At 37.6% G+C, this 72,089-nt stretch overlaps 3 protein-coding genes across 3 annotated transcripts; 1 reads left to right on the top strand and 2 right to left on the bottom strand.

Moving 5' to 3' along the window:
* The first annotated feature begins 2,446 nt into the window (after positions 1–2,446).
* onecut3a (one cut homeobox 3a) lies at positions 2,447–9,098 on the top strand. The gene is made up of 2 exons (XM_046858061.1): positions 2,447–3,461; positions 8,794–9,098. The coding sequence occupies exons 1-2, from the start codon at positions 2,447–2,449 to the stop codon at positions 9,096–9,098; spliced, it is 1,320 nt and encodes a 439-aa protein (XP_046714017.1).
* An 11,398-nt stretch (positions 9,099–20,496) lies between these two features.
* Positions 20,497–38,883, bottom strand: atp8b3 (ATPase phospholipid transporting 8B3). Its single transcript, XM_046858448.1, has 17 exons — positions 38,842–38,883; positions 37,300–37,493; positions 36,975–37,183; positions 36,745–36,767; positions 35,504–35,660; positions 34,482–34,670; positions 29,789–29,901; positions 29,457–29,621; positions 26,866–26,977; positions 26,113–26,188; positions 25,334–25,485; positions 24,993–25,216; positions 22,898–22,981; positions 22,578–22,802; positions 22,332–22,470; positions 20,931–21,061; positions 20,497–20,847 (listed from the first exon to the last, which is right to left on the bottom strand). Exons 1-17 carry the CDS (start codon positions 38,842–38,844, stop codon positions 20,776–20,778), a joined length of 2,268 nt encoding a protein of 755 aa, XP_046714404.1. The 5' UTR covers positions 38,845–38,883; the 3' UTR covers positions 20,497–20,775.
* A 19,558-nt stretch (positions 38,884–58,441) lies between these two features.
* On the bottom strand, positions 58,442–67,039 carry LOC124390824 (histone-lysine N-methyltransferase PRDM9-like). Its single transcript, XM_046856871.1, is given in 8 exon segments — positions 58,442–58,955; positions 58,958–59,806; positions 62,223–62,413; positions 62,525–62,592; positions 64,865–65,136; positions 65,952–66,117; positions 66,686–66,765; positions 66,864–67,039. Coding segments are annotated over 7 exon segments (1,788 nt in total). The 5' UTR covers positions 66,719–66,765; positions 66,864–67,039; the 3' UTR covers positions 58,442–58,746.
* Between the last annotated feature and the right edge of the window lie 5,050 nt (positions 67,040–72,089).

The following is a 72,089-nucleotide window of genomic DNA, read 5'->3' as shown; positions in this document are numbered from 1 at the left end:
TGTGTTCCTCTACCACCTGCTTTTGCCTCAAACCACAAGCTGACAGACACTAATCTCTTTTTAATAGGAAAGATTTAATAGAATGTGTATAGAGTTTATTGATTCATATATATATATGTATATATATATATATATATATATATATATATATATATATATATATATATATATATATATATATATATATATATATATATAAATCTTTTTTCATATATATTTTGAAGTTCTGAGTTCAGTAACTCTTAATTCATTGTCATTTTAATCACATTGTTCACATTTGTGTGATGTGATTAAATCACATTTAATCACATACACTGTAAAATGAAATGGTGTTTTTAAGGGACCTGCATCATACAACATAACACAATAGAGAAATCAGATATAGACAGTATTACATAAAGTGCACGTGTGCAAACAACATGTTGTGCAACAACACAACACTAAAACAATGCAGCACGGGCTAATACACAGAAATGAGTGTTAGATATTTTGTTTATATAATAATAGATTTTCGACATGTAAACGTTTTGTGATTTTATCAGCAATAATTTGTGCAAATAAATGGGAATGACTACCGTTAGGCAGTGAGGACCTGAAAGCTTCGTTACTTTTTTTATTTAGGTTGAAGCGTGTGTGTGTGTGTGTGTGTGTGTGTGCGTGCGTGCGTGCGTGCGTGGTTCCCGTGATGGAGGAAAGAAAGACTCCTATGATGTTCTCAGCTGTCCTCACATTTACAAGCCGAAACTTGAATATATACTTATTTATATACATACTGTACGAATATATACTGTATTTTCTATATAGATATATAACGAATACATTGAATGAATAAATAACGAATATTATGCACGAGCCATTTTTTTCTTTTCGTACACAGATAATCAAGCGAAAAGCAGTACAAGTCGATAGTCAAATAATCGATTCGGTTAATAGATGAATCAGTCATTTAAACAGCCGGAACAGACGCAGAGAGTCAGAAGAAAATAAATGATAGACGTCAACAAAAAGAGAGAGAGATCACAGATTCCTACAAATCATGTCTTATTCTGAATTGTAGGGCAGACAGAAGGGGGAAAAGAGGTGTTTTGCGGTGTTTTATAACAACATTTTAAGCAATTATTTTCATCTCAGAGGTATGACAATGACCAAACTAAATATATTGCCGAAAAAAAAAAGACACGTGTAAAATTTCCATTTGTATTTTTTTTTTGTGCATGAGGATATTTTCTTGATTTATTCCCTTTTTAAACCGTGAACTGTATGTGAGAAACAACTAAATTATACACATATATACAAATATATACATTAACTATCACTTAGCAGTTAAACAATACAGTTAGCAAAAATGTGAAAATAATACAATTTAATCAATTAATAAAATTAAAAAGCAAAAATGTACTTCTTTCTGGCAATTCATATAGAAGCTGTAGATTTTTGAATTAGAATATATAAGAATAATATGCATGTGTTACTATAACATAATTTCCCAGTGTAACACCATTGTCTGCAGTTTTTTCCAGTACTTAAACAAAAAGGGACAGTATTTTAACCAGGATGACCTGATCATTGTCTCCAGGTGAATTTTGGGTGACAGCTGCCCAAGAAATAAGGCCCACCTCCTTTCCCCATTTCTTTCTGTCGTCAAATCACAGAATCACATATGCACAGGTTATTTAAACGTAAAGATGCATTATAGATATTATTATCATCAATCTAGTTGTTTATGATCAAACTCCCCTCATTTCTGCCCATGCTGTTTATAAAGCTCTATCTAGGGTCCTTTAGGTGGGTAGTAAAGCACAGATGCTGCAAAGTGGCACCCAAAGACAAACAAGCCTTGAAGTCAGGATTCCAAACAAGGTTTCTCAGAGCTGGTTCTTTTTTAAATAACAAATAGGTCAGTTTACTGCTCAGCTTTGGGTAAACTTACAATTTAAGATTATTTAGAATTAGGAACATTTTGGGAAACCCATGCATTTTGTTCAGAGATGTGTGCATCCGTTATCGGTTTCTCACAGAGGCCACAAGCCTGCTAGAACAATCGTCATTATTAAGTCAAAATGCAATTTATTGAACAAAATATTTTAATTGCATTTTAATATTTATATTTATATTTATATAAGCCAGACAGCAGGATCATTGCTTAAGAATGAATTGGACGACAGTTTATATTTTAAATCTGAAATGCTTCGATGATTTATTATAGCAGTGAAAAGGAAGAAAAAAGAAAGAAAGAAAGAAAGAAAGAAAGAAAGAAAGAAAGAAAGAAAGAAAGAAAGAAAGAGGAAAGAAAAGGATTTATTAGTTGCAACGTGAGACAGATTTGTGTGTGTGTGTGTGTGTGTGTGTGTGTGTGTGTGTGTGTGTGTGTGTGTGTGTGTGATAGAGAGAGAGAGAGAGAGAGAGAGAGAGAGAGAGACGGGAAGAGGAGGGCATATTTTCAGTCATGGAACTTAGAATGGAGAACCTCAGCAACCTTCACACCGTTTCACACTCTCAGCCAACGGACAGTTTTATGAACTCTGCTCCTACGAGACAGTCGGTGTCGCACCGGAACCTGGAATCGTCCAGCATGGTGTCTAGCATGGCCTCGATCCTGGACGCGGCTGGCGATTATCGCAGCGACCACTCTCTTCCCGCCGCTATGACGATGTCCTGCGAGTCTGGGATGAGCCTTAACAGCACCTACACTACTCTGTCACCGTTACAGCACCTGCCCTCGATGTCCACGGTATCGGACAAATTCGCGCACCACCATCATGCACACCCGCATCATCATCACCATCACCCTCATCAGCACCAGCATCAGCATCATCAGCATCCCGCGCACCAGCGCCTGACCGCCGGGAATGTTAGCGGCAGCTTCACGTTAATGCGCGACGACCGCGGCTTTGCTCCGATGGGCAACTTGTACGCACATTACCCCAAAGAGATCTCTTGCATGGCACAGCCGCTTTCACAGCTGTCCAACGGCTTGGGTGGTCTCCACAACCCTCAGCAGCCTCTCGGAGTCTACGGACCTTGCGCTCACGACAAGATGATCTCTCCAGGAGGCTTCGAGGCTCATGCAGCGATGCTAAGTCGGGGGGATTTTGGGGGGGCCGGAATCATGTCCACTCTAAACGGTCTTCATGCCTCGCAGTTGCACTCTAATGGATCTATGCTGTCGGAACACGACAGGCACGAACCCGGAGGTACCCAGGCAGGCGGATCTGGGGAAGCAGAGGAGATCAACACGAAAGAGGTGGCACAGAGAATAACGGCCGAACTGAAAAGGTACAGCATTCCACAAGCTATCTTCGCCCAGCGGATATTGTCTCGGTCCCAAGGCACTCTCTCGGACCTTCTGCGGAATCCTAAACCGTGGGGGAAACTAAAATCAGGACGGGAGACGTTTCGGAGGATGTGGAAGTGGCTCCAAGAGCCCGAGTTCCAGCGCATGTCGGCGCTTAGACTCGCAGGTGTGTACAGGTACTCGTGATGGTTTATATCTTCTAAACGACACATGGTAGATACACAAAAACCTGTAGGCCCATTATTTCATTATTTATTTCTTTTTTTATTATGTCATAAGGGCTTTATTTCAGTGTTTACTCTTAAAATACAAATGAAGCCTAAAAAAACGACTGTATTTATTGATTTGATTCAAATGATTTGAGTGACTGATGGGTGCATTCCATTCACTCGAATTTTTGAAATATGTAGATTATGTATTATTTGCTATTTTTCTTTATTCTTATTGGCTAAATAAGAGACGTGCATAAAAATATGCACGTGAATATAAATCGTGTTCCACGTGAACATCCCAAAGAAGAATCTCAAGAACTAGAAGGATGGATCCTACAATGGCTTAGGGCTTCAATAGGGATGAACATGTCTGCATTTCAGCACCCAAACATTAAACAGCTCCCTGATAAACACACCTCAATAATGAAAAGGATGTTGAGAACGAGGATGGGTTCCCTTTTCAGTCTGGTTCTTCGCAAGCTTTTGCCTGTGTATTATCTCAGGGATATTTTACTTGTTACTTATAAACACCAAAATATAAATGTATATTTTAGAAACAATGTATCGCCATAAAGCTTTTTTAGGACAATGTTTATTGTTAAAAGCTCTAAATAAGAGTTAAGAGAGAACCATTCTTAGCTGCTCAGAGTGGTCTGCAATTGAAGAGAACTCCATCCAAAGAAAATAAAGAACATATCCCTATTAAAAAAAATATTTCGATTGAAGATATTATTAATCAGGGAATGGTGGCATGTTTGATTTCTGCTAAGTGGATCAGTGGATTTTTAAGTTATGCTTATATGCGTAAACACTTCTGCATATAAACACTATTGGAATCAAAAAGATGTTTATTTAGTTGATTTTGTGCGCGCACATGGAAGCAACCGCACATGTTATTAAAGCTATATAATCGATATAAATGTAATATAGTCATTGATTATATTATTGTTATTCCTTGGTATATTTAACTGTCATATCATTAACATTGATTCCAGGTCCAGTATGCCTCACAGAAGACAATTCAAAAGTATTGCCAGTGCATCCAGTGTTATTTATTTTATTACATTTAATTTTATGTAATTTATGGCAAGTTTAAAAAAGAAAAAGTTGCATTTAAGTGCAATCCAATAGCCTGCGTATAGAGGTGCGATTTTCTTTCTTTCTTTTTTTTTTGCGCATTACAATATGCGCATGTCCGCAGGTGCTGTGTGACAACAGGGGGATCGAGTCTGGTGGCAATCAATGCATTTAAATTAGAGTACTTTTCCACATTCATCACAGTCACCAAAATCAATGTCATGTGAATGTCTGGGAGTCCAGGTGGTTTTCGAAAAAAAAATTACTTTTCGTTCAAACACGTTCTATTAATAGAAGAATAAAATAAAGTGTTTCATCTAAAGTGTTAAATATAACGATTTACCTTTTTTTTTAAGTCTAAATAAGACATTTAATTAGATTTCGTTGTCTAGCTACTTAATACTAAAGACACATAGAAAGGTATTTACCCCAAACACACACCAGGACCAAGACAAGACAAATCAACACAATCTTTTAACTATGAAAAATATAATTCGGAACAGCAGCACTCTCAGTGTATTTGGTCAGGTTCGATACGGCGATCGATAAAGATAGTCAGCCTACCTATCAATTATTCCACTTCAGCATTCTCCCCATAGAGCCTCACTGTGGATATCGATCTTTTTTAAATGAAGAAAAAAATGATAAGAAGAAATAGAGCAGATCTAAATATTTACGGAAATATCGGCATCTGGTACAAGATTTAAAACGTGGATACTATCAAAATAAGGCCGACATGTAGAGTATTAAAATAAAAAAAATATACTACCAATCTGATTAATTTGTATTTGGAATCCAGAAATGCATGTGGATGCTTGCTGCATCAATGAGAAATAAATAAAATCTTTCATTAATTTATTAATTTATTTAAAAAATGAAAAAAAATGTATAGTTTAATTTAAATTTAATAAAAATGTATATATTAAGGAAATGACAAGTAGGACTGCACACCTAAATCAAACTGTTCCCATCATGGTTTAAAGGGCTTGTCTAGTATAGAAATCATATCATGTGTGTGTTTCAGATCATCATGAGCTGAGAATGAATTGTAGTGGGAACATCTCAGAAACAGTGGTATAATCGCTTTTCTGTGTTAAAACAAAGAGGCACGTGAACAGGACAGTGCTAGAACCCATCCCCAAGGTCCAACAGTGTTGCCTCTGTCCATTCTGGTGCTGATGTGATCAATCCCAAACCAATCAATAGGAGAGAGTGACCTTTAAATACGATTGCAAAGAGGCCAACTGGCTGGAAGCAGCGCGTCATAGGGTTAAACAGCATTTCGTCATCTGCAATCTACCAAAGGGTAGGGGGTGTACATTTTCTGTCATCTAATCAAATCCGAATTTAAGAGTAATGATCCGAATTATAAGCTGTATGCAGTAGAAAGACAAAAATCTTGTTAGAGTAGAAAATATAACCGCAGGCTGCTGTGACGTCTCAAAGCAACACAGACCTTGCAAATATTATATATTATAATTTGTCAAAAACGTGATCATTTTGGTGGATATACATATACAATTGATCATGGAATACCTTCTAGGCAATATTTACATTGATCAATGTGTGTGAACCAAATAGTTTAACTTGGAATATGGACTATACATGCATTATCATTTCAAGTCTTCCACAGTAAATGGAATATAGAAAATATGGAAAATAATGGAAAAAATAATGGAAAATAATGTAAAGCAATCGCAGTTATATGTGTGTGTGTGTGTGTGTGTGTGTGTGTGTGTGTGTGTGTGTGTGTGTGTGTGTGTGCTGAAAACTGGTGGAATAATTAAATTATAAATGTATTTATAAATGATAGATCAGGACTGAATAGGCAGATGTGGATCACATTTTTATGAGGTGATACACAGGTCCATAAAACTGATAATAACAAATAACAATAACAAAACCAGTCTAATATTACACTGGATTGTAATTTGAAATGTACTGAATATCAATGATGAGCTACAATGGCTTTAGCCTGCAGTTTTCATGAATAGTTCTGCATTAAAATGCCCATGACCCATGTACCTAAACAATTATGGAACTGTAATGAATGGACATTCAGGTTCCTCTCGAGGTTTCTTCCTTTGTGAGTTTCATCATCTCCGGGAGTTTTTCCTTGCCGCCATCACCACTGGCTCACTCAGTAGGAATACATTTATAAAGAACAAATTTATAGGCACTAAACTAATACATTCAACTTTATAATTTGTATTTCAACTCTTCATTTGTATAAAGCTACTTTGGGACAATGTCTATTATTAAATTGCTATAAAAATAAAACTGAATTAAAAGGAATTTAATCAATATTAATTATTAATAATTCCAATATTAAGGCCACTTAAATTCAACCTATAATTACAAAAAACTGATGAATTGTCTTCTAGTAGTGGTGGATAATGGTGTTAATATGTTTACGAAACACACTGATGAACTGTTGATAATGTCAGCAAAATAATCTACAATTTAAAACGGAATGAATTTAGGAATGCCATCATATTCATAAGCTCATAAGCACATTAGTCCTAGGTAACACAATTGCATTTTTGTCTATGTATTATACACAGTAGAAACTGCAGTCCTAAGCCAATTTAGTGTACATCGCTCTGGATAAGGGCGTCTGCTAAATGTCGCAAATGTAAATGTAAATGTAGAACTGACTGCAAAAGATTGCAAGCTATCTAAGGAAAAAATATACAGCCATTATCGGGGTCAATATCACTGGTATCTCATGAGTATCCCACGATACTGTTTGCATAGAGCAAGTAGGGAGTCTTAAAATACTGCTGGACTATTAAAGCTCAAGGAAAATTCCATAAGAAAGTTTACATAATTAAAAAACCTGAGTGAAGGCAAAGGGGTGGTGTTTTAGCAAACCATTTTTATGCATTTGAACCCACGAGATCTACTCTTGAATAATTGAGAAGACTATTAACAAAAATTTTGACTAAACAAATACATTTTTATCCTAGACTGACACACTGGGACTTTATCTGAATCCTGAACACTAAATCGAAGACTGGGGGGTTACGTTCATGGTTCTGGACTAACTGGAGCTTGTTTATGCAACTACTGAATCATCTAGGCAGCGAAGCATTTAAAAACCAACCAGTGTGTAGCAAAGGAAGATTTCTTTTTTAAATTACGTACAGTAGTGCCACTATATTTCTACATAACATAGTAATATTATCAGTGGTGTTAAAAGTCAAACACAAGCAAGGGCACAAAAACCTGCTTTTAGTAGTAGGTCATTTATCACTGTAAAAGGTGCTGTCTCTGTGCTACAATTAGGTCTAAATCCTTATTGATAAATGTCATGTATATTATTCCTAGGTAAGTATGAGGGTAACTAATTTATATGCAATAATGTTTTTCTAGGATTTCAAAGATAAAATATAAGGTTTGATATTGGTCTGGTTGGACAACTGATAGGTTGAGACTAGTTTGGTTTCACAACTGCTACTTCATACGATTTAGTATGACTGGCAACACCAGTTGAAATACTTGACTCTGCGTTATGTGATGTGGAATCAGACAGGGGACAGCAGGCAGCGGTTGAATGATAAACATACAGTAGAACAAATAAGCAGCCTCTCAGGTGATATTGCCCTTATTGTTCTCTCTCCCATGAGATTTCAATACAGAAAAGGAAGAAAAAAACAGCATGGGGAGGGGTAGAGAGGACAGAAAGTTAAATCAGCTTCTAATATTGAAGCACTTAAAGGAGAAGCACTCACTGAATAAGACATATAAATGAACAGTTGTGTGTGAATTCTTCAACAGTTGGACAGTTTGTTTTACCAAACATTTAGCTGAAATTCTTGCCAAATGTGTTCTTCACTTGATGGATATTTCTCTCTGACCTTGGGATCCAATTCATCCTAGATCAGTTCAATTGGATTTAGAGGTGATGACTGGGCAGGCCGTCCCATGATAGACATTTCCGCTGACTTTGCTCTCTAAATAACTCTTATAAAAGCTTGAAAATATGCTTCAGGTCATGGTCTTTTTGTAGGGTGAAGTTGGTTCCAAATAGCCAGTCTAGATAGAATGTTTCCAAACCTTTTTTCAAGCACTGTACAGCAGTAATAAATGTCTGAATAAGAACGTAGAGGAAAGTGCTCTAGCATGGTGCTATAATGTTGGATCATGAATAGGCCCTCTTTCATGGTTTCATCTTTAGTTTCATTTTGTATTCTCTTCTTTCTACAGCTTGTAAGCGAAAAGAGCAAGAGCAGCTGAAGGAGCAAAATGCAGTCCCTAAAAAGCAGCGCCTGGTGTTCACTGACCTGCAGCGGCGCACACTTATTGCCATCTTTAAGGAGAATAAGCGGCCCAGCAGAGAAATGCAGCTGACCATTGCACAACAGCTGGGCCTAGAGCTCAACACAGTGAGCAACTTTTTCATGAACGCCCGGCGTCGCTGCACAAGCCGTTGGCATGACGAGCACCAGCAAGGCCGTGGAAGCAGCCCTGGGCAGTCTGGCACCTCCACTGCCAATTTCTCCAAAGCCTGAGAAGGGATTTCTCCCAGGTTGTGTTAATTCCTTCAGACATCATACATAGTGTGCCATGCAATCTGACTTGCTCCAAACAATCAGCAACACTTCTCATAAATGCAATCTTTATGCAGGACAACAGGCAAAAATAAATCATAAAATCAGTGTGCCTGAAGCCTTTCAGCATTTTTAAATGAAGCATTTTGGACCTTCTCAGTAGCTTCAATAAAGCATTAGTGGACCAGAAGTAACAACGGGGTGTGTACACAAATAAAACATGTAACGGGGCAGCAAAACACAACGCATTAGCTGCATCATTTGTCTATTCAAGACCACTGCAATGAAGTAATGGCTGTTCAATGGCACTTATCAGATTATACACTACCCTAATGAAAGTGAAGATCTCATAACCTCCACCAGAAGGTCAGTCTTCCCAGCAATGAAATCGCAGACATGCTATTTCAGTTGGTTTTGCACAAACAGATGACAGATTGGTTTTGTTCCCAGATGACATCATGCCCTGGGGACTTTCTCCCCCCTTCCCCCCTTCTTGTCGATAGCCAAAATAATTACTAACGTGCCTGTGCAGTGCAGGAAAGCCCAGCATTTACAATCATCACATGACAACCAAATCCTTATTCATTCTTTCAAGTTTAGAAGATTACACTGCCACCTGCTGATAATAACAGTGCATTACGGCTAAAATCAGTGAAGTACTACTGAAATTTTCAAATTGTGCCACCATCATCGTCCCTAGTTGGTAGCTGGCTGACCATATTTGGCAAGAACATAGTGGAGAAAATAACAGTCAATTAGGAATTTTGTAAAGCTTGAGATCTGTTTTAGACACTATTGAATTTTCGGTGACAAATCAACCTTTAATTTGGAAAATAACACAATGAGCATTGGAAAACATCAAATATTACCAAAAAATGCCAATATATTTGCCTTAATGTAATCAGAGAAGCTCATTGCTATTCTACACAACAATCAATATCTAATCCTGCGATTGGAAATAAACAGAAAAAAAAAACAGAAAAAAGCAATCAGAATTCGATTTTGTGATTTTGCTTTCAAAAAGAACGAAAAAGACACAATATTCCTTCAGTAGAAACAGATTCATTTGAGTTTTTCTACCTCTAACTCCATGCTTCATATATAATAACAACATAATCTCACTTCAACTGTTTTTTTTTTGTAAAATTGATGCGGGTAATTCAGACATCAAGTTCTTTTTACTGTCGTGATATGGTGTGCATACTTAAAAAGAAACGTTGTTGACAACGTGAAACTTTAAGAGCCTTTATGCAGGACGAAGAGAAATGAATCAACAATTATTAAGGAAAAGAAAATGTTTCACAAAAAGTGGACATTGCATTGCATTCTGATGATGTACCATGATGTTAGCAGAAAAAAGAAGAATCACTCCCTCAGCATTTATCTTCACAGAGGGATTTCAGTCTTACAGCATGTCTACAACATTTCACATTTAAGATTTGGCACAGTTTGCAACTGTGTAGCATTTCTGGATTCACTGTGTCGTAAGAGCAATGCAAAGGGACTTATGTTGTGAGCATTTCAAGGCACAAATCAGGCACATTTTCATGTGTACATGAACTAACTTTGTAGTGAGAACCTTCCTCACTGTGCTGGGGGTTTTTATCAACCAGCCACTGATACCAAAGATTTTCTGCTTGCCAGTCCTGTCTGGTGTTATCAAGGGAGGATTATAGCACACAGCAACCAAACATATGCACCAGAATCACAAATTTTTCTTATACACAACTGCACATGCACATTTACAGACTGTGTGGTTAGACTGCAAAGTGCCGCATAAAAGTGTCGATAGGGAAGTGGTAACTATGCAGACAGTTGAGTGCCTTTTTTTCCTTCAACTGCCACAGGACTCGCTTACAAATTAATCTCCTCATTATAGGATTATGATAAATAGTTTGTAGTTATTAAGCATAATTCTAGACCATTGTTTTTTTAATTCAATGCAACTGACTATGGAAGCCGAAAGAGGTCATGAATTTTCATATTTTTTTCTTTCTTGCTTTTTCGAGATCACAATTTATTATATCGAGATCACATGGAACTTATTTCCTTCGTGATCGCGACAAAATTTTCTTGTTATGTTGACACAATGAACATTGTTTCCTCGTGATCTGGATTTTTTGGTGTATTCGTCCTTAAGCATAGAGCTTCCTTCTCAAGTGTCAGGCACTTATGTGTAAGTTGTCAATCACTGGCAGACACAGAGCAATTTCAGTTTGAGTGATTTCCTAAAGCTAAAGCGAATGCGATCATTCAAGCGAATGCGATCATTCATGAAAGAACTTTTCAAAACTCCTGTTATGTTGTGATCATGAGAAAACAAGAAAGCAAAAATGTTATAATGCATGGCCTCTTAGGACTTTGACTCCTTTGACTCTGTCAGTTAATGTGTTTATTTTTTAACATTTATTTTAATAACTTTTTTTCGGCTTCTCCCATTAGGGGTCGCCACAGCGGACCATCCGCATGTTTGATTAGGCACATGTTTTTACGCTGGATGCCCTTCCTAACGCAACCCTCCCCATTTATCCGGGCTTGGGACCGGCACTAAGGCATGTGCAACCCTAATGGCTGGGGTTGGTTCCCTGACCGGGGATTGAACCCGGGCCGCAGCGTTGAGAGCGCCGCATCCTAAACACTAGACCACCAGGGAGCCTTTTTAACATTTATTTTAATAAAGAATCAAAATGATCTTGCCGATACAAGATAATGTCAGAAAACTTTTGCTTTATCATAATCCTAATCTCAATTTTAATTACATTCAAATTTACTTTCTTTTTTTCAGTTAGTGCAAACTAAGGCTAAGCAAAAAATAATAAAAATAAAAAAAAACAGGAAGTGATGTCTTTCACATTATAATATGATCAAATGTTCAACATGTAACCTTCTAATTAATTAAATTGTAATAAGGTCCAAATGTCTGAGACTGTCTCAGAAATCTGAGTTAATAAAAAAAAATTATAATAATAAACTAAAACTATTTATGATTACAGTTTTAAAAAGAAAGAAAGAAAAAAGAAAGAGAGAGAAAATGTGTAACATATTTATTAAAATTTAAGACTATTTTTTAATCACTATTTAAATGTAAGCAAATTTCTGAGACTTCATGGTCTTATCCTTGAAGCACAGGTACAGAAAACGACCCAGTAAATTGAATTTATGAGCCCGGAGGCTTTACACAGACACTTTTCGATGTTTGTGTCGGTGCACACGATACCATAAAGCAAATTTTACTTATTGTGAAATTCCACTTCTTCATTCAAGTTATTGCTGACATTATCATTCCTAATAGGAATGTTCTTTCTAGGGAAGTCACTATCATTGCTTAACTGTATAAAGAAATGAATGGAAAGTGAACAAGTACAATCGTTTTGATCATCTTGGTCTATTCCCTTCATCATTCTCTATTCGTTCCAATCCAATCACACTGTGGATGGAGAGAACAAAGATTTTAACAAATTGAAAGAAATTAAAACTGGTTTTATATGGATTTGATATCTGTCTGAATATTTAATACATTTCTTAACTATATTTTCGATACATAAAAAAAATTCAGATGCCATTATGGATGGTTTCTTTCCTCTTCACCTCTTGTGCAGTAAAATTCACCGGCCTTTCATAGAATCAGCATTCAATTCACACACACATTCTGCTCTACAAATTCTGATGTTAAAATTGGATCCAAAATTGATCTAATGTCAACGGCTATTTTAAAGTGGACTTCTTAGTAGTGGGTCGAGGAGCCCGTTTGAAAGAAAATGACCTAATTGACAGTTTTCCTTTTAATATCCTACCCCATGATATACACAAGGACCTGGCAAGCTTGTGTTGACAATTAATTCTGAAATACCTCAAAGATTAGATTTGTTACTCATAGATTTGTTTTCCAGGTTTAATGTTAACTAGTTGAAACTGACAAAAATTCTCAATCAAGAAACTTTATAATGTTCTTTCATAGCCTGTGCTCTTTTATTCTCTTGTTTGTATATGATGGCATTGAAGATTTCTTAGAAACAAGAAGCAGTTTTGAATGTTCCTGTAGAAGAGACTATGTCTGACTAAGGCGAAAAAAAAAGAAAAGGAATACGTTACACAATTTGGGATGATTGTTAATGTGTGATTATCAACCAAAGCAAGTTTATTCTATGGATTTTAAACTTTTTTTTTATTATTTCAATGTCATTAAAGTGCCCGAAACTATGTAAATGATGGTAGGCTGACTTATTTCTGCATGAATGTGTTAGAGATAAAGGCAGGAACAGTCTGAATTTTAAACCAGTACAGAACTGGCCCGATTTATAAAGCAAACTATTGTAGTTCTGAACAACCTGCTCTGCCTCACTTCACTGTATGCTATTTTCCTTCCATCATTTATCAACAAAATCAAATCATTAATTGACTCACTGGAGAATTACTTGCCTGAAGCGCTTTTAGTAACAATCATATAAGACAATATCGACTCCAAACAAGCTGCATGAAATTTATTTTGCCATATTTAAAAAGTAGTGTCTACATGTTTGCATTTGTCAAACAGAAGTAAAATATTCCAGTGAATTTACAAATGTTCCAGAAACACGGATTGCCTTCATACTGGTGTAGAAATGTTGATCACCTCTGACGTGCAAAGCCAGTTCCTGACACTGCTCATTTGCATGTAGTGACTTGTAAAATCGCTAGAAACACAATCAAAAATTCAAAAATATCTGTGTGCCGGCTGTGTCTCATATATTTACATACATGTATTTATACACAGTACTAATCAAGGTTTTGTACACATCTCCTTTCGGTGTTTTTCATTTTACATTAATATTGAAGACATCCAAACTATGAAAGAACACTTATGGAACTATGCAGTAAACAAAACGTGTTAAACATCCCAGAATATGTTTTATATTGGCAATTCTTTGAAGTTTCCTGCTTTTTCTTCAACCTCCAGGCCAACTCATCCTGACTAGATTTAGAATGAGTGATTCTGGTGGCCAGGTCATCTGATGCAGCACTCAGTCACTCTCCTTCTTAAACAAATAGCTGTAACATAACCTAGAGCTGTGTTTGGGGTCAATGTCCTGTTGGAAAACAAATGATGGTCTCACTAAGTGCAAACCAGTCTACTGATCTTAGGATCCTTTTTTGGTCCTAACAAGTCTCTTCTGCTTGATGTTCCTCCTTCGACCATGAACACCTGAATCATGCAGTCTTCTGTGAGAGGAAGGCTGCTACTTGAACTACTTGAACTATCAGTAGCATTTATGTAAATCAATGGTTTCTGAGGCTGGTAACTCTAATAAATGTATCCTCTGCAGCAGAGGTAGCTCTTGGTAATTATTTCCTGGTCATCATGAGCAGGGATGAGCAATATTTATGATACATGTATTTCAAACATGTATTTCAATATAAAATAGGATTTTGTAATTTATATTCGATGAGGTTGAAGAAAATGGCTTCATATTCTGTATAAAAATACTTTAGTGTTTTGTATTTACAAAATACTGTAAAATATGACGAGCGATGAGCAGAATGCGTGACTGGAACCAAACGAGTCAAAAGAAATGCTCGTCTTCTTAAAATATGCTCGTACTCCTACAAAGATTTTTACTAGTAAAGCCGCTCGTACACCAATTTTCTCATACTACAAGGCACTCGTACACCGGAGCTCCACTGTTTTTTATTTTAAAATACATTTTGATTCTTTGCCGAACCCTGGTCATGAGAAACTGGTTTATCGTAACCTTTGCTTGGTTTAAAGACTTGGTGATACATTAAAAGTTGTTAAGAAGTTTTTGATTGACTGACGTTCATTTCTTAAGGTTTTTTTTATTTATATAACCGAGTTTTTCTAGCCATAATTTGGATTTGTAGACTAGCTGTAGTGGCATTAATAGGGCTACTGACTTTGTACTCACACTTTCCTCTGCACAAGACAACTGATGATTTAAAGCAGATTAAGAAGGCGAAAAATGTAACGAATTAACCCTTGACAAGCTACACCTGTGAAATGAAAACTATTTTAGGTGACTACCTAGTGAATCTAGTGCAAGAATGGCATGAGTTTGCGTTGCTGCGCTCAAAGTTAAAAGTAGCTACTTTGGACAGTCTAAAAAATAATAATAATAATAATATATATATATATATATATATATATATATATATATATATATATATATATATATATATATATATATATATATACACACATATATATACACTAGCGATTAAAATTAGAGAACAATTTATAAACAATTGAACAATTCTGAAATAATGTCATCTTCACTGCTCAACAGTTGAAGGAGTTTTTGTCCTGTCTATACCATGCTACCAGAACACCTTTTCCACAAAATAACTAAGGCATTTAAAAAAAAACATTATTTTGCAGAAAACACACTGATCAAAATTAGAGAACAACAATGACTGTAGCATGGAAAAAGATTACAACAAAATTTTCTGAAGGTTACAACAGTCAGCAATTAGTAGGAAGTGTACAGGCCTCTGCTCTGAATGACTTCAGCACATCTGCGGCCACAGGACAGCACTAGTCTCTCACACTGCTCTGGTGTGATTTTGGTCCACTCTTCTTCCAGTCTCCTCCACAGTTCGGTGACTGTAGTGGGTTTCTTGGCCATAACTTTGTCACCAAGGATTTTCCAGAGGTTCTCTATTGGGTTGAGATCAGGACTCTGGGCAGGCCATGTCATTATTTCAATGTTTTCAGTTTCAAGGAACTGCTTTACCCGTTTTGCTGTGTGACATGGAGCGTTGTCCTGCATGAACACTGTGGGCTGATTGGGTGATGAACGCAGGGAAGGAACCATATGTTGTTGAAGAAGGTTCTGATAAACATTTGCATTCACTCTGCCATGTAGCTGTATAAGAGACCCAACTCCTGCTGCAGAAAACATGCCCCAAACCATGACACTTCCTCCTCCACTTTTCACTGACTTCTTTACACACTTTGGGTTCAGTCTTTCTCCAGTTTGTCGCCAAACATAATGTTTCCCATCGGACCCAAATAAATTAAACTTGCTTTCATCACTGAAGTGAACTTTGGACCATTTCTTCTCTGTCCACACAACATGCTCCTCAGCAAAGCTTAGTCTAGCCTTTTGATTCTTTCTGCTAATGAGAGGTTTGGTCACTTCAGAGTGGGCTTTCAGTCCAAATGCTCTTAAACGTCGAGACACTGTATGATGAGACGGATCCTTATCGTGTTCAGCGCTGAACTGGTGAACAATTCCAGCTGCAGTGTGGAAACTATTGCCCATTGAGATCCTCCGCAGTATCCTGTCCTCTCCTGTATTTGTGTTCCGTGGACGACCAGCCTTCTTGGCAGACTTGAATGAGTTTGTGATGTTGTAAAGATTCAATATTCTTGAAATCACAGATTTGGAACAACCAACTTGTCTTGCTATGGCTGATAGAGTCATCCCTTTAGCCTTCATCTGGACAACCTGCTGCCGGAGGCTTTCAGTCACTTTAGAACGGCCCACCATCTTGCATAGTCAGTGAAACTGGAAGTTAGGCTACCAGTTAAATAGGGGTTGACAGATAATCAAGGAAATTAGCACCAGGTACCAGATTAACACCAATAACTGGGAGGTATCTGAAAGTGTTCTCTAATTTTGATCAGTGTGTTTTCTGCAAAATAATGTTTTTTTTGTTTTTAATGCCTTAGTTAATTTGTAGAAAAGGTGTTCTGGTAGCATGGTATAGACAGGACAAAAATCTCCTTCAACTGTTGAGCAGTGAAGATGACATTATTTCAGAATTGTTCAATTGTTTATAAATTGTTCTTTAATTTTGCCATAATGACATCGCCAGTGTGTGTGCATATATATATATATATATATATATATATATATATATATATATATATATATATATATATATATATATATATTTTCTTGGTTGTTTAACATGATTTTTTTTGGTTTACGACATAATTCCACACAAGTTTGGATGTCTTAAATGTGTTGAAAATAAGGGTGCATGCAAATCCTCTAAAAATTTAAATTCATATAAAAATTATGAACTTTTAATGATTTAAAGCCCATGAGGTGAAGTTAAAATGACAGTTTCCTTATGTATAAGTGTATACACACCCAGGAGCGAAAGTTTTTCTAAAATTACAAGATTTCCATAAATATCAAATGATGCAAATGATCTAATAAAGATGAATAGAATCTGTAAATAAAAATCATTATTATTAATCAATTTAAAGTTCAACTAAATGTATTTGTCCATTATAGTGAAGTTGGCTAGATGTGATATGAGACAGTGCTGCTATCAGCAAAAATCTGACGTTAAATATCATAGAACTTTCACAACGTAAAAAGAAAAACAATGCACAATAAATTTCCCCTCCTGAAAAATTTCCCTAAGATGTTACTAATCACCACAGATGTCTGATATCTCAAAAAATGAAATGAATATTGTGTAATATGAGCTGCCATGATTCTATATGCAGATCAGAACTCTGGTAAATGACTCTGGTAAAAGTTGATGTACTGAATACACTTTTTAACTCAAGTTAATGTAAAGAAGTACTTAAGTGAAAATTAGCCATTGCTACTACCTGTTTTAGTGTCACGCTGGTATCTGGACCTCACATTCTATCAATATATTGATATAAAAGAATTTAAAATTTTGTTATCTAATGAATGTATCCAGGCTGAACAACCACTATATAAAACACAAGCAGACTATAATAATCATGTTTACATTTCTGACTCCCTCTGTCTCATCCAAGTTAGCCCCATACTTTTTGTTGCCTTCTGCCTTGTTTGTTGTTACCTTCGTAAACTAGCGTACGTTTGGGGTGTGTGATAACCAGGAAATGATACACCAGTGGTAGGTTTAAAAAGCCATGCAATGACAAGAAATAGGTTGTTAGGCTGGAAACTATTTGAAATGAAAAAATAATGTTGATCATGTCACCAAATAGATTAAAACTTCAGTAACGAGTTTGGTTTAAAAGAAGTAGAAAGTACGGATATTTGTGTAAAAAATACTAAAGTACGGATACCAGAAAAATCTACTAAAGTACAGGAATTAAGTATTTGTACTTAATTTCTTCCCATATCTGGCTTGGCTATCATCCATATGAATAAGTTTAGTGAATAAATCTGCATCTGGTCCTTAAATAGGTAAGTAGAAGCATGTTTGGCATTCAAACTTTGAGGAATTGAACAGGGTAAACATCGTTGTGATGAGATTTTTCTTATTGCATCATAGATTTATGAGTGTGAGCATTACAGGATGGAAAGGGTTGGCCTGGGTGATATTTACATGTTTTTTGGTGTGTGTTTATTTTTATCAGTGTCTTTAATTGATTGTATGTATTATTACAATACCATCCCTTTCCCATGTCTAAGTATGTTAATAATGCAAAACAATGTCTAAACTTGCTATCATTCATACTGTATGAACCAAAGTGAATGGAAATGGCAACAAATGAGTAACCAATTGTCACAGTTTAATATTCATTGTTTTTCTTGTCAGTTTTTTATAATAAACATATTTGCTCTTGCTTGTTAAAATTCCTTCTAATTCCTTTGAAGGTTTTCTTTAAATGTATGTATGTCATAAAAAAAAAAAAAATGTAATTACTGGCCATTGTGGTACTTTGTTCTTAGGCTACACACCATAAATGCAAATATACTACTCCTTGGCAATTGACCCCTACAAGCATAAAAGCACTTATATCTAGACACATGCAGGCTGAATCAAACAACAAATCCCTGAGTTGCACTGTGGTCTCCTTCTGTTTTCAGTATCTCCAGGCCATTTCTTCACACAATTTCTTGAGAACAATCAAGTATTCTGTTTTCATGACTCTGATATAACCATCAATCATGAGTGAAATCATGCTAGAAGAGAGTTAGTCTCACTAGAAGGAACGACAAGCTGAGTAAAGAAAAAAAAGAAGGAAAACAGATATCGAAATACAATTATTAATGTTGACACTTGATTTCACTATGCACAGCTTAGTATCGGTATCCGAATGGTATACAATGGAGGTTTAGTAGACATTATGCAGTTTGCCATTCGTAAAATAAATATATAAATTAATTCATTTCACGTAACTTCACTGTAAAGCATTTCTCAAAACCTCTTGTTTACACATAAAACAGGAAAGATGGAACAGATGCATATATACCTAGAAACATTGTACAGGAGGAGGAACATGGCACGTGTACATATCCATTTACTGTAAAAAAAAAAATCCACCAAATGGCAGACCAAGGAAATCAGAGACGCTGGAGGAAACCCAAGCAAGTATTTTTTGACTTGTCTTTCCTCCTAAGTTATGGTTTCTTTGCTACAATTAGTCCATGAAGACCTGACTCACACTGTCTCCTTTGAACAGTACTCGTTGAAATATGACTGCTATTTGAAATCTGAGTAGCATTTATGCAAAAAATGTATCCTCTGCAGAGGTAGCTCTTGGTCTTCCTTTCCTGGGGCAGTCCTTATGAAGAAACCATAATAAACTTAAAAGAATAAACTAGATAAATGTCATTATTTATCTATACAATATTTTCCTTACATAATATCCTACTCTAATTTTCAAAAAGGTATCTTATAACTTTTTTTTTTCATATTTAGCGCAGCTAATCTGAACTTAAATTGGGTTTCTAAATGTATTTTTAGTCTGCATAAGGCAACATACAGTACATACATTTCAAAAAGCCAAAACCCCAATAAAAAAAAAAATTAATATACAGTTCTTTAAATGGCATTGTTTTATAAATTCATAAAAAGTATTAATTTTTTTATAAATAAGAATAAACAAATGCACCTAAAAAATTATTTATGATAAAATGTGAAGAATCTGCAGATTTGTGATGTAATAATCATGAATGTGGCCCAATTATAATAACAGGAAAAATAAACTAAATACAAACACAGACACAAATACAATTACATACATACAGTATTTAACTACAACGATATTTCATTATACAACTTATTCTGAACTGCTTTTGCTCTTTATCCTCATATCATTAAAATCTGCTCAATGCTGCCATTTTTTTTACTGAAATTTTGCTACTACATATTCCAAAAAAATATATTTTTAAGTTTTATTTCCTATATTTCCATATTATCTAGAAGGAGGAAAGTACAAGATAATCTACATAGATTATACACAAGACTTTCGATTTAGAAGTATTGATTCATTTAAGAACGATGTCTGCTTTGGGCAACTTTTTTATATAACTGAATATAACGCTGCATAATAATTAAAAACTTCTGATGTTTATCAGGAAAATTGCATAATTAAAAAAGACCACTTTTTTCAAAAGCAGTTTCCTTTTTTTGTTTGTTTGTTTTTTTTTTTTTTAGTTTTTCTTTCCTTTTTTTTTACTTTTTCGAACAGATACTGATAATTGCATTTACACCCCCTAATGGCTCATCAAAAAGACAGATATTGTCCTGAAGCATCTAAAATAGATTACGAATATAAATTTTTAATGTATAAATTTGTCCCTATAAGTTTACCCTTAATATGCAAGTCAATGGCATCAATGGAAAAAAAACCCTCCCTGAGCCAATATGAGGAAAAAAACATATAAATTTCTTCATATGAGGAAAAACAGGCTCAAAAGATACATCCAGTGGGGCTCCGTAGTGCTTGAAGACTTTAGTGCAAATAATGAGGAGAATCTTTACTGACCCATGACTGTAGCTCAACTGGTTCTTTTACTGAATGGACCTGAAAAAAAACGTTTAAAAGAGTTAAAGATTTTTGACAGACATTGTCCCTTTTGTCATAAGCATAATGAACACCCCGCTCACCTTGTGTTTGCTGGGGTTTTCCAGGATCACTTTTAGCGCTCGTCTTGTAATCGAGGGTAAGACGGCAGTGCAGCAGGTTAGAAATGATGCCAACCATACAATAGGATTGGTGAAGGCATTTAATGAAGTTCCTGTCAAAATAATAAGGATATTCCATCTATTTAGACCAGTATTTATTGGGTTTCTGACTCCTTATTTTAAAACAAGCACTTCCTATAAGACTCTTTTCAATTATTTAAAACAAACACACAAATGAATGAAGCCAAAAGCTGGAGTTTTTGCTGGCAAAAGACATCAGAAAAAGCCTGTTTTTGTCTGATATGGATGGCATTGCTATAGTTGTATGCTAGTTACATACTGCAATTCTTTTCATTGTTGGGCCATAACATGATTCATAATGATTCATTTGCGAAATAATAATAATAATAATAATAATAATAATAATAATAATAATAATAATACACCATATTGCAAGTTGCCATAATTATAGTTTGCAGTTATTTACATTACATTTTTGACATCATTAAATCAATCATAGTCTTAATTATAATTATTATAATAAGTCAGTGCAATAAAACGTAAGCAGATTTGGTAGTATCTTTCCCTCCAGGTACACACTGGCACACATTTTTATAATGATTTCTACACTGGCAAAAATACTACACCACATCTCCATGTATTATGCCTGCCAAAAGTTTGGAAACACCCAGTCTTTTATTGTTTTTTTTTTGAGAGCTTCATGCATGTTACTTTTGTTTCTATGCAACTAACTAATTTTCATTAAACTGTCACTTTAGGCAAAAACAGCAAAAATACATGTCGCTGTATTAGCTTTTGCAAGTTTCTGTTTATACTTGGAGAACATAGTTATTCAATATATACATGTGGATTTGATGTAGGTTCAATAGTAAAAGGAATACTGAACCAACATGGCTACCATTCCATAATTTAACACCTTACAGTTCCGTCTACACTGCGTTCATTAGAAGCAACTTCACCATACCACAAGACCACGGTCCGAAGCATACATCCACCCGTTATTTAGAAAGCAAACCATTGCCTAGAGTGTTATTTCTCAGGGAATAGCTTGCACTTAATCATATTGAACCGCTCTGGGATGAACGGGACCGCGAGGTCAGAAGAAAATGAAGTTTTACAAAAGGAATGGCAAAGTATTTCAGTTGAAGGTTTGGAGAAATGAACTGTCTGGATGCAAAAAGTGTGAAAATAAAGTCAAACTTTTTATTAAGTTTTTTTTTTTTACCAATTTCTGTAAATGTATATTTTTTTGGTTGAAGTAAATCCTAGTTTGTTACATATAAACAAAATATGCAAAACCAATAAAATCTTTTGTCAGGCTCAGTATATTAATATAAATAGATATCAAGATAAAGAGGATACCAAAGAAACTGAAGTCTTTGGGTGAAGATGTAAACGGCCGTGGGCTATGGAGGATAATGGTGGACAGGAAAAACAGACCCAGACTGAGACACACTGCAGCGACATTGTACTTGGTCCAGTATTTAGTATGTAGAATGATCTTAAAGACACATGCAAAAGCAAAGGTTAAGATAATTTAATATATTTATAATTAATGCAATTTTTCTAAAAAAAAAACCCAAAACCCTAATTTAAAAATAGACATACCTCAGTTGTAACTGAAAACACAGCTGACATTTCCACAGTGATGGACAAAGTCTGATAGTCCAGGTCCGAGTCTTGAAATACTCCAAAAGGCATGAAAAAGAGAATGATGGAGGTGTAGATAGAGTTGAGTAGTGTCGTGCATACGGTAAGGAGGTTGAAAAGCTCCTTTCTCTGTCCAGCTTTGTAAAGCTCTGGCCAATGAAGACAGCTCTCGGCACTCATGTTCTGCATCAGAACCCACATTTACTTGAATCGTAGCGGGATACAGTAAACAGTACAGTATACAGTAAAGCTTTGATCAGGGCAATTGTTCTACTCACCTGGTCAAATAAACCCAAACACTGAACAGGCAGTGATGTGTACAAAATGGAGTAGAGGGAAATAAACCAGCTCTCATACATAAGCTGGATGAAGAGGAACCAAAGATTAGTCCAAATATCACCCATAATTTACATAAATTAATGGTATCCAAAATGAATTTGTAGAATTATTTCACATATAAAACTAATACAACTTGGCAGACAAACCAGCAGGAGAGAAAGGAGTACCTTTATATATATATATATATATATATATATATATATATATATATATATATATATATATATATATATATATATATATATATATACTTCTGTGGTATCAGAAGAAGTAGTTTAGTAGTTTGAATTTTGGACTTCCTTTTAGAAGGTTGTGAGTTTAAATGATCAAGTTACCACTGCTGAGCCCTTGAGTAAGGCCCAGTTGCTCAAGTTGTACTGTATGTTGCTCTGGATAAAAGAATCTGCCAAATGTCATTAATGTAAAAAGCTTTTTGATGTATTTTAATCTAAAAGATTAAAGAAAGATGGAGTGCATAACGTGGCTTTTGAAATGTTAGTTGCAGTTTATGTTAAATTAGTCTTGCAATATGGCCTTCATTACCACACACCCACTTTGATTAAAGTTATCAAAAGTATTTGGAGTAACATGTCCAATGCAACAGCATGGACTGAGAAATAAACTGACATGCAAAAGTCATGATATTCTGTAATGTGCCCCCCTGACCTAATTATCTTCCTCAAAATTCTCAAACTATACCCCATAATGACAATGTAAAAGAAGTGTGTTTAAAATCTTTGCAAACGAAAAGAAAAAAAATCACATGTACATAAGTATTCACAGCCTTTGCTCAATACTCTGTTTAAGCACGTTTGGGACCAATAACAGCTTTAAGACTTTTTAAGTATGATGCTACAAGCTTGGCACAACTATTTTTGGGCAGGTTTTCCCATTCTTCCTGGTAGAACCTCTCAAGCTCCATCAGGTAAAATGGCGACTTATATAAACCTTTCTATTAAAATCTTTCCTATTTAGTTTTTGGACTAGTACTATGGACTGTGATAATTACTGGATTTCACAAAAAAAATTACCACCATGCCTTAAAACACCACACGTTGCAGGACTTTGCTTTCTATGGACACAGCAGTTACATGTATTATTTGGCAGACCCTTATCCAAAGCGACTTGCCTTGGTTTTCTATTTTTCTTTGATTCTACCTAGAATTGTTTGTATCTCCTGGATGTCCATAAGGCATTGCAGATTTCAAGGGCACTTGGTCCTTATTATGCAACTTGCATTTTAGAATATATGAAACCAATCCCAATCCCTGACATCAGACCCAGTGTCAATGTTCAACAACCCAAAGGTTAAGGGGAGGTTTAATATAACATATGCTTCATTTTGTAATGCCTTTGAATAAGTTATTCTAAATTCGGCCTTAATTGTAACTTGTAAATTGTACTAGAAAACTAGAAAACTATAACTAGCAAATATGGCATTATATAAGCTGATATAAGCTGGAGCTCATAGAATGGGGCCTCAGCACCACATTGATTTCCATGTAACTATCACAAGAAATTTGGAAAGTGTTTGGCACAGTGAAGATGCAGCCAGCAGTGATTGAAGTAAGGCACATTTTAATGACTTTTATCTCTTTTAACTTTTTCTGTTTAAAATTAATAAAAAGGCTTCTCTACTGCATAAAGCTTACTGGAACCAACTGTATATACAGGTACGTCCGATATTAATGACTTAGTCAAACACATATTGATGTTTTTTTTATTAAAAATAATTAACATAGTTCTTAATTTCACTTAATTGGAAATGCATTATATTTTAAGTGGGAACCATTCTGATCTTCACAGAATTAGGGGTGAAATCTATGCTCTTTTGGGTGATTCTTCTTTTAATTCATAGCTGCATTTAAATGCATAAATTGATATACGTTCTGAAAAAGGAAAGTGACAATTGATAAGATCTATGAATTGTGGGTAAAATAAAAACAAATTCACCATCAGCAACAATTACAACACCCACACACACATATACACTTCATTCAATCAATGTCAATTCTGAAGAATTGGCAGGTTTACCTGGGCACTGAAGCCATTGTACAAGCTGAACCAGATGTTCACCAGAGCAAAGGAAGTGGTTTTATACAGGAAGTAACTCAAAAAACTGCAAACGCGGTGGTAAGACCATTGGCCGTGGACCAGAAGCAGTCTGCTCAGGAAGCGAAACTGCGCCAGTGCAAAGTCGGCATTCTGTACAGCCTGACCATCTTCTACACCATGTACACCAACCCCTATATGGGCCACTATGTTGATACGTGGGAAATAGAAAGTTGGAGTCACTTTCTAAGATTCAAAAATTATACACTTTGTGGCAATAATTAATTTCCATAGTTTTAAATTATTTATTGTCGGTTCCTTACTCTTAATCATATTTACATCATTGGCACCATCTCCAATTGCCATTGTGATAGAGGAAGTGAACTTCTTCACCAGCTCTACTATTTGAGCTTTCTGGCCTGGGGTCACACGGCAACACAGCACTGACTGGCACTGGTTGCTCAAAGACACAAACCTGGCACCCAGTTCAGGCGTATTGATGAGTTCTTCCTATAAAAACATTCAGAAAAGAAGGTTTGGAGTGGAATCAGACATGCAGAAATCTGATTGCAGGTTTTCAAATAATGAAAATTGAAAATTAATACTTTGAGCAAATTATTGATCCATCAAACATTTTGTATTTTATAATCTTAGAACTTGAATCTACACCTCCACATTTAATTGACCTGCATCCTGACTAAAACTAATTTCTTAGAAAGGCTTTGGGAAAATTTATTTTTCAGAATATTTGTAACAGCTTTCCTGGTTAGCTTGCAAAAAGTGTTATTGAACAGTCTCTGTTTCTTTTTACCTAACTTTGGACAAAATGCTCAATAAAGATTGACATAAAGTATGCATGTATTCTGCAAATCAGATACTCACAAGTTCAAATCCATCAACAACAATGGCAGTTTTACTCCCCTGAAACATTTTCTGTGTGCTCCAAATATGGGAAACTTTTCCCTTATCGACAGACAGTTCTGGCCTGGGAGACTGAAGAATCTCTCTGAAAATATGAAATGTATAGATATTCATAACCACTGGTTCATTAGCCAGTTAAAAAGCAAGTTAGTATATCAATGCAAATAATTATACACCTGACCTGAGCTCCTCGTTTTGAATCAATTTTGTATCCGGATCCATCAACTTGCAGGCATAACCCACATTTACAGCTGTTTCTAAAGAACAAGAAATTATATATTAAGGAAAATGCCATGTCTAGCAGTTGCTCAAATAACTGATTCTACATCTCTATTTCACTCCTGAAATGTTTATTAGTGTGATTTGTGAAATGCGTGTTTGATTCTGAGCAGTAAATCAAAAACACATGAATAATCTAGTGGAGTCTGTGAAAGTCCAAAACCTAGCATTATACATTAGATACCTACAAAGCAATCTTGGTGTACACTTTTTTGAGTGTTCTAGTGCCACCAACAGGGCAAATGTGGGTATGCAGGTGCAATAGTAGCTGGAATTCAATATTGTAAAATTACATTTCCTTTTTTGGTCATGAGGTTCTGCCATGTTTCTTAACAACAAAAACAAAAAAACACAACACTTTTCCCCTGCAAATTCTATACAACATACTAGTCTATTCTGTACAACTTGAAACTAACACACATTTGGCACATACAGTATTGTTTAGGTTCCTGAATCCTGAATATGGCTGCCTGATTCTATATTTCATATTTGAAATTTGTGCTATAAAATACTGTTAAAAAACAAACTATGATTTTACATCACATTTGGGAATCTTCCATTAAATGTGATTTTCTATTAAAGAGGCATAATTTCCTATCACTTGTCCGATGTGATTCTGTTCTGTAAGTAGAAACTTTTGAAGAAATCACAATACCAGTCTTATCTCCAGTTAGCACCCAGACTTTCAGCCCTGCACGTTGGAGGCTGACAATGGTTTCTGGGACACCTTCCTGTAGACGATCTTCGATAGCAGCCACCCCCAGAATCTTAAAAAAGAAAAAAAAATACATTGACTTAGCTGTAGATGTTACACACAACTACCAATACTGAGCAAAAAAAATCTGAATATTAATTTAAACCGAGACAAGTTGATAACTGACCATGTAGACTACAAACAGCAGTTTGATTAGCAAACACTAAAACAGTGCTGAGTAAAGTGGTAAATTACGAACTTCTGGCCACTATCGTGGTTGTGGTTCAGTTGGGTTGGGTTCAGTTAACTGATTAAATATAATCACTCCCAATGTCCACTTAGTAACCTGAGGAATGTGTAACGCACATTATAAACCATGCTGAGTGTGATAGGGTTGGTGGTCAAAATAAAACTGAGTCACTTCTGTCCTCTGGTGGAGGTGGGCATTCACTGCAAGCTGAGAGCACCTCTTCAAAGAAAGCATTTTTTAAAGTTTTTTTTGTATTTTTTTGTATTTTTTTTTCAGCTACTACCAAATTTAAATTAAATCAGTAGCTCTTGCATTTATTCATTAATTATTTAGAGGTGGTGTTTTAGTGTCACGTTAAAAAGTCGAATTTACGAGAATAAAATCAAAATATTTTGAGAATAACGTCGTAGGAATACGTAAATAAAGTGGTAATTTTTAGAAAAGAATCACAAAACGTATCACTGTTTTGCATAAAATTGATGTGGAGGATTTGGTTAAATTCTACTTTAGGATCTACTTTTTTGGATTTAGCAATAAGAATATTCTTTGTGTTTGGGTGCATCAGAGTTATAATTAGTAAACGGACACTGCAGTGGTTAAGTAGAAAACTTATTTTATTAAGAATTGCCTCTTTTGTGCAGTTTGAAAAGCTGACTCCAAGGATATCAATGGTTACATCTGCCAGCTATCCGAAGAGAAGAAGTTGTTTCTCAAGAGACTATGAGGTGATGATCAAACGCACTCTAGTACTTTAGATGGTGTCCCAACACTTTTGATTTATAGGATAAGCTTATAATTTTGACTTTTTCCTTGAAATATTATAACTTTATTTATGTATAAATGGGATGCTCTGGTACACAGCGCCCTAGAGGTTCTCAATTACTTTCAAGCCTGGGAAATGTGAAGGCTAATCAATGGTGGTATTTGCCTTCATCATTCAGAAACTGCCTACACACTTTGGCCACATGAGCCCAGACACTGTCATGCACCAGGAGAAACCCAGGTCCTCATTGCACCAGTGTATGGTCAGACAATGGTTTTAAAGATTTCATCCCAGTACCTAACAGAAGACAGGGTACAGTTGGCTAGCACATGGAGGTCTGCATGATCTTCAAATATATTCCTTGACTGACAAAGTGCCAGGCCAAACATTATAACGGTTTCCATGGCATCTCCAAGTGGAAAGGGAGCAAGGCCAGAAACATTGGAGGTGGGTTTAAACTGTTCTATCATGGTGTGGATGGAAAGAGAAATGGTGTAGGGGTGATTCTGAAGGAAGAGTACAGTAAGAGTGTAGTGGAGGTGAAGAGAGTTTCTGATAGGGTGATGAACGTGAAGCTGGAGGTTAAAGGGGTGGTGATAAATGTCCTCAGTGCTTATGCTCCACAAGTGATATGGAGGAGAAAGAACATTTCTGGAGTGAGTTAGATGAAGTGGTGGAGAGTGAACATAGGAATGAAAGTTTGGTGATTGAGGTAGACTTTAATATAGGTGAAGGGAACAGAAGTGATAAGGAGGTGATGGGTAGGTATGGTCTTAAGGAGAGGAATGTGGAAGGGCAGATGGTAGTAAATTTTGCTAAAAGGATGGAAATGGCAGTGGTGAATACTTATTTTAAGAAGAAGGTGGATCATAGGGTGACGTATAAAAGCGGAGGAAGGTGCTCACAGGTGGACTATTGTTCTATGTAGGAGATGCAACTTGAAGGAGATTGGAGACTGTAAGGTGTTGGCAGGGGACAGTGTAGCTAAAAAGCTGGTGGTTTGTAGGATGACTTTGGAGGTGAAGAAGAAGAGGAGGAGAGTGAGGACTGAAAAAGGATGAATTAATGGAAACTGAAGTAGGAAGACTGTAGTGTGAGATTCAGGGTAGAGGTCAGACAGGGGCTCATTATGCTGCATGATTGCACAAACACTGCAGTAGTGATAAGGGAGACTGCTGGGAAATTTTTTTTTATCTGGAAAATAGAAAGGAAGACAAAGAGATGTGGTGGAATGAGGAAGTGCAGAAAAGCATTAAGAGAAAAAGGTTGGCAAAACAGAATTGTTATCTACAGAGAGATGGGAAAAGTCCACAGGAGTACAAGGAGATGCGACAGCATGTGGCGACCCCTAATGGGCGCAACCGAAGAAAGAAGAAGAAGAAGAAGAGGAAGACAATCTGACAATCTGTAAAACAAGCTTAGAACCTTGGACCCTGACGCTTTAAGGTGGCCTGAAAATGTGTAACTCTTTAAAAGCCAGACATTTGATTGGTTTGGCAAAAAATAGTAATTAATAAAATAAACAGTCTATCATCATACCGTCAGTTCCCTTTCCATTTGGTCATGCAGCACCTGCAGCATAGTCTCTTGGGCATTGGTTGCTGTGGCAACCTGCCGGAGAACTTGGCTCCACTCCACCCATTGAGCCTCACCTATGGAGCGCACAGCCACACAAAATGTCCGAAGGCAGCCCTGCGAAAAAAACTGCCACCGCAAACAAAGTTAACACAAACAATTATTATATTAATTTCGTCTTCAACAAAGTCATGATATACCAACATACAAATGGGGATACCACTACAAAGCTTCGGTATTCAGAAAGAAAGCTCAGTGTATTATATAGTCAAAGTGAATAAAAACTCAGCACCAACCTCAAGGGCCTGCTTTGTGCTATTTTCATGCAGACCCCCTTTTTGAGAACGTGCCATAATCACTACATCTGCACCTTTACAGTAGAGTTTAATTGTTCCATCTGGTGTTCTCACTAAACACACACACACACACACACACACACACACACACACACACATTTTTGTCAGTATTTCATCTGTAAAGTATGAACAAAAATGCCCAACCGGTCTAATGTGCTTGCACAGTGAAGGCTATGGAGGCATTAGTAGTTGTTATTTTTGCTAAATAATTAATGAGTGGAAAGATATGCTGACGTAACAGCTTTGTACAGCTCAATATTCCCACAGATTTCAAAATACAGATTGATGATTTATGATGGTTTGACTTACGTTTTTTCGATACGACAAAATTGTCAAAATATTTGAAGTTTCATGTAGCAAGCAAAGTAGCAGCGTATAAGCGGTACGATATGTTTGAACGCTGCCGGCATGTACGCATCTCCCACCTTGTGAGATGCCTTATTCTAGACTATACTGTATATAACCAAAGAATTTGCCTTTACATTTTACTGTGCAAAAGTATTGTAACTAATAGATACATTGTAACAGACTCAGTGGCTCAGGATGGGAAAAAAAAGTCCTATACATATATTGTATATAGTTTATACAGTACAATACTGTAAATTTCTCTGTTTTATTAAATTATTTACTGTAATTTGTTTAATTATTAACTGTAAAATATTAGCTCGCTCATTAGGGAAAAACGTACAATTATAAAGAACAAACTTATGCATTCTACTTCTTCTTCTTCTTCTTCTTTCGGCTGCTCCCATTAGGGGTCGCCACAGCGGATCATCCGTCTCCACACCACCCTGTCCTCTACATCTGCCTCTTTACACCAACTACCTGCATGTCTTCCTCACCACATCCATGAACCTCCTTTTGGCCTTCCTCTTTCCTCCTACCTGGTGGCTCCATCCTCAGCATTCTTCTACCAATATAATTTATGTCCCTCCTCTGCACATGACCAAACCATCTCAATCTCGCCTCCCTCACCTTGTCACCAAAACATCCTACATGCGCTGTCCCTCTAATAAACTCATTTCTAATCTTATCCATCCTCGCCACTCCCAACGAAAACCTCAACATCTTTAGCTCTGCTACCTCCAGCTCCACCTCCTGTCTTTTACTCAATGCCACTGTCTCTAAACCATACAACATCGCAGGTCTCACCACAGTCCTATAAACTTTCCCTTTCAATTTTGCAGATACCCTACTATCACAAATCACTCCTGTCACTCTTCTCCACCCACTCCACCCTGCCTGCACTCTTTTCTTCACTTCTCTAACACACTCTCCATTACTTTGCACTGTTGAACCCAGGTACCTGAATTCCTCCACCTTCTGAAGCTCTTCTCCTGCAACCGCACCACTCCACTGCCCTCCCTCTCATTCACACACATGTACTCTGTCTTACTCCTACTGAGTTTCATTCCCCTTCTCTCCAGTGCATATCTCCACCTCTCCAGGCTCTTCTCAACCTGCTCCCTACTCTCACAACAAATCACAATATCATCCGCAAACATCATAGTCCAGGGAGACTCCTGTCTGACCTCGTCCGTCAACCTGTCCATCACCACTGCAAACAGGAAAGGGCTCAGGGCCGATCCTTGATGCAGTCCAACCTTCACTCTAAACCAGTCTGTCGTACCTACTGCACACTTCACTGCCGTCACACTGTCCTCATACATGTCCTGCACCACCCTTACATACTTCTCCGACACACCTGACTTCCTCATACAGTACCACAACTCCTCTCTTGGCACCCTGTCGTCGCCTTCTCTAAATCCACAAATACACAATGCAATTCCTTCTGTCCTTCTCTATACTTCTCCATCAACATTCTCAAAGCAAATATGGCATCTGTGGTGCTCTTCCTCGGCATGAAACCATACTGTTGCTCACAGATGGTCACCTCTTCTCTCAGCCTGGCTTCCACTACTCTTTCCCATAACTTCATGGTGTGACTGATCAACTTAATACCCCTGTAGTTACTGCAGGTCTGCACATCTCCTTTATGCTTAAAGATCGGTACCAGCACACTCTTTCTCCATTCCTCAGGCATCTTCTCACCTTCCAAAATCCTGTTAAACAATCTGGTCAAAACCCCACTGCCATCTCTCCTAAACATCTCACGCTTCCACGGTATGTCATCTGGTCCAACCGACTTTCCACTCTTCATCCTCTTAATCGCTGCTCTCACTTCCTCCTTACTAATCTTATCTACATCCTGCTTCACCATCTCCACATCATCCAACCTTCTCTCTCTGATTTTCCTCATTCATCAGCTGCTCAAAATACTCCCTCCACCTTCTCAACACACTCTCCTCACTAGTCAACACATTTCCTCTCCATCCTTTACTGCTCTAACTTGCAGTACATCCTTTCCAGCTCGGTCCCTCTGCCTGGCCAATCGGTACAAATCCTTTTCTCCTTCCTTAGTGTCCAACCTCTCATACAGCTCCTCATATGCCTTTTCCTTGGCTTTCGCCACATCCTCTTAACCTGCTGCCGCATCTCCTTGTACTCCTGCCTACTTTTCTCATCACTCTGTCTATCCCACTTCTGTTTTGCCAACCTCTTTCTCCTTATGCTCTCCTGCACTTCCTCATTCCACCACCACGTCTCCTTGTCTTCCTTTCTATTTCCAGATGTCACACCAAGTACTTTTCTAGCTGCCTCCTCATCACTCCTGCAGTAGTTGCCCAATCATCCAACACCTCCTTAACACCACTGAGCCTCTCTGACCTCTTCCCTGAACCTCACACTACACTCTTCCTCCTTCAGTTTCCACCATCTTATTCTTCTTTCAGTCCTCACTCTCCTCCTCTTCATCCTCGCCTCCAAAACCATCCTACAGACCACCATCCTATGCTGTCTAGCTACACTGTCCCCTGCCAACACCTTACAGTCGCCAATCTCCTTCAGGTTGCATCTCCTGCATAGCACATAGTCCACCTGTGTGCACCTTCCTCCACTCTTATACGCCACCCTATGATCCTCCTTCTTTTTAAAATAAGTGTTCACCACTGCCATTTCCATCCTTTTAGCAAAATCTACCACCATCTGCCCTTCCACATTCCTCTCCTTAAAACCATACCTACCCATCACCTCCTCATCACCTCTGTTCCCTTCACCCACATGCCCATTAAAGTCCGCCCCAATCACTAACCGTTCTTTCCTAGGTACACCATCTACCACTTCATCTAATTCACTCCAGAATCTTTCCTTCTCCTCCATCTCACAGCCAACTTGTGGAGCATAGGCACTGATGACATTTATCATCATCCCTTCAACTTCCACCTTCACGATCATCACCCTATCAGAAACTCTCTTCACCTCCACTACACTCTTACTGTACTCTTCCTTCAGAATCACCCCTACACCATTTCTCTTCCATCCACACCATGATAAAACAGTTTAAACCCACCTCCAATGTTCCTGGCCTTACTCCCTTTCCACTTGGTCTCCTGAACACACAACATATCTACCTTTCTCCTCTCCATCATATCAGCTACCTCTCCCTTTACCCGTCATAGTACCAACATTTAAAGTACCAACCCGAAACTCCACTCTCCTACACTGCTCCTTTCCTGCCGCCTCTGTAGACGCCTTCCTCCTCTCCTTCTCCTCCTTCGCCAACAGTAGCCCAATTTCCACCGGTACCCTGTCGGCTAACGATACCTGTGGCGGTCGTTGTTAACCCGGGCCTCGACCGATCCGGTATGAAATTCTCATTTGTGATCCGCATATTTGATTTGGCACGTGTTTTACGCTGGATGCCCTTCCTAACGCAACCCTCCCCATTTACCCGGGCTTGGGACCGGCACTAAGAATGCACTGGCTTGTGCCTCCCTAATGGCTGGGTTAAACTTATGCATTCTACTATAACCCCTTTATCTCTGTAAAGCTGCTTTGATGTCTCTTGTTAAAAGCAGTCTGCAAATAAAAATGCATTGAATTGAATATATAGATTATTTCTTTTAAACTTCATTTTATTTTAAACTTACACTTCTTACAGTTCTTTCTCCAGTGTTCTGTATTGTTTAAATATTTATAATCACACTGTTGATGTCACCCAAATAAGGTTTCTTCCTCATAACATCTAAGGGAGTTTTTCCTTGCCACATTCACCACGGCTGCTCATCAGGTATAAATGCACACCATTCACCTGTTCAACTGTTAAATTCTGTAAAGCTGCTTTGAGACAATATCTGTTGTAAAAGGCGCTATAGAAATAAACTTGACTTGACTTTTTTCTGACAGACAATTCTTGAATAACTTAAATAAGTGACTTAGTGTTCAGTGATTAATGATAGAAAGGTTGAGGGTTCAAGCCCCAGTATTGCCAAGCTGCCACTCTTGGGTCCTCTGTGCCCCAGGACTGCTGTAGCTAACCTCTAACCCCAGCTTCCTAACATCGTTGGCATATGCAAAAAAAAAATTTACTATGGTATAAGATACATGTGAGAAATTAAAAGCACCTTTACCTTTAACCACTAGCTTCTTAGTCAGAGCTAATCTGGGCTTTGTTGCTTTTAGAGCAATTTTTAACTGAAGTTTGTCTCATTCAACCACAAACATCCAATAGCGTAATAACTTCCTAATACACTCCAGGCACAAAAGAAATTCATAATTGTGTTCAGGCTCTCACCTAGCACTGACATGCACCTCCTCTTGCTGGTGAATTCCAGCAGGGCCAATAAGTGGTACTGACGTGTGATTCCCAGCTCGCTCACCACGAGGGAATCGCGTGTACGAGACAGGAACACCCAGCCCAGCTCTCGAGCCGCGCACACGAGAGCTTGTTCATCTGGAGATGCTGCCTGGTAATGAGGAAACCCTGGATAAAACACAGAATTATTATATTACACTAGTTAAAGACCTGCCAGTTTGCCATCATGACTGAGTGGGGAAAGTGGACAAATAAACTTGTATTAAATGATTTGTCACTGATTAGCTTTAAAATTGGTGGTACTCATTGTCAACTTTTTGCTTTTATGTGACAATGTATTTTCATTTTTAACATTTGATCTCGGCCACAAAAAAGGCAGACTGGTTTAATAGGCATGTACTAAACACACTATCAAATCTAATTTCAAAATTTGACTGTTATCAGTTTCCTACTGTTAAGGATGCTTTCTCTGTGCAGACTAATACAGTTAATGCTAAATGCTAATACTTACAAAAGAAGGTTTTTAGGGACTTTTTTACACCTGATTTCTGAATTTTTCTTTTTTTTTGTTGTCACCTGAGGTTATGTTTATATTAAGAAATGGTGTAGTCTCTTTTCCAATGACTGCATTGATAAGCCTTAATATGTAGTTTTGTAAAGATGCTTTCTGACAATGTCTACAATTAAAACAACTATAAAAAAGCATTTCTCTGTAGAAACTTCAGAATTTGAACTACATGCAGGTGATTTGCATATTGTGAATGAGGCCTGAAATGAAGCCCTGAAAAATGGACTTAAACAACTGCATACCAACTCCAAATATGCACAACTTTCCCAGTGCAAATATAAATGTAATATTTCCAATTTAGTCAAAGTTGAAAGTATTTGGGTTCACTGTTGGCTGTTTTATGCATGGTTTGCATAATCGTAGCCTTCAGCATTATACGCTATTTTATATTATCTTGACCTGAAAAATAAGTGAGTACCATGGTGGCACTAACCATCTCTCCATTCACTCATGACAGTGTGACACAGTGCCAGTGCAGTAAAGAATTCTCTGCTCTCAGGGCAGCTCTGTCCTCGCAAACGATCTACCAGTCGCTGGTCAGAGAAAGGCAGCCCACCACATGAAAAGCAGTTCCAGCTCAGGTCTAATGGCTGCACAGAAGAGAACATGGGTTTATGTATGGTCAGCTCCAGACATGAAAAAAAAACACATTATTTAACATTTCTTAGTGGTCTGAGACTTGAACTTGAACTGAAACTTTGAGAGATACCTAAACATATATACTTACATTTATACCAATAAATATAGATTTTACAATCATTGGCAACTCTGCACTTTTTTTTGGCATAGATTGGGGTGCATGCCTTGTATTACTTTGTAGCTGGAAAATCTATTACAACCTAGCTGAAGCAAAGCCATTGTGGTTTCATAAAAAGATCTTTCGATATTTCATTTAGTCAGAGATAAAAAAGGTTATATAATGTATAAAAGAATTTAAGTTTAGTACCTATAAGTCTGTTCCTTATCATTTTAAGGTCATGTCTAATGAATGAACCAGACTCAAAAGGGAACCCGTCCTCACCCGGGGTGCAGCATATGTCCATTCATTACAGTTCCATTATTGTGAGGTGTGCTGTTCAGTGACAGGCGCTTAAATACAAACTGCGGTCCTGAGCTATTCTAGTAGACAATGTGATTAAATGAAAATAAATGCTTTCTCCTGACATGCCATGAAACAGTTTGCTGGCATGGACATACGGTTTAACTTTATATTAGTGATTTTGACTTGAAGGCTTCTACAGTACCTTATGATTAGCCTATTCTTAAAGAATTTATTCTTACCATACTGTATGTAGAAGTAAAATATTTTGTGTCTGCCATTAGGAAGGTTAGTTAGAAATCTGGTTGTAAATTGTTTACCTGAAAATGTATACAATTTATATTTAATCCTTAAAATGATTCTGGGATATAGTCATTTTTAGACCCAGACTGATACAACAATGTATAAGAAATTGTCTAAAATTATTTGTGTAGAATATATATGGACTCCAGTGATTCAAAAAGTCATGAATGGCCACAGAATTTCCCCAAAACTTCAGTATATTTATCTGGGAATTGCTTCACATATATTTACCTGGGAATTGCTTCACATAATGATATAAAAGGAATTTTAATCCTCTTTTACCAGTGATTTAGAGACTAGATTGTAGTTTTCATTCAAATGTTGCATTTTACCTTTGAATTTGCTGTTAAATCACCTGTGGATGAAAAAAAAAAACATTCAAGTTTATAATCCATGAATTAAACCTACTGTATAGTATACTGGTCTGACAATACTTTTCAGCACAAACCATTGTAAAAAGGCAAAACCTAGATCACCTTCACTTTAACAAAATGATGCATCATCTTATCATCTTTAAAGGTCCGATTAGATGTTAAAAAAAATATATAAAAAGGATACGAACCATAAATTTGTCCTGCTATGCAGCACTGGCGAAACAGGAGGCAGTTCTGTGTCAGTGTACCCGTCTTATCAGTGAGCAGGTGGCCCACCTGGCCCAGTTCTTCTGTCAAAGCCTTATTTTGGGCCTGGGCAGGTTTGTCGCTTTTCTCCCAGTACATCATAATGTCCCAACCAATCAGGATGCACTGCACCACATGGATCAGCTCAAACCTTAACAGAATAAGGAATCCAAAATAATTCACGGGTGAAATATGACTTACAAATTAAACTGTAGAAGCACTTGAGAAGTCAAGTCAGTTTAATGGAACCAATTGAGAGGGCTTTACGTGATGTAGAGGGAGATGGGCATTGCCGGGCTTAGCAGGACAATATAGCCCCAGAAGGTCAGAAAGCCCCAGTAAGCAGCTTGGAAATTGCCACCAATGGCTGAGAGAACTTCATTATTTGGAGAAACCCACTGCTCAAAGAGTGCACATCCCACAGCCAAGAGTAGAGCAATAGTCAGCATTGTGAGGACAATCTAAAAAAAAGATATATATATATATATATATATATATATATATATATATATATATATATATATATATATAAAACATTTCTTTGAGAAATACATAGTTTAAATACATAGTAATTAGTGGCAGGTTGTACATTTCACACCTATGTCTTTAGTGGTGTCCTACCTGAATCAATCCTCCTACCATCATGCAGGCTTTTGAAACGGTTAATATTATACAGAAACACAGTATAACAGAATTAATAAATGGCATTCCTAAAGCAAGAACCCAAATGAACACAATTCTACGAGTCTCTTTTCACTGTAGCCACAACAGCACCACCCACATTCATCATGTCTAGCAGAAGCATCTATAATTACCTCAGAAAATAAGCATTTTCCGTGCATTTTCATGATTTTTTTCCCAGTGCATTATAGTTTTCAGGGGGATTTGAAACGAAGGCAAATTGCATATTTTTGTGCAAATTCTATGGGAAAGAAAAAGCTTAACAAATATTTTGAACTGTTTTAGACGACCTTTTCTCACAATGTCCAGCTTTTTTTTAAAAGGTCTGTCTTGCAAAATGTGCTTGTAAGTGTATCTGTGACCAAAACAATTTATTTTCCTCTGTCAGCAATTGTAGAATAAAAAACAGCTATTAAATTCACTTGTGCAGTTTGCTACAGATGCAGTTTAGTAGCTGCAGTGAAAGGAGACTTGTTAAATTGTGTTCTTTTGGTTTCTTGCATTAGTAATGGCATACATTAGTAAAGGTGATACTTGTCTCTGATGCAGCACTCTGTTATACTGTGTTTCTCTTAACCTGTTAGGTCAGACCCCTAATTTTGTGACTAACAGCTGAAAATGCCCTAACAGTAAATGGCAACAGTTGCTGACAAAATGTGCTACATACACAATTTAGGTAAGATGGCACTTTGATGGTTTCTAAAGCCATGGGGTAAGAGGTAAAAAGGTAAGAAGGCACTTTGATGGTTTCTATAGCCATGGGGTCATAATTATGGTATTAAGAGGTAGATTTATTCAGGTATGACACCACTGAAGTCCTAGGTGAGAGACACACAGTTTACCACTGTGTTCTAGTTAAAGGACATCATGCTACAGTATAAAGAGACATCTACACAATAAGGTAATGGTACAACGTATTGACAATGTTAAAAAACAAAATCAACAATGCTGCTGAGACTGATTACACTTTGACCAGCACAACACGGTATCATGTCAGTATCATTTAATAACAGTATCTGATAACACTTGTTTGAGGGTCCGTTAAAACTTATAAGGTAAATACTGATGGACGTTTCAACTAATTGTGTGGAGACATTTCACAAGTAATAAAGCTTGGTCTACACTTACCATTCCCACAACTTTGTTAAGAAACCTCTCCACATGTGTCTTCTTGATTTTCAGACTCCCACTGTTCCTGAGAATCTTACTGTCAGAGCCTGGAATATATTTGAAGGGAGTGTTTTTTTAAAAAACCTATTAGTGTCTTTATAATAATTTGTTATTATTTTCTGGGTCCATGTTCGCATGACTGATTTGTTTAACATTGTATATGAGGATTTGGACTGGATTGTATCGGTTATGTTTCAAATGGGTGTTAATACCTGTGTAAATCACAAGGCCATATGCAGTGTCAGTGTTGCGTAGTACAGTTTCTCTGAGCAGTATGTGATTGTTGTCAAGTAGATAACGCTGTCCCTGCCAGTGAAACTCCCCTCTGAAAGAGTACAGGTAACAGTTTGGCTCCTCACACCAAACAGCCCCTGTGAAAGAGAGAAAAGATCAGCCTAAATAGTCTATAAAAACCAACTTAAAACCAAATGGTATACTGTGGAAGATGATATGAAAACAGTAACTGATAACACAAAACAACACTGACAGACTTTCTATGGAGCAAAGAGTGTACAGAGATCGTCTAACCATCGAAAAACTGGAGAAGCTCTTCGACTGGACCACTTGACAATTCATTGTGCGTGATAGTCAAAGCCTGGCGAAATTTCAGGTTGGATTCTCTGCAAATGATTCAGGAACAGGATTCAAGTATTAACACCATAATTAGTTAAAAATTAAAAGCTCAGTCCTCCTAATCTGTTGGGGCAGTGTTTAACACCTACAGTAGGTCCTACTTGTACATGTGAGCACAACATATTGAACCCTTGTCGCAAAGTCATATGGTGACATAGTATTCTCTATCAAATATTATCAATAGCTATTTCTTTCATTCACTTAAAAAACTGCCAATAGAACAATGTCCAAGAAACGGATGTTCCTTCCTGCTTCTTAGTCAAGGAGGCAATGACAGCCAAGTCTAGGGATGTCTTAATTTAGAGTTTAAGGGATTGGACTTTTAATCTAAAGAGTTCAAATCCCTGCCACACCAATCTGTGACTCCTGGGGGCCCTGAGCAAGGCCATTAACCAGAGCAGCTCAGTTGTTACAATCAGATAAAATGTAAGTCGCTCTGGAAAAGGGTATATGCCAAATGCCATAAATGTAAATGTAAGTCTAAGTAATGCTTCCTGAGTGTAAAAGAGCAGCTTAACCACAAAATGTAATTTACACTCCAGGATAGTCTAGAAGTCAAGCTGACATACCTTCCACCAGCTAGCATACATCGTTGGCAAGGCCATATTGTGGCTTAGAATGGACTTGTCACAGATGTACAACTCCAATACGACACTATACAACAAGTCAATCCAAGACTTTTTATGTTACAGGTAAAAAATGAATGCTAGCATGTTGGTACTACATGCAATAGTTAGTGGGTAGTGTGTCTTATTACTGATAGGTGGTGCTCATGTTGTGGGCCAGTCCATAGCGGATATCTACAGAAGACTTCAAGCACAGTACAGTGATAAGGCGCTCAGCCGCAGTAAGACATCTGAATGGTGTACAGTAAACATTTTAAAGGTGACCAGACGTCGTTCAGTGATGACCCTGGTCATGGTGGTTTCCAGCCCACAGCAGTAATTCATATAGCATGTAAACTTCCTGATCCTGAATAATCGACACATAACGTCATGAAATTGACACAGAATAGCTGAAGTCTGCACTGAATTGAAGGCCTATTTGGAACCTTAAATGAGTTCCTTAGAGGTCAGCATTTCAGCAGTGATGATGAGTGAAGCAGGCTGTTCTAGGATAGTTCAAGCATACTGACAAATCTTTCTATGCTAAATCTTTCCAGGCATTAGTTAAATGCTGAAATAAATGTAACAGGGGAGTATGTCAAAAAATAAAGGCAGTTTTTACTCCTTGTAATTTGTTCTTTTATTTTATACACTCAAAAGTCCCAGTTTGACTCGAACGCCCCTTGTTTATCCAGTATCAATTGCAGAGCTTAGTTTTATAATGAACTGGGAAAAAAAATCTTTCAATTCACATGTACAAAAGCAGAAGTCACAGTATATTGATTGGCAATGCTAGTTACACAGCCACCCTGCATTGATTGCGATTTTGTTCAGGATGTAATTTTTGCTCCGACCTGTAAACCCTGCAAATTTGAATTACTTCCTACTGCACAGCTTTTGTTCAATTGTTGTTCAATGGCCATTTTCCAAAGTCTGTGTACGCACATGCACAAGGTACCGAGGTGTTAAAAAAAATCACAAACTCATATCAAACGGAAAAACAGAATAACTGTCTCAATATGTATCTTGCATTGACTTTGGGAGGAAGCAGAAGAGCAGAACTAGCTGCATTCCTACCCGTCTATATCAGCTGTCTCAATATAGCATAAGCTGTGCGGTTCAGTGCTGCATAGGAGAAACAGATCTGCCTGTGGGACACAAAAAATGCTATTATTTCTCTCACTTTGTGACCAAACAGACTCACACAGACACACCAATACATACCGGTATAATCTGGTCCCTATAAATTCTCAGTATATCTCCAACACATACATCCTTCCACTGTGCTGCTGTGAAGCTGCAATTAAAGAATCAGTGCAGAAATATTGCAGTCATAGTACAAATGTTTTTTTTTAACATATACACTATGAAAATATCCCCCAAATACACAGTAGTAAAACCCCTTATTACCAACCCCTGGGGAGTAAGGATGTCACAGTGTCTTTGGTTAATCCTAGCATCCCTGCGACGCCGGCCCTTTAATAAACACAAAAAAGTGTTTATCTATTCAAGTCATAAACAAAATACAAAAAATTAGATCATTTGGAACTGGGGCATGGTGGACAAAAAAAAAAGTGAATTTATTTGAATAAAGAGGGAGCAGATCTCGAGGAATCACAATTATAGAGTGTTTTAGTGAACTGAGATGTTTAGGTGCTGGCATCCACCCAGTCTCAGATGTCCACGTTTGTTAACGGTGAATTTATAAGGATCGTTGCACTACTTTATGAGTTGCTCAGGAACTCCAACTGACTGTATACAAGGTGGTATCAACATGTATTTTACTGAATGTCCTACCTCAGACACCTTAGAACATGGCAGAAGAACTCACTATTGACATTCTGGCCTCTGGAAATATATTCTCGATGTCGAAAAAGAGGATGAGCATGCACAAAAAAAGACTGCTGACCTGCTGCAGACCGGCTGCAGACCTGCCTTGCCTGTTTTGGTCATGGAGATGAGGGGCTCTTTCACTGTCAAAATTGCTGCTTAATCTCAGGGTCGTACACGGAGACCCAAATTAAGTCCCCGGTAATGACCCTCGACTTGAAGGACTGGTCATCCACAGCACGCTGATGGAGTTCTTGGCAGACTTCAGCCTTCCTTTCTGGCTCATTACAGCATAGCCTTAAACTTGCTAAATCTTGCTAATCATTTCATGCACAATTTCATGTTTGCTCTTTGTTCTAACTTGCTGTTCACAATGAATTTGCAGACGTGGTAATGTGGTCAGATTAGCAGCAGTTGCACAGCTCCCGATGTACTCAGAACAATGTCTTTTGGCACACTAATTTATGAAGGTCGGTGCTCCCTGTGACTTTGTGTAGCCGTGTGCTGCAATCTGTTGGCGTGTTCAAGTCAAGTCAAGTCAAGAGGCTTTTATTGTCATTTCTACTATACACAGTGGTACACAGTACACAGTAAAAATGAGACAACGTTTCTCCAGAACCCTGGTGCTACACTAAACAACAACAAACAAAACAACATAGAGCTACAACACAAGCTACATAAAGATGACAAATCTAGTCTCGAAACTTTCTGATACCACCGCACATATTTGTTTTGTTTTGCCTTTTGTGAATAGTTTTTCATTAACTAAAGGAGGAAACAGTTTTAGTAAACTGAGTCCATTCATGTTTGTTAACAGTGGATCTATAATAATCTTAGACCTTTAGCTAATTTTTGAGTTGCTCAGGAAGTCCAACTAACAGTAAGAGACTCCATAAAGGACTTTTTTTTCTCTCTTTTTTACAATGGACATTGTCTCAAAGCTTTACAGAGATCACACGGTAATGAGGTTGTATAAAAGAATGTAAATGTATATTGGCAATTATTTTGTTTCTTATAATTGTTTATACCTGATGAGTGAGCAAGTGGTGACTGTGGTGAGGAAAAACACCCTGAGATGGTATGAGGAAGAAACCTTGAGAGAAATCAAACTCAAAAGGGAAAACTTCTCCTCATCTGGGTGGCATCGACTGTCCATTCACCGTATTTCCATTGTTGAGGTGTGCAGTAATAGGCGCGTAAAATACAGTCCAAAACAATCCTTAAAGTTCTTTTTAAGGAACACTGGTCACTGGAACCTCAGGAGGATGTTTTTTTGAAAATAATTTTTCTCATGCTCTTGGTGTCACCCAAATAAGGACGTTTCCCTTCTGACTTTAGTTCCTCTCAAGGTTTCTTCCTCATACCATCTAAGACATTTTTCCCTGCCAAATTTGCCCCAGGCTTGCTCATCAGGGATCAATACACATAAATTTTAATATAAGTGAACTTTTGTTCTATTATTCTTACATTCTGTAAATCTGCTGGGAGACAATATCTATTGTTAAATGCACTATAGAAATAAAATCTTACTGAATTGTCTTAAATCCTAGACCTCCCTCATGTCTCTGTTACCTTCTGGCTCTCCCTTTTTGTAAAGCTCTCAAAGTTAATCTTGCTAGCTTCCACCCTAATTACACTGTAGAGTGAATTTATGCTATAAGGTAACAATAAGGGCACCCAACAATTGACGTTTCTCTCACTTCCTGTTTTCCACTTTATCTCAGTCTGTAAAGCTGCACATGCCCATCAGGCACCAGTGATCATATCCCTTCCATCTTTCTGGGCCTGCCTGGTTCATTCTAATGCTCTACCTCTGGATGGAGTTTAATAAAAGTTGAATATATTATATTATATAACATATTAATTATATGTTTACATTATATAATATACAGCATATGTTTGAATTCATAAAATTTTGCAATGATTATTAAATGTGTTTCAGGAGGAGCTATGGGGGACGACAATAGAGTCTTGCCTAGGGTGCCAAAAAGACTACAAATAGCCCTGTAAGCAATCCCAGACACTACGCTTGTCAATCAATTTATCACTGAAAGCCAACAAGTGAACGATGAACTAATGGCAAGGCAAAAATGTTAAATTGTGCATGATTTTTGACACTACAGTTATTTATTAACCAAACTGAATCTTCCTCACCAGGTCAGTAAGCAGGTCCTTTGTCCCACGAATTATCAGTACAGCCACCAGAGGCAGCATAATGATGTACCATGCAAGAGTCGCAATGGCAGGAATACACTGGAGAGCAGAGAAATAACATGTTGAACTGAACATTTGCAGACAAAATTATTATTATTATTATTATTATTATTATTATTATTATTATTATTATATATTATATAATCCTGGGCATGCCATTAATATTCAACTTTTAAAAAGTTAGGACGCTGTATTAATTAAATAAAAGGAAATGATTTGCAAATCTCATAAACACCTTTTAAATTCACAGTTTAACATAGAAAACATAGCAAATGTATACAATTACTTTATTGTTTTTGTACCATTATAAATAAATATGGTAATTTTTAAATTTGATGGCTGCAACACATCTAAAAAAAAGGGATGGGGCAACAAAAGGCTGATTGAAGTGTTGCTATAAAAAAAAACCTGGAGGAACATTTTGCAACTAAATAAGCTCACTAGCAACAGGTCAGTAACATGACTGAGTATAAAAAAGGGTATCTTAAAAAAGCAGAATCTCTTAGAACTAAAGATGGGCAGAGGTTCACCAATGTGAGGAAAAGTGCATCTATAAATTGTGGAGCAACTACAAAATAAAGTTTCTCAACCTAAAATTGTGAAGACTTTGAATATCTTCAGTTCATAATATCATTAAGAATTTCAAAGAATCTGGAGAAATCGCCAGACAATCCCAGATAAGGGTGAAAATCTATATTGAATGTCTGTGATCTTTGGGTCCTCAGTTTGCACAGCATTAAAAACAGGTATAGCTCTGTAATGGAAATCACTACATGGGCTTGGAAACACCTTCACAAATCATTGCCCTTGAACACAGCTTTCCAGCTTTGTAGAATTTGGGGATATATGACCAGATTCTCATTATCACTTTTTAATTAATGTACCACAATAGCTATATTATATCTTTATACTGACCAACACTAGTGTGTATATCTAGGTATATATATATATATATATATATATATATATATATATATATATATATATATATATATATATATATACACAGTATATACAGTGAGGAAAATAGGTATTTGAACACCCTGCTATTTTGCAAGTTCTCCCACTTAGAAATCATGGAGGGGTCTGAAATTGTCATGTCCACTGTGAGAGACACAATCTAAAAAAAAAAAATCCAGAAATCACAATATATGATTTTTAAACTATTTATTTGTATGATACAGCTGCAAATAAGTATTTGAACACCTGAGAAAGTCAATGTTAATATTTTGTACAGTAGCCTTTGTTTGCAATTACAGAGGTCAAACGTTTCCTGTAGTTTTTCACCAGGTTTGCACACACTGCAGGAGGGATTTTGGCCCACTCCTCCACACAGATCTTCTCTAGATCAGTCAGGTTTCTGGCCTGTCGCTGAGAAACACGGAATTTGAGCTCCCTCCAAAGATTCTCTATTGGGTTTAGGTCTGGAGACTGGCTAGGCCACGCCAGAACCTTGATATGCTTCTTACAGAGCCACTCCTTGGTTATCCTGGCTGTGTGCTTGGTCATTGTCATGTTGGAAGACCCAGCCTCGACCCATCTTCAATGCTCTAACTGAGGGAAGGAGGTTGTTCCCCAAAATCTCGCAATACATGGCCCCGGTCATCCTCTCCTTAATACAGTGCAGTCACCCTGTCCCATGTGCAGAAAAACACACCCAAAGCATGATGCTACCACCCCCATGCTTCACAGTAGGGATGGTGTTCTTGGGATGGTACTCATCATTCTTCTTCCTCCAAACACGTTTAGTGGAATTATGACCCAAAAGTTCTATTTTGGTCTCATCTGACCACATGACTTTTTCCCATGACTCCTCTGGATCATCGAAATGGTCATTAGCAAACTTAAGACGTGCCTGGACATGTGCTGGTTTAAGCAGGGGAAACTTCCGTGCCATGCATGATTTCAAACCATGATGTCTTAGTGTATTACCAACAGTAACCTTGGAAATGGTGGTCCCAGCTCTTTTCAGGTCATTGACCAGCTCCTCCCGTGTAGTTCTGGGCTGATTTCTCACCTTCTTTAGGATCATTGAGACCCCACGAGGTGAGATCTTGCATGGAGCCCCAGTCCGAGGAAGATTGACAGTTATGTTTAGCTTCTTCCATTTTCTAATGATTGCTCCAACAGTGGACCTTTTTTCACCAAGCTGCTTGGCAATTTCCCCGTAGCCCTTTCCAGCCTTGTGGAGGTGTACAATTTTGTCTCTAGTGTCTTTGGGCAGCTCTTTGGTCTTGGCCATGTTAGTAGTTGGATTCTTACTGATTGTATAGGGTGGACAGGTGTCTTTATGCAGATAACGACCTCAAACAGGGGCATCTAATTTAGGATAATAAATGTAGTGGAGGTGGACATTTTAAAGGCAGACTAACAGGTCTTTGAGGGTCAGAATTCTAGCCGATAGACAGGTGTTCAAATACTTATTTGCAGCTGTATCATACAAATAAATAGTTTAAAAATCATACATTGTGATTTCTGGATTTATTTTTTTAGATTATGTCTCTCACAGTGGACATGCACCTACGATGAAAATTTCAGACCCCTCCATGAGTTCTAAGTGGGAGAACTTGCAAAATAGCAGGGTGTTCAAATACTTATTTTCCTCACTGTATATATATGCATTTCACACCTAGGCCTTCAGTGATGGCCGTGACAATCCACCTCTTATTCCACCTCTTAATACCATCATTATGATGCCATAGAAACCATCAAAATTATACAGAAATGCAGTATGACAGAAAACTGCATTAGTTATCGAATGCAGTGAGAATGAATGCCAATACTGAAGCAGGTAACCCAAAAAACACAGTTAAACGAATCTCCTTTTACTGCAGCCACAGCTGCATTACCTGCATACTTTTGCATTTTCTATCATGTAGAATTTGTACAAAAACGCACAATTTGCATTAAATTCGCAAGAAAAAACGAATGACTATGTAGCAATGCACAGCTCGAACCAAGTTTAATGATTACATGTCCGTGGTGGGTCTTATCAGCAAGAACAGAGAAGAGGTGCAACAACTAGCAGCCTGGTGTAGAGCCAACAACCAGTTTCTAAATGTTGACAAAACCAGAGATGGTTGTTGCCTTAAGGACAGCACAGAACGGCCATTCTCCACTGAACATCGATGGATCCTCTGTGGAGATCATCAAGAGCACCAAATTCCTTTGTGTTCATTTGTCGGAAAACTTCACTTGGTCACTCAACACCAGCTCCATCAGCAAGAAAGCCCACTGGCACCTCTACTTTCTGAGAAGGCTGAGGAAAGCCCATCTCCCTCCCTCTATCCTAACTGTGTTCTAAAGAGGAACCATCAAGAGGATCTTGAGCAGCTGCATCATTGCCTGTTTTGGGATCTGCACCGACTCGGATCGTAAGACTCTACAGAGGATAGTGAGGACAGACGGGCCTCACTCTTCTATCACAGACATTTACACCACTCTTCATCCGCAAAGCCAACAGCATTGTGAAGAGGGTGTGGGTTCACACACTCCTCACACACACTTTTGACTCTCCTACCATCAGGAAAGAGTTTCCGAAGCATTCGGGCCTCGCATCCAGACTATGCATAATTTTTTTCCCCTCAAGCCATCAGGCTCCACAAAACACAGTACTGAACTGTATCCAACTTACTCAACTGTATGTTACTCAACTGTTACAATCTAAACTCAAACACACACTCATTCTAATAAAAAAAAAAAAAACTAATTCTAATACTCATTTAAATTCATATACATCCATGTCTTCAGAACCACCCATTTTATATTATAATCATATTAGACTGATAACATGCTGTTTTGCACCTCTCGCTTTGCTTTTGCTGTTTTTGCACACCATTGTTTATGTTTACAAGTGCACTCTTGTTTATAGTTCTCTTCTGCACATTGTACAGTAGGTTTACTGGTCTGCGCTATTATGTGTTTCAAGTTATCTGCTCTGTCTTGTATTGTCCAGTCTTTTGTCTTGCACTGTTTGCACACAATGCACTTTATGTGACAAGGACACTTACTTTAGTCCTTAGCTCTGTGTTAAAACGTTACATTTCACTGTGTATTGCATAAGTTATATATGGTTGACATGACAATAAAAGCTTCTTGACTTGGCATAAAAACCATAATTCTTAGGGTTTCTGTGGTTTCCATGGTAAACTGCATCTGTAGCAAACTGCACAAGCTTAAATATATATATGCATGGATTAGTAGTTGTTGTTTTTTTAATGACTGACAGAGGAGTAGAAATTGATTCGGGCACAGACACACTTGCAAGGACATTTACAAGACGGACTTTTCAAGAGAAGCTCGACATCGTGAGGAAAAAGTTCGGCCAAAACAGTTCAAAGGAGTTGTTTGGGAAAGGACTTTTTCACGAACTATTTATACTTTTGCTTTTGCAAAAAAACACACGTTTCAAATCCCCAGGAAAAATGTAAATAAACTTTCTTTTGGCTTCTCCCATTAGGGGTATTCACAGCGTATCATCCGTATTCACAATCCGCATGTTTGATTTGGCACATGTTTTTACACTGGATGCCCTTCCCAACGCAACCCTTCCTATTTATCCGGGCTTGGGACAGGCACTAAGAGTGCACTGGCTTGTGCAACCCTAATGGCTGGGGTTGCTTCCCTGACTGGGGATCGAACCTGGGCCGCAGTGGTGAGAGCGTGGCATCCTAACCACTAGACCACCAGGGAACCGTCCCAGCAAAAATGTAAATGCATGACATAAATGCACAAAAAATGCACAGGGTATTTTATGAGGTTTATATTGATTATTAACTTTTGATGATGTATGCAGGCGGAGCAGCTGCGGCTGCAGTGAAAGGAGACTTGTTGAATTGTGTTCATTGGGTTTCTTGCTTTATTAGTGCCATTTATTCTAACTGCTAGAGATACCTGTGCTGCAGCGCTCTGTTATACTGTGTTTCTGTACAATATTGATAGTTTATATAGTTGTGGTGTCATAATAATGATAGTGTTAAGAGGTGGATTAATTTAGGTCACACCACTGAAGGCCTAGGTGTGAAATACACAACCCAGCACTGCTATTCTAACTGTTGTTAAACCACTGTTCAACTTCTGGAGACAAAATTTTGAAAAATGTAAATTACTGAAATAAACACACACACACACACATACACACATTACATGTAAAGCTCCAATGTTATTTTTCATTCATTTCCATTTCAAACACATACCTGCATGATTACAACAAGGAGAAAAAAGAAGTTCGCTGCACGCTGAAACTGCTCATACAGGTTACGGGGCAGGAAGGTCAATGGAGTGTACTTATTAGTGCGCACGATATTGTCCTGGTAGAGGCAACCAAGAAGAGAAAGATTTAGATTTAGAACAGCAGTTTAGTATGTTGTGGTTGACTGTGTGCTGTCACTAGTCATTTCCATCCAGTGAATTATTATTTAAACACACATTTAATACAAAAGGTACAAACATAAAGCGAGATTTTATTTGTGCTTACCGAATAACGCTTTTTGTGGCAACCCAGGAACATCCTGCGTCCTGTGGACTGCTGAAAATAACGGCATTTGGCTTGCACCTGCCAAGTCATACCTGAAACAGAAAGAGATTTCTGCTGATTTTTGTATCATTTAATTTTTTGGGACAAACTTTTTTATTTAACATAAGTCTAAATGCCGCAAGTCGCACAGCAGGGGTCATAGCCCCATGTTTGAGGATGGGTTTGGACTATAATAAATATTAACAGTCTACTACAATGGCTCAGAACCACAGGTTGCATTTAATCACCTGTCACTGTGTACCTTTCAACAATAATGAACTATAATCAATGGACAATCAGTGCCAACCAGATGACGATGGGTTCCCTTTTGAGTCTGGTTCTTTTAAACTTTTCTTTCTCATGCCTTCTCAGGGAGCTTTTTATGGCCACATTTGCCACTGGCTCAGTAATTGGGGACAAACACAATTATAAGAAATGGATGGATGGATGGATGGATGGATAGTCAGCTAAATAAAACAAGATAGATAGATAGATAGATAGATAGATAGATAGATAGATAGATAGATAGATAGATAGATAGATAGATAGATAGATAGATAGATAGATAGATAGATAGATAGATTCGATCGATCGATCGATCGATCTTAATAGTAATTGCACAGGTACACAGCAATGAAATGCACTTTGGCATCTACCAGAAGTGCAAAAACTAGCAATTGTACAAATAGACAAGTGCAAATAAATAAGTAGTATCTGTACAGCATGTAATATATATGTATATATGTAAACATATGTACAGTGAATAAATATAAAGGTTTTAGCAGTGCAGAGATGTGTGGACATTGTTGAAAAGTACAACTAAATGGTTCTACAGCTATAAATAAATGAACTCATTACCGCTTTATCTGTGTAAAGCTGCTTTGAAGCTGTTTGTTAAAACTATACAAATTAAAGTTAACTGAATTTAATTGTTTTATTTTCCTCTGTTGAACAAACTAGTGTTGTGTCTCAAATAATATACTTAAGCACAATTTTAGACGGCTGGTAAAAAACGCTAACTGCTTTCCCATTTTAGTTTGAATTAGTGGATGTGTTAAAAAGAATCTGCTTTGCATGCAACATTTCAGAGTCATCAAAAGATAGAACAGAGCGTTTATGTGTACACAACACTTTTAACCATTTTACAATTGGATTAGGAAACCTAAAACACAGTGATATTTTAAATCCATGAAGTTACTCAGCAACACAAGAACTTTGAGGATGGATTTGGAATGTAATTAATATCAGAATGATATTAAAATTATAAATAACAGACTACTACAATGGCTCAGGACCACAGGTTGTATTTAGTCGCCTATCACTGCACACATTAACAATAATGAAGCCGTAATGAATTGACATTTTGTGGCACCCAGATGAGGATGGGTTCCTTTTTGTGTCTGGTTCCTCTAAAGGTTTCTTCCTCACATCATCTCAGGCAGGTTTTCCTTGCTACAGTCACCAGTATCTTGTTCATAGGGACAAGCTTATAATTATAAATAAATAAATAATATACAAACTTATACGTTCTTTGATTACTGCTTTATCTGTGTAAATCTGTTTGAGAAAAATGCTATACAATTTTTTTTTTTTTTATAAAAAAATTAAATGACATTTTTAGCTTTGACTTTTCAGCTGTAAAATATGTTTTTTAATTCCACTACGCTACTGTACCTAAGTAGATTTTTCTAGTATCAGTACTTTACGTCACTATTTATTTTTTCGGACAACTTTTACTCGTTACTTTTACTTTCACTCATTACATTTCACTTTTCACTTCTTACATTTTAAAACCAGGCTTCTTTATTTAGTTTTAATCTATTGGATTAATTTTTTTGTACGCTTTCACTCTTTTCAACTGTTTTCGGTCATTGCACGGCTTTTTCAATCTACCACTGGTGTATCATTTTCTGGCTCTCGCACACGACAGACGTAGACTAGTTTACATAGCTAACAATGAGCAGGTCTCTGCTTGTGTTCTATATGGTGAATGTCCAGCCTACATTCATTAGGTAACAAAATTAGAAATTTGTATATTAGTTTTATTAATTAGGGCTGTCAAAATGAACGTGTTAATAATGCGTTAGCTAATTAGTTTTAACGGCTCTAATATTATTAAATCAGCACCACTTTTTTTTTTTTATCTTACAGATAAGAGCAACATAGCATTCAATTTTGTAAAAGGGTCTGCTTTTATTTGTATACAAATAGCAACTTTATCAAATAAAGAAAACAGACAGGGGTGCTCTCTGCTGCATCTGTCATCTCTCTTCACAGACACACAAATAAAACAACCTGAATCTCAGTGAATATTTGCATCACAGTCATAATAAATATATGTATAGAAAACTCAAAATGTCTAGTTTCAAATAAACCAATCCACATTTAAAACAAATATACTCTGAATATGTAATCTGTATGAAAGTTAGAAGAGGTACATTTTCTCCGGTATCACCTCATTAATCGTCCGTGCAAAGGTTCCATTCGGTGTCCTGATGATTTACGTAACTTAAAACATTTACAAGTATATTTTGTTTTCATGCTCTATGTTGAGTTTGGTTTCACTAATAATAAACATACACTCGCATAAAGCATCCATATTTGTCCATGCGCATGTTGATTAGAGTATTAAAAACTTCAAAAGCATGAATTTGAGGTTCATTAAGAACAAATAAAAATGTGTGATTAAGTTGCAATTAATCGTGAGTTGAATCGGGACAATCATGTTAATTAAATGCGAATAAATATTTTGATTGATTGACAGCCCTAATATTAATATAACATGACATCCAGTTGCCAGCATGACACTAAGACAGGTAGTAGTAATGGTTACTTTTTACTTAAGTACATGTCAGAACCCAAACTTCTAGTATAGTCAGTACTTCAACTTTTACCAGAGTATTTTAAAACATGAGTATCTATACTTCTACTTAAGTAAAGGAAGTGTGTACCTTTGCCACCTCTGCTTCTGGTTTACCACCATACAGTATGTATTATTTTTCTTTATCGACATGCACTTGTGTTTTGTTTTAAGTATTCTTTAAATCTGGATGTAACAGCTGATGAGAAGTAACCCTTCAAAAATACAGCTCCTGATGATAAAAGATTGCCAAATATTGCAAGATCAGCTTTCACACTAGGGCAATTTAGTGCAAGGAAGGTTCCATAGATTTTTAGTCACTTACATTTCATATACACTACTCTCATGATAAAATGTTTAAATCTTGAAGTAAACGATAAATCTGGATAAGAATGATCCCAGCGTGATCCAAACTGATAATTCAATTATCAATAATTAATATCCATAGTAAATTATTAGAAATAATGCTTCCTATAGTACAATGAACCTGATTCACATGTGTAATTAGCAAAATGCCCTGTTAGATTAAGCTCACTGGGGAGTTTCAACAACAAACACCTTACCTGGCAATTGTTCATAGCTGTCACATCTCAAGAGGAGACGATTTCCTCACTGCTGTCTCCAGTGTCTTACCCAGCTCATTTAAACAGTTACAATAATACAGCAACAAGATTTCATGAAACCTTAATGACATTACCCAAAGCGGTAGACTTACATTTACGCCATTCGGGTTCTTCCTCATCTGTCTTCCCCATCTCTCATGGATTCGGATTTGGATTGGAACTAATTCGTTAAACAGTTTCTACTATGGAAAAGGGACGGGCTTGCACCATCATAAACAGGAGGAGCGTGGAGACAATCCATGATGCAGGTAATGCAAAAACACCAGCCCTATATCCCAAGAGGTCAGAGATAGAACAGTGGAATACTAAAAAAATCACCCCACCCCACCACGCACAACCACACACCACCACAACCCCAACCCAGGAGCTCCAATAGTGCTACAGTGAACAATCACATGCTCGTGAAAGTTAAAAAGTAAAGATGGCAACCAAGTAAATATACAATATATGTTTAAAGAAAAATAAATGCTATGTATAACCACATACTGTATATAGTAATAAAAACTTACACACTGGTGGTTGGTGGTGATATTTATTAGGATTGCTAAGACCTAAATTAATCAAGATCATAACAGGCAGCTGCAAATGTTTAATTTACAAAATAAATGTACAATTAATGTTTCTGTCTGGGTAATTTTTACTTTGTACTACACTCACCTTTTAATTTTTCCCCCAAACACATTTCAAAAGGAACTACATATCGTTCATATTTATTACACCAACAACTGAATCCATAACAACACTGCTGTTGACCTATGATAGGTGCATCCCCAAAGGTGGCTGAAAATGATTAGCCCCAATACACACCTTCCTGAGAGGATGCTCAACCCGGTGGAATCACATGACACATCTGTCACTGTGGCTGTGTGTGAATTGCATTGTGGTATTGGTGTGTGTGTTCAGTTCGACAAAATACGAAAATAATCTGCAAATATTCTGTACTTTCTCTATAACTTCCAAACAAATACAGAGCAAAAATTAGATAGTGCCAAAGCCAGAAGTGGCTTTTTATTGGCAGTTTAACCATATATAGTTGGTACAATACACTGTGAAGAAACACAAAGTTCCTCTAGAACCATATGCTACATAACAACAGAAACCTGCATGATATAAGAGGAATATCTACCACTACACAGAAGTACATCAAATGTATTTCTGTGTAAATGTAAAAAAATTGTATCATGATGCATGTTTTTTTTTTTTTTTACATATTTGCATCAGTGAAAAACAATTTATTTAGATATAATTATCAGTAGATGTGCTACAGTCTTATTTAGAAAGTGACCAATAATTTGTCACCAATTATTTTATATGTAGATTGACTTCTCACTAAACGATTTCTCAAGCACATTCTCTCAGCACCACTTAACACACATTATTCTCTTGAAGTTTTTAAAGCTGCTTTAAGACAATGTCCATTGTGAAAAGCGTTATAGAATTAAATTTGAATTTGGTTTTATTTAACCTTTTTTCTTTTATTTTTGCACTACAAAAGGCCTGTTTGTGAAAGGGCCATGCGTTAGAAGTCAAAAGGCATTTAATTAAATGTATAATTTGTTGTCTGATTGAATCAGAGATATAAAATCTAACTATCTGTACTGAATTGCATCATGTTTTGTTTTTTTCCATTGCATTGCATTGCATTGAATCAAAATGTTGAATCAAATCAAAATTGGATCACGCTGCATTGTAATAGAGATGAATCGTATTGCATCGGCAGCTGCTTGATATGTACCTTTAATGTATCATATTGTTGATTATGCATTAATATGCAAATCGCATCGGCCTCAGTTATAGAGATCCACATCCCTAGAGCAAACAGTGCAAGACAGGGACAATTTCTATTGAAGGACAGTGCAGCACTGACCAGTCCACAGTTCTAGCATATGTGCAGTTGTACATGCAACAAAATGTTCATAACTGAAAGGGTAAACTTGGTTTCCAAGTAAGTAGGTGGTATTAATCAATGTAAAAAAAAAAAACAACAACAACAAAAAGCCAGGATTCCCAGCAGAGCACTCCTCAGAGCGTCACACTTCCCCCATCAGCTTGCCTTGTTCCCATATTGCATTCTGGTACCATCTCTTCCACATTTACATCTATGGCATTTTGCAGACTCCTTTTTCCATAGCAATGTACAAAAATGCTTTAGTTTCTCTATCAATTAACAAATTAACACTGGTTCTCTAGGTTTCAAACTTACCGCCAGCCTAAAACTTTGGATAGGAGGAATTATAACACAATATGTTTTTGTTTATTTATTCATAAAGCAAACAGGGAAAATGAGTGCTAGTTAAAGTGTCTCAGGAACAGGTAGGTCTTTATCCATCATTTGAAGATAGGCGGTGACTCGGCTGTTCTCACATCGAGGGGAAATTCATTTCACCACCTCTGTGCCAGAACAGAAAAGATGTATATTTACCTCTAATCCTGAGAGATAGTGGGCCCAGTCGAGCATTGCTAGAAGATCTAAGTCAGTGTGGTGCAGTGTGTGGAGTGATGATTTAAGGCAATGCCTCAATGGTACATTCACACATACACAACCCATCTTATTTGCACATAGTGACATCTACGAAAATGCAGGGATAGCTTTGAATAAGGAATTATCAATCAGAGTATAGCCTGAAGAACGATTAAAATGGTAAATGGTTGGTAAATCTTTTTATTCTAAATGAAAAAAATACAGTGTTTACAATCAGTGTAAAGCCTGAAAAATAGAAGTGAAAAATATTTTGACTCAATTTATTAAATATATAATAAGAATAACTAGAAGGCTAAAGCCTTTGTGTTGATTGACAGAACCCAGTAAAAAAGCATAGTCATTTTGGCTGCTATGGGACTACTAGGCTAATCCAGGTGTTAATCCAGAAACTCAGTTCGTTGCTATGGTATTGTTAGCTGGCTGTCCCAAGTGGCTACTGTAGTGTTCCTAGAAGGTTATAATATAATCCCAGTTGGTTGCAAGGTTGTAGCTACTTGGTTGCTAAGAATGTTTTCTGAGAGCTTCCTCTTGTACAACAAACTTAATTGTTACACGTACACATATAGCCCATTTTAGAGAAACTGTGTCTAATCCCCATGTGGTAAGATCAAGGAATAAATACACTACAAGATCCAGATATAATCTTATTGCAGTTAAAATGTCAAATAAGCAAACACAAAAGTTCTAAAGTTTTTACTTCTAAATATTAGAGGGTTTTTAAATCAGAAAACAAAGAAGAGCTGAAAAGTGTCCAGAGAGCACTGAGAAAGAAGATCAGAAAAGGAAAAGCTTGCTACAGGAGGAAGATGGAGGATCAGATGCAGCAGAACAAAGTCAGCGGTGTGTGGAAGGAGCTCAAAACCATCACTGGTCATAAGGAGCCCAGCTCTCAGGCTAAGGGGTGACCAGAAGTGGGTCTTAATTTATTCTTTAACAGATTTGATCAGCTACCCTCCCCTGCCCCCATCCAGTCCCCCCTGCTGCAATCCCCCTTCTCTGCTTCCACAGAAAGCAGCTTCAGCCCCACCCCTCTCTACACTGCTATCAGCTCACAGTCAACACACAACACGCCTAACGCCCCCCTGCGTAGTGCCTGTACCAAAGATGTCGCGCCAAAAAGACTTTGGTGACTACTGACCAGTAGCACTGACTTCGCATCTGATGAAGACAATGGAGAGACTGGTGCTCACTCATCTCCGACCTCTGGTGAGCCCATCAATGGATCTACTTCAGTTTGCCTACCAACCTGGCATTGAAGTGGAAGACGCAGTCATCTTCTTTTGGAGTGCAGGGAGCGCTACTGAAGACCATTTTTGACTCTGCGGTGGCCTCAGCCATATTCTATGGTGTGGTCTGCTGAGGCAGCAGCATCTCTACTGCAGACAGGAAGAGACTGGACAAGCTGATCAGGAAGGCCAGCTCAGTCCTGGGAATTCCTCTGGACACTGGACAGGAGGTGGGAGAAAGGAGGATGGTAGCAAAACTATCATCATTGCTGGAGAACGTCTCTCACCCCCTGTATGAAACTGTTTCATCGTTGAGCAGCTCCTTCAGTGACAGACTGTTTCATCCTAAGTGTCTGAAGGAGCGTTACAGAAGGTCTTTTCTCCCTGCTGCTATTAGACTTTACAATCAAAGCTGCTCCCAGTAAACCAGTCACCATAAGACACACTGTTATTACTGTGTAATAATACCACCTGTGTGCAATATTACCTGCAATACGTGCATAACCAATTACCAGTGGTCTCTTTTTTCCTTATTTGTATTTATACATTGTGTTGTGAATATACTGTATACTATAGTGTGTCTATTCTTTTAAATATTTGCATTTATTTTTTTCTTTGCTGCTGTAACAGAGAAATTTCCCCACTGTGGGACGAATAAAGGTATATCTTATCATATCTTATTAGATCACTCGCACCCAAAGCACCCCTAGTAAACGAGATCATCAGAGATTAAAATCTCGATGCACTCTGTCTCAACCGAGACCTGGATTAAACCAAATGATTTCATTGGTCTAAACGAGTCTACACTGCAAGGATTTGCATGAGCATGAGCCCCATCAGACTTGTCATGGGGGTGGTGTAGCCACCATTTATAATGCCATGTTTAAATCATTTTAAATGTTTGTTCTTAGATGTTGTACTTTAATACATACATAGAAAACCACTACTATCTCTCGCTCTGGCCACTGTGTATAGACCCCCAGGGCCCTACGTTGATTTTGTTCAGGAGTTTGCTTGTTTTCTTTTAGACCTCTTGGTCAATTTTTATAAAGTGCAGCTTGTAGGAGATTTTAATATTCACATAGTAAATACTGACCACAGTTCCTGCCCCTCTTCCCTCCGCGGATCTTCCCACTTCGTCCAGGTCTGCCTCTGGATAGTGTCCTCTTCGATTTGAGGCCACTCTGTGCAGCTGGGGACGGTTTCTCATCACCTTCTCTATTACAAGTCCACAATGATTGGGTAGGTGGGTCCACACATTTTTTATTCATCTTTAGCATATCTGAATTATTATTTGTAAGGCTCAAGTCGTGTGAAAGCAGGACCCATGACAATTTTGAAGGTACTCTTATGGGGGAAAAAAACGCAATTTGCAGCATTGCTTCCTTGTCAACCGTAATTCTACTCACAAGCATCCTATTTACTTATTGGATCTTCAGAATTTCCTGTCTCTCTATCAAAAATACCAATTGAAAACAAAATTTTATATTTAATATTTGGGTTAGCGGTGGGTCTAACAATGCCTGCAACCAGTTATCATCCAACACAGGTCCAAACACCTGCACAAATCTTTTGAGTTCAATTTGGCAATTTATTGAGTTTATAGTTTTGCCGTATTTTAAATTCACAGCCTGTACTATACAGCGTTCCTAAGCATACATTGTGGAAGGCCTGGTGACATACAATCAGAATAAATGCAGCTATACTTTTGTTTAATGTAATATTGTGTAGAAACTGTACGTTACATTGTTATATGGTAAAGGCCTACTTCCTGTTAACGATAAACAGCTTCTTCTATATAAACAAAGGCACTGCTGCCAATCAACACCAGAATGCTATGAGAATATTTGACAAAAACGATGAATCGGTTGACATCTAGTTAGTAGTGACGTCACCTGGCCACTTCTCTCTATTTAAAGGCCCTGAAGTAGATTGTTTTTCTGGTAAGTTAAAGTCTTTGGACTCTCTAGCATGGACATGCTGGTGTCTTTGAAGTTCACTCTTTCGCTTAAAACTCTTTTCACACTGGGAGCAGCGATGCGACTTCTCTCTCGTATGGATGCGTTGGTGTTCTAGGAGAACTCCTTTCGAGTAAAACTCTTCCCACACTCCGAGCACTGGTACGGCCTCTCTCCAGTATGAATGCGCTGGTGCATTTGAAGGTTGCCCAATTGAGTAAAACTCCTTCCACATAGCGAGCAATTATAAAGCTTTTGCTGCACGTGAAATAGCTGGTGTAGTTCAAGATCAAGCTTCTGAGTAAAGCTCTTTGTACACACAGAGCATCGATGCGGCTTCAGCTCTGCGCAAATCCGAGTAAATCTACCCAAGCGTTGTGAGCAGTGACTCGGCTTCTTTACCGTGTGGACGCGCTGGTGCCTATGAAGTTCATTCTTCCGGTAAAAACTCTTTTCACACTGGGAGCAGCGATGCGACTTCTCTCTCGTATGGATGCGTTGGTGTTCTAGGAGAACTCCCTTTCGAGTAAAACTCTTCCCACACTCCGAGCACTGATACGGCCTCTCTCCTGTGTGGAGGCGCTGGTGTATTTGAAGATAGCCCAGCTGAGTAAAGCTCCTTCCACACACAGAGCAACAATGAGCAACCTTTTGAGGAGGCTTTTCATGCTGCTTCGGTCCTGTGTGAATACGCCGATGTTTTTCGAGAGTATTTGGACCTGCGAAACCTTTTCCACAGTCTGAGCAGTGATGATTTTTCATCGATATTTCTCTTCGCAAAGAGGTATTTGATAATTGTTGTAAATTTGAGCCTTTTGTGGGCTTTAGAATCTCATATTTAACCTTCCCTGATTTCTGAGGTCTCACATGCTGAACATAGTGGCATTTCCTCATGTGTCTTTTAAGGGAAATGTGAGATGTATAGCAAAGAAGACACGAAGAGCAGGAGAAGTTTTGCACCTGATCGCCAGGACGTTCTGGAAGAGTGAAGAATTAAAGAAAACAAAAAATCAAAAACATGAGGTAAATATGGGGTGAGATTTAAAAAATAAATAAATAAAGTACAAAATCACATATGAATTGTGATTTCTTTATTTTATTCGGTAGAAGGTAGATTGCAAATTTATATTTCCCTATTATTTAGCAAACAGAAGAAGACATTAAAATTGTCATATCATGGCCAAAGTCTTGTAATAATCCTCCATTTTCTAAAGAATTGACCAGGGGTGACACCCAAAAAGATTAGATGCTTCGATAGAAGGAGCCTGATTCGACTTCCAATTTGAGTCGAATATTCACAGAGCTGTTATGAAACGAGGATCACGCCATTTTGGTGATATAGGGGTGCCCAATGTCTGATTTCACATAGAACTACCGGTTTTCTCCTAATAAGTTAATATACAGCTAATTTATTAATGTAATAAATAAAAATGTTGAATAAATACAACCGCCACCGTGACATATTTCAGTTTTACTCTCCACGATCACAAGAGCATCTTGGTGGCAGGAATTTCAATATTTAACAATATTTGTTTTCATTCTGTTAATTAAGGTTTGATTGTTTTTTTAGTGCATCGATGTTGTGCTGTACTTAGAATTGACAAGAACTGACAAATCTTATTTGACCATGTAAATCCCTATTTGAGGACACCCCTAGAATTTATATTCACAAAACAAGGAATTGTATTTTTACTGTCTACTAAAAGTGGCAGGACCAAGGTAAGGTAGGTTTGGGCCTATAGGCATAGGATAGGCCTGGCAACAGCTGTGAGAGCCAAACATGAAAACTGCAGTAAAGCAAAGAATAATGCAGAAGAGCAGAAACACTACCAACAATCTCCATATTCTGTAAAAAAGTGTACCAAGGCAGTTTCATTAGAGTAGCCGATTTATTGCTATCACAAAGCAAATATTTTTGGTCTAATGAAATTGCTAAATATTATAATATAATTATTATATACAGTGGAACCCGGTTATCTTGCCCTCGGTTACCTCGACAACCCTATTAAGTCGACGTTTTTGAAGTGGAACCGCCAAATTCTCTTTTCTAAGCATTTTGTATCGGTTATGTGGACTTTTTTTTATGTCGCCGAACCCTAATATCTCGAGCACAAGGGGGGAAAAATTTGCCATTTAACGTTGGTTATCTCGGTGCAGCCGCAGAAGAACTTGCGAAAGTGGCGGAAAAATCAAGCCTTACAGATGCTACAGGTGTTGTATTGTATACTGGTGAATCTCTGCTGTTAGTTAGTGCACATATGCCTTTTGTTGTTAAATGTTATTCAATGAACGGGAGGCGAAAGACGCTCTTGGCGGCGCGGAACGTGTGATGACCATCCAAAATCATAGAATTAACACCGGCAGGATCGGGGGGAATCCGCGGTGCGCTTTGGGAAGAAAAGCGCAGCAGTTGAGAGAGTGCCGGTGGGAAGGCACGTACCGGAATTCGCATGCGCGATAACAACGACCGCCATGAACCAACATATACCAACAATAACGGACAGTGAGAGTGTGGAAGTTTAAATAGGAGCTGGTGATGATGATAAACGAGCACCATATGTGCGCGATTGAAGCCGCGGGAGCTTCAGAGAAAGCGGCCGAGAAAGCACCTGACACGCTGAAGGGGGCGTGGCAGGTGGATTCCTGACAGATAAACATGTACTGTATGTATTTTTATAGCATGCCTTCATCAAACAAATCGCGGCAACGCTGTTGTGTAAAAACCCTTCAAAACACGCATGCACATTCTCATTTATTAACGCACATCATGTACATAAAGAAATTTCAAGCACGTTAATATATTGCCGCCATTTTGATTTTCGTTTATCTCGATCATCGGTTATCTCGATGCTTTTTGGCGACCACCTAGGACATCGACATAACCGGGTTCCACTGTATTATAATTTTTATAATAATTATTCATTATGATAATTAATGACTAAATTCACAAGGTAAGGAATTAGTGGGAGTTTCCAAGATTACAGTTTAGTGTATTTAGGTGCATGTGAAACAATCTGAGACAACGTGTCCTTCCTGATATGGACCGGTTACAAATCTCAGGGATGGGACAGCAGCTTTGGAGTTTACTGCCTCTATCATAGCGCCACCATAAGGAGAGACCATTTAGGAATTAGGAAGCAGGGAAGTTTACTTACTATAAAATCAGGTGCAGGCAAAGTTTCTTCATTGAGGTAAACAATAAATACAACACAGAAGCTGCCCTCTGTGTTACAGTTTCAATTTATGAAATATTTATCATCCATTATTCTAGAATTATTCTTGAAAAATATAATCTAAAAAAGAAACTGAGGTTTTATTTTGAAGTGCTACATCATAAGATTAGTTTTATAACCAAATTAATAAATATTGCAGAATCATTAGCATAAACCTTACCATTTGTGGAGTACTTTATATTCCAAAAATCATCCAACGTAGGGCCTAAAGCTTTGGCGTATTCCTCTTCATACCACACCAGGAGCTCCTGACCCGGATTAACAGGTCGACAGCAACGGTACAGTATCTCCCCTCGATATTGAATCGCTACAAGATTTTGCTCTCCATCACCCTGAGCACAGTTCACAAACCTAAGGGCAAAAGAGGCACCAAAAAATGGAGATAAAGACAGAAGACTGTTTTCCATACAAATTCTATCATTAAAGAGTATACAAAGAACCAACGCCAGCCATTCTTCATACCTCATCCAGTTAGCATGGGTCTCTCTCTTGGCATCTATGTATTCTTCATGCTGCCTACTTATGTATATCTGCAAAAACGGCACAGCTGCACTTTATCCATTCAGTCAGCCTTTAAACTAAACAAGCTTTAGACAAATTCATATACAAATACTGGTCAAATAATAATATAAATACTAACGCAAAATAAATCTTTTTATGAAGATAGCAATTTGAAGGAGAAATAGGGGCTTAACTGTGATTTGGCTCTGCAGCTGTTGATTATTTTAGTTATCGAGTATTCTAATATCTAATATCTAATCGGATAAGAAGTACTTTTTCTTGTTCAAAAAGCAATACTAAATATACAAAAGAAAATAAGACGGGTCTCTTAAAATGAACAAGTTTTTTGTTTCCTTTTTTAAAAGAGTACATTTATATTGCTGTATTATCTGGTTCCCTGGTGGGGAACCGCTGCGGCCCGGGTTAGATCCCCGGTCAGGGAACCAACCCCAGCCATTAGGGAGGAGCCTAATGGCCTAACCACGAGGAGGGTTGCTTTGGGAAGGGCATCCCGTGTAAAAACATGTGCCAAATCAAACATGCGAATGATCCGCTGTGGTGACCCCTAATGGGATAAGCCGAAAGAAAGATATTGCTGTATTATCTGTGAAGACTAAACCAATTTAGTGCATTTAACTGCCATATTACATTCATATTACATGCCATATTAACAATGCAAATACAAATATATAAATTTAATATAAAAATCAATTTCAAATTAAAAAAAAAAAAGGTAAACACACTGTACGGTGTTTTCCTTATGTTTTAGTTTAAAATGATCCCAAACTTGGAAACTTTCTGTTGTGTTCTTTGGCCTGAATCTCCTCACCCCTCACTGTTTTCTCCCCGTTCTTCTATTTTTCATTCAAACTTGACAGGAGAAAGTGTGCACCTGTAAGTAAACTTTGGGCATTATTAATGACGCACCACCCGCTAAACTCTGGACCGCGCTGGGGTTTTATTTATAAAAGTGGCGTACGCATGTTTCCAGACCCGTTTTTGTGCGTATGCCATGTGTATGACTGAAACCCCAGCATGGTCCAGAGATTAGCGGGTGGTACTTCAGTAATAATGGTCTGTAGGAAAACACAGTTCTCTGTGTATAGTTATAAAGACTAAACAAAGCATTAAGGCAAATTACTTTTCAAATGTAATAATTTTTTGTAGTCAAATTACTTGAGTTACTCAAGGAATTGTTTCAGTCCTTCTGTGATTTTCTTCAAAGAGAGACCCTACCTACCCACCGACCTACCTACCGTATCTATCTCTACACTGTAAATAGGTAGACAGACAGACAGACAGACAGACAGATAGATACTCACACTTCAGCAACCATTTTATTATATATTCTCAAGGGACAATACTATAGAAATGAAACTTAGCAGTACAGATTTACTGTCCTCTAAAAATAACTCATACAGCTATTATTGTCAAAATGGCTGGCAACAAAAGTTAGTACACCCTAAGTAAACATGTCAAAACAGTGCCCAAAATGGCAGTATTTCGTGTGAGCATCATTGTTATCCAGCACTGCCTTAATCCTTTTGGACATGGAATTCACCAGAGCTGCACAGGTTGTTGCTGGGACCCTCTTCCACTCCTCCATAATGACATCACAGAGCTACTGGATGTTAGACACATGCCGCTTCTTCACCTTCGCTTGAGGCCCACAGGTAGGGGTGTAATGGTAAATTTATTCGTACCGGAATTTTTCGGTCCAGGGCTTGTGGTTCAGAACACACGTGTGCAGCATGCAATCCTTTTTACAGTACGTGCAGAACGTCTAAGTTCCCTCAAGAACATATTAAGTGGCAGACCGTCTCACACACAAAATAAAAATAAACTAGAGTATGCACAGTGTTACTGCACTGCACAGTGTCACTCTGCATTTCAAGGTAGTGAATGATTAAATGATGAAAGGAATGAATTTGTTAAAGTCTTCTAAAAAAAAGAAAAACGTACGGCTTTAGCACCTGAAAAAGTTTCCTCTGTGCTAAACCCTTCAGAGATGTATATGTCATAAGCAGCGCTTTAAGATATATCATTAAGGCATTAGCTAACCTCTGGTTAAGTAACACCTACATGATCATTATTCTCTTCTAACAATGTTTTCAATGTAGACCTTGAAAAGTCATTGACAAATTTGCATGAAATGAATATTATTCCAGTCTGCTGTTAATTTCTCTTGATATGTTTTACCCAAGAGGTAAAGCACAAATTGAGTCAATAAATGTTCAACTTTTTCATATTCTAGTATAAGAAACTTGAAAACATGTAAGGCAGGTAAACTCATTAACTCACCACCCAAGAGTAGCGACTCTTCATGGCTTCCTCTCTGTCCACCAGCTCTCCCTGATAGGGTCCAAAGTGTGCACCAACTGGAATAGTATCCCCCTTATTAAACACTCCCAGGCCTTTATCAGCAATTGCAGACTTCTTAATGTCTAGTCCAGGAGGAAGAGTTTGTCTGGCTCGATCAGCAACACCCATGGGAACATGAGTGTCAGGGATGAAGACAGCTGGACCATGGACCTCACACTTGCTAAAGAAGAAGGATTTGCAAACTTCACAGTCTGCAAAGATGGGGGAAAAAACAGAACAATGGTGGGGAAATGCTGCCCAAAGTGTATTTGATAAGCTTTTTTTTTGTTTAAATAAACGTGCAATGTTTGTTCCAGATTCCTAAAAAAAATGTCATATGACACAAAAACAAGGTGTTGACAGTTGAATGAGTGGTGCTAATCTGTCATATGGTGAAAGGGTGGGACTAACCTGCTGTAAGGTGATGGGTGGAGAAGACCTGTCATATGGTGAATTGGTGGGGCTGACTGCCTGTATAGTGACTGTAAATGGCTAATCTGCTTGAACATAATGGGACTAACGTGCTAAAAAATTGAATGGGTGGCGCTAACCTGCCATATGGTAAATGAGTGGAGCTAACCTGCTGCAAAAAGTGAAAAGGTGGAGTTTACCTGGTGAATGGGTGGAGCTAACTGGCTGTAAGGTTAATAGGTGGAGATAACCTGCCAGATGATAAATGGACATGGCTACTTTGCATAACGGAGGAACCTGCTAAAAAACGTAAATGGGTGGGGCTAACTTGCTGTATGCTGTAAGGTGAATGGGTAGGGCCAACTGACTGTAAGTTGAATGGACATAGCTAATTAGCTAAGGGGACAAACCTGCTGAAAAAATTAATGGGTTGAGCGAAAATGCTGAATCATGCTGGATGGTAAATGGGTGGGGCTAATTGGCTGTAAGGTGAATCTCCTATAGACATGGCTAATCTCCTATAAATGGGTAATGAGGTGCTAAAGTGCTGTAAATGAAATAAGAAGTAGAATAGAATAATCAGTGAGCGGTACTGAGCTCGACGCTGATGTCTTACACAGGAAATCTTGATGGTCGGCTTCTTCCACTTTGACAGAGATAACGTTAGGTGTGTTGCTGATGTTAATTAAGCAGTTGTCAATGCTCAGCTCTAGCATCTCCTCTTTCTTCACATTGCCTTCAGTCCCTCCATCTGAGGTCTCAGCTTTCGCATCTCCACACAGCTAAAGATCCAACAACACCATTTATTCAGCGAAAACATCAACACAACTCAGAGGAGGGAGGAGTAATATTGAGATGACCCTTATAGAAGCACAGTAACTAAAAAACTCAGCTTCCTGTGTCTGTCTTTATTCATACCTTCCAACAGTAGTATGCCTACAAATGTATGCTGTTGCTTGAGTAAGAGCAACATTTTACATAAAAATAGCACATATAAGAAATACCAGCACTCCATGTTAACTAAAATAAAAGGCAGCAAACAGGACATATGCTGATGTGCACATGTCACAAAGTCATTCAGACTCCGGCACATGTAAACACCATATCCGATTAGAGAACATCTCATGTAAACAGTCCACTGAATCTTTTAATCGGAATGATTTTAATCGGTGTGTACATGTAAATGTGGCTAATGTTTACAAACCTATAGATTCTGAATGAACATATAAAAACTGATTTTTCATTTTGTAACAGATGATGAGCGAATTGAATTTAATGCTTATAGACTAGCAATGAATAAAGGCAGAAAAATATAGAAAATTGTGTACAAGCAGCATCATTAAGCTTTACCAGGGAGGGAGCAGAATCAGAAGCCAGAGGCATCCTGGAAGATCGCTGGCTTGCTTCTGCTGAACTCAGTGGTTTTCTTCCTAGAAATAAAAGTAATTTCATAATTGATCACACAGAGAACATTTTCTAACCTTTTCCAATACAAGATCCTTTTTTTTTTTTTTTTTTATGAACTCACTGGCTGCTGGCACTGAAAATTGTTGACCGTTTCATTGGTTTTGCAGATTATTCGGCACCGATAGTTGATTGCTGGAACTATCGGGCAAAAATCCATACTGATAGTTTTTCCGGGTCGCGTTATACAGTACGAGAATGGCCTCTAGTGGCAAATCACAGACACCATGTGCTGTTCATGTGAATTGCCTTTTTTGTTTTTTTACTAATTTTGAATGTTTTTTATTTATTTAAAGGACGATGTTTGCATGGTGTTTGCTGAAGTATGGTACTGTGGCCAAATTCTTTCAGTATTCCTTTCACCCGAAATACGTCTCCAGCATTCCCTGCTCCGAAACAACCCCTAATCATTACACTTCCACCTGTATGTTTGAGGGGATCTGGAAAAATCTCTATCTTACAGAAGTTATCCTGTAAGAGAAAAAAAATCTGTAGAAGTTTTCTAATTCACTATCCAGATCTTGTTTGGTTCTTGCCAAGAAACAAAAGGAACATCTTTGCATGTGTCTCAAAATCCATTAAAGACTAGATGTTTCTAGACTTCTGACAGCCACAGTATGTATTATCAGATTGTCTCTTGGCCCATACTTCTATATGGCCGAATTACAAATACCATTCTCACTTTATAGAACACTTCATGTAGTGCACATAAACAGGATAAAGTGCATTTGAAGTTCAGTTCTGCAGTTTCACTCACCTCGAGATCAGAAAGCAGTTTCAAATCCAAGAAGTAATAAACGCTTTGGGGGTTTTTCACTTCGAGCAAAATTTACTTTGTTACGAACATTTTAAATGGACAAATTATTTGTTTGGATTGGTTAAGGGTTTCATCTTTTTTCATGCAGTTGGAAGAGCAGCTATCAGGCGCACTACCGCCACCTACTGGAGTGGAGCTGCAGGCTGGAGTGCAATGTGCTGTAGAGATGGGAAGATCAGATCGTTTTAATGACTTGAATCTCGTTCGTCAAAATGAACGAATATTTTTGGGGTAATTTATTTAATTTCATTCCTTTAATCAGACATGTTACATTTTTAATAATCAGATCCCCCCAACACATCTACATAGACGAACTTACTGACTGTAGTTCCAGAAATGAAAATATGACAATGCAGCTCAGGACAAATTATGATAAACAGAATGAGTATCTTCAGGTTATGTGACTCCCATAATTATTGTAACATACTGTCAAGATTCAGAAAAATCTGATCTATTGCATTGTGTACCGTCGATGGGAGTCACATGACAAAAGAACGAACGATTTGGACCAGAGGACTCATGAGATGAACTCTAGCTATAGGCAGAGCAGGCAATAGCCTATAGTGATGCATCATTCATGGACCATTCATTTAAAATAGTACAAAAAAGTATTTTGTCATTTGTATTTAAGAGGGTTGATGAAAATGGCTTCATATTTTGGATCAAAATACCTTAGTGTTTCGTATTTTTTTATTAAGGCTGAAAAATATTTTGTAATAAGTCTGCATGATATCAACATAAAAATAGTTCCTCTAATTGGTGCCTACTTAGTAGTTTGCCAGAACGTATTGATATCAGAACTGAAAATTGATCCATATGCAAGGAGGTGGTCAAGGTAAGAAACGTGGAGGCTGCCAGCTATCAAATTTATCATTTAATAATTCTTGAAATACTAAAATGTTTGTTTTTTTACTTCCAAATAGGTGTCCAGTGATTGAAAAATAAATATTTGATTACCAAATATTGTACCCTAATTGAAGTAGCTGTTTATCAGGATCTTAATTGTGTATACCATTGCATGAATGACTTCCTGACACATAATATAATATTATATTTATGATTAATAACCAAATGATTAATTAGTTAGAAACTAGTTGCTATGAATGCAGGTGCCATCAATTGTCTTCTTATGAATGACTTGTTTGTCATTGAGTCAGTGTTAATAAACACCAAGTAACTAAATTAGGATACAATTATCAGTCATTCACAAACTGTGAAACTTTAAACTTTTTGTTACTTTAAAACTAACCCTCATCTGGGAGATCGGCCTGAGAAAAGTTGTTGCTATCAAACATTGTTTACTTACTGAAATGGTGAAGGAATTAAACAAATAGGCCAAATGATGGAAGGCTTTTGAAGAAATGTCATGCACCCTTGTCAAAGTAAACAAAAATACAGTAGTTTATTTTGATACATGGTGTGTCTAGTAGTATATTTTGATACATTATTTGGTATTATATTTAAAATATTTTTTGGATGTACTGCATCTTTGGCCAACCCTAATATAGTGCATATTTAGGGTTTGCAATAGATAATATGATCTATATTACTATATCTATAGTCTATATATATAGTCTACTATATCTATAGTCTATAGTCTTCTTACAGAAGCCCAGATGAGAATGGAGCTCAGGAAGATCAAAGCGAGGAAGGCTGCAGGCCCAGATGGCATCAGTTCCAGGCTACTAAAGACATGTGCAGACCAGCTGTGCGGCATATTGCTGTACATGTTTGACCTGAGCCTGAAGCTGGGGAAGGTGCCACAGCTATGGAAAACATCCTGCGTGGTGCCTGTTTCAAAGACGTCGCGCCCAAAAGAGTTTGGGGACTACCGACCAGTAGCACTGACCTCCCATCTGATGAAGACATTGGAGAGGCAGGTGCTCACTCATCTCCGACCTCTGGTGAGCCCATCAATGGATCCACTTCAGTTTGCCAACCAACCTGGCATTGGAGTGGAAGACGCAGTCATCTTCCTTCTAAATCGGGCTACTTCACACCTGGAAAAGGCTGGGAGCACTGTGAGAGTCATGTTTTTTTGACTTCTCTAGTGCTTTTAACACCATCCAACCTGTGCTCCTGAGGGATAAGATGGTGTACATGGGAGTGGACCATCATCTGTCAGCCTGGATACTGGACTACCTCACAGACCGACCACAGTATATGAGGACTCGTGACCGTGAGTCTGACATGATTGTCTGCAACACTGGAGCCCCGCAGGTAATGGTTCTAGCCCTGTTTCTCTTCACCATCTACGCTGCAGACTTTATGTTTAGCTCAGCAACCTGTCACCTACAGAAGTTCTCTGATGACTCTGCCATCGTCGGTCTGATGACGAATGATGATGACAGAGAGTACAGAGGACTTATACAGAACTTTGTGGACTGGTGCCAACGGAGCTGCCTCCAGATAAACGCGGGGAAAACCAAAGAACTGGTGGTGGATTTCCGTAGGCACAAACACACTTCATCACTTCCATTGGTAAACATTCAAGGACATTGTGAGAGTGGACCCTTACAAATACCTGGGTGTTCACCTAAACAACAAACTGGACTGGACAGACAACACTGAGGCAATCTATAAGAAAGAGCAGAGCAGACTCTTTCTGCTGAGGAGACTAAGGTCTTTCGGAGTGCAGGGAGCGCTACTGAAGACCTTTTTTGACTCTGTTGTGGCATCAGCCATATTCTATGGAGTGGTCTGCTGGGGTACCAGCATCTCTACTGCAGACAGGAAGAAACTGGACAAGCTGATCAGGAAGGCCAGCTCAGTCCTGGGGATTCCCCTGGACACTGTACAGGAGGTGGGAGAAAGGAGGATGGTAGCAAAACTATCATCATTACTGCAGAACACCTCTCACCCCCTGTATGAAACAGTTACCTGTATGAGAGCAGCTCCTTCAGTGACAGACTGTTACATCCTAAGTGTCTGAAGGAGCGTTACAGAAGGTCTTTTCTCCCTGCTGCTATTAGACTGTACAATAAAAGCTGCTCCCAGTGAACCATTTACCAAAATACACACTGTTATTACTGATCAATAGTGTAATAGTTACTGTTTTTACTGTTTTACTATGTAATAATACTACCTGTGTGCAATATTACCTGCAATACGTACTTTTCCCTCATCTGTATTTATACATTGTGTTGTGTATATACTTGTAATATTATAGTATGTTTTATTCGTCTATTCTTTTATATATTTGCATTTATTTTTTTATTTTTCATGCTGCTGTAACAAAGAAATTTCCCCACTGTGGGACGAATAAAGGTTTATCTTATCTTATCTTATCTTATCTTATCTTATCTTATCTTATCTTATCTTATCTTATCTTATCTTAAACTGTCAGAGGTTTTTTTTTACCCTCCGTTTTACTGTACAGAGTAGGCTATCTTTCTCTCTCGGTCGAGTTAAACATGCTCCTCAGGTTCAAGTGACCACTGTTCCTGCCCCTCTCCCCTCCGTGGATCTTCCTACTTCATCCAGGCCTGCCTCTGGATAGTGTTCTCTTCGAATGGAGGCCACTCTGTGCAGCTTGGGACGGTTTCTCATCAACACCTTGGGTAGTTCCATAAAATTACGGAGTAAGAACAGGAGTTTTGAGGATGGATTGGACTGTAGTTAATGTCAACAGTCTGCTACATTGACTCAGGACCTCTTTTCGTTTCTGAACATCATCACTGTACCCCGCGACATTGTATATCTGCTATAAATGGACATTCGGTGCAATCCAGATGAGGATGGGTTCCCTCTTGAGTCTGGTTCCTCTCAAGATGTCTTCCTTATGCCATCTCGTGGAGTTTTTCCTTGCCACAGTCACCACCGGCATCAGGGACAAACTTACTTATAAAGAACATATTCACTTTTAATCACCACATTATCTGTGTAAAGCTGCTTTGAGACAATGTTTATTGTTAAAAGTGCAATACAAATAAAAATGAATTGAAATTGAATTGAATAGGCAATAATGATCATTATCACAAATTGTGGCTCAGTGTGTTACTGTAAATACCTTCTATGGACTAAAAGTCCAGGGTGATTTAGTCAGTATGTCTATGTGAGTAATTTATAATAAAATTAGCATGTACCTAAAAAACTTTATCAAAACTAATTATTATTTTACAGTGTAGCCTTGCTAATGACATGAAACAAATAATAATAATAATAATAAGAGCTGATCCAGATGAGCTTTTATATATTTTTTTTTAGTGCTGACCTTAGTTAAAGTTTAATTCATATGCACATTTATGTGAATATAGAAAAGTACTGATAACAGGGTTTGTAAAAATAAAAATGTAACCCTGGTGCTACATAAAACACCATAAAGCTACATAACAGAACACAGAGTTAAGGACTAAAGTAAGTTGTCCTCACCACATAAAGTGCATCGTGTGCAACCTGGTGCAAAAGACAAGACAGTGTAGGACAAATACACAAAACACAAAATAGCGCCTCCAAAAAAACTACTGTATATTA

This window comes from Silurus meridionalis, chromosome 9 (genome assembly GCF_014805685.1).
Source record: "Silurus meridionalis isolate SWU-2019-XX chromosome 9, ASM1480568v1, whole genome shotgun sequence".
Classification (NCBI taxonomy): domain Eukaryota; kingdom Metazoa; phylum Chordata; class Actinopteri; order Siluriformes; family Siluridae; genus Silurus; species Silurus meridionalis.
Note: the sequence above shows the minus strand (reverse complement) of the source record. Positions and strands in the feature narration are given on the sequence as shown.

Coding starts and splice junctions, on each gene's coding strand:
- onecut3a (XM_046858061.1), top strand. CDS start 2,447: ATGGAACTTAGAATGGAGAACCTCAGCAACCTTCACACCGTTTCACAC. Junction 3,462..8,793: donor GTCGGCGCTTAGACTCGCAG/GTGTGTACAGGT, acceptor TTCTTTCTACAG/CTTGTAAGCGAAAAGAGCAA.
- atp8b3 (XM_046858448.1), bottom strand. Junction 21,062..22,331: donor CAAAGACTTCAGTTTCTTTG/GTATCCTCTTTA, acceptor TTATTTTGACAG/GAACTTCATTAAATGCCTTC. Junction 20,848..20,930: donor AAAACCCCAGCAAACACAAG/GTGAGCGGGGTG, acceptor GTTTTTTTTCAG/GTCCATTCAGTAAAAGAACC.